At 39.7% G+C, this 62,154-nt stretch overlaps 1 protein-coding gene across 6 annotated transcripts; it reads left to right on the forward strand.

The window, feature by feature from the left end:
- Nucleotides 1–42,586: 42,586 nt before the first annotated feature.
- On the forward strand, nucleotides 42,587–60,661 carry LOC139393110 (transcription factor GATA-3-like). Of its 6 annotated transcripts, none has more exons than XM_071141466.1 (6): nucleotides 42,587–42,649; nucleotides 48,202–48,557; nucleotides 50,002–50,535; nucleotides 54,211–54,356; nucleotides 56,333–56,458; nucleotides 59,118–60,661. In XM_071141466.1, exons 2-6 carry the CDS (start codon nucleotides 48,320–48,322, stop codon nucleotides 59,397–59,399), a joined length of 1,326 nt encoding a protein of 441 aa, XP_070997567.1. In that variant the 5' UTR covers nucleotides 42,587–42,649; nucleotides 48,202–48,319; the 3' UTR covers nucleotides 59,400–60,661. The 6 variants fall into 6 exon arrangements, with proteins under 6 accessions (XP_070997567.1, XP_070997566.1, XP_070997570.1 ...); XM_071141465.1 differs by lacking the exon at nucleotides 42,587–42,649 and adding an exon at nucleotides 47,621–48,047; XM_071141469.1 differs by lacking the exons at nucleotides 42,587–42,649; nucleotides 54,211–54,356 and adding exons at nucleotides 47,621–48,047; nucleotides 54,416–54,456.
- Nucleotides 60,662–62,154: the final 1,493 nt, after the last annotated feature.

Consider the following 62,154-nt stretch of genomic DNA (forward strand, 5'->3'; position numbering starts at 1 on the left):
AGGACAGGGTGAAGAGAGGAGAGGAGGGATGAGACAAGGACAGGGTGAAGAGAGGAGAGGAGGGAAGAGACAAGGACAGGGTGATGGAGAAGAGGAGGGAAGAGACAAGGACAGGGTGATGGTGAAGAGGAGGGAAGAGTCAAGGACAGGGTGAAGAGAGGAGAGGAGGGAAGAGACAAGGACAGGGTGAAGAGAGGCGAGGAAGGAAGAGACAAGGACAGTGTGATGGAGAAGAGGAGGGAAGAGACAAGGACAGGGTGATGGAGAAGAGGAGGGAAGAGACAAGGACAGGGTGAGGAGAGGAGGGAAAAGACAAGGACAGGGTGAAGAGAGGCGAGGAAGGAAGAGACAAGGACAGGGTGATGGAGAGGAGAGGAGGGAAGAGACAAGGACAGGGTGATGGAGAGGAGAGGAGGGAAGAGACAAGGACAGGGTGATGGAGAAGAGGAGGGAAGAGACAAGGACAGGGTGAATGAGATGGATATTTGACTCTCTGGGAGGAAAGGAAGTCTGTGTGTACCCTTAAATACTGCCCCGCTGACCCTCACCCTACCTGATAAATTGTTCCAGGACAAGGACTCAAAGGAAAGTGGAACAAGACAGAGGACTCGTGTCTGCATGATAAAGAAGGAGTAGAAAGTAGAGGATCAGAGAAAAAGAGAGAGAGAATAAGAAAGAGAGAGGAAAGGGGGATAGAGGACACTTTAACTTTTCTCCTTTTTCACTTTGCTTGACTTCACCACTGTCATACCAGCTTACTGTCTACAGCAGATTCCCTCGTGTGGGTTTTTTACTCTGAACATGAACGTTCCTTCTTTTATCTGTCCTGTCGCTCAATCTCCTCGCTCAGTCAGACAACAGAATGCAGTTATAATGTATGTGCGGTGTGGGACTTCCTGTTGGGATTGCTTTACACTCCTAAATTGAGAATTCCCTTCATCCTCCTCTTCCCCCCCCCCCCCCCCTCTCTATTTTTTTCTTATTCCCTCACTCTTTCTCATCTTCTCTTCGAGATGGGATTCGGGAAGTGATTTTCCTCTCTTCCACCTAAATCTCTTGATCACTTGAATTTTTTGCTAGGCTGCTTCACCGATGTCCTGAAGAATAAAAAGAGAGAGAGAGAGAGAGAGAGAGAGAAGAGGGGGGGAAACGAGAGGGAGAGGAGAGAGAAGAGAGGGGGAGAGAGAAAAGAGAAAAGAGGAGGAGAGAAAAAGGGAAGAGAGTGAGAGGAGTGTTAGAGAAGGAAAGGGAACTAAGGCTTTATCAGTGAGTGCCCTGAGGTATGTGGGGACGGAGCTGAAGCCAGAGAGATTAGGGTAGAAATGCAGCACATGGCAGTAAGGGGCTTAAGCCACAGCTTGTATTAGTTCAGGTGAAAAGAGTATTGCTTTTACATAAAACTGGACAAATCCACCCACAATGCATTTCCAGTCGGGCCACAATGGGGGTTACTATCTGAGGACTTCACCTCCGCTCCCCAGGGTTCACCAAAGCCCCCTCCATCTAAATAGGAGAGGAGAGAGGGATGGAGGGAGGAGAGTATGAGAGTCAGTGATGGGTATGAGAGAGGGAGAGATGGTGACCTTATCTGAGGGACCAGGGTCAGTTGTACACAGAGGAGAAAGAGGAGGATGAGGGGACAGAGGGATGAATCTGAGAAACGTGTGAGGAAGAGTGAGAGATAGAAGGAGAGGGGGGGGGGGGGACTGAAAGGGAAGTAAGGGGTGAGAAAGAGGAGTAGGGATAAGGAGGAGCGATCAAAAGGAGGAAGAAGAGGTCAACATTTGGAGAGAAATGCAGAGGAGGAGAGGGAGAGAGAGGATGAGAGGGGGTGAGATACACACTTGAAATATTTCCTGATAGAGTATAACAAGCTACATTTGTCACTTAGCATTCTTTGACTTTTATCTCAATCTCCCTCATCCTCTAGTGCATTTAGAAGTCAAGTCCTGGTAGTTTTCATCTTTAGAATCCAGTCTGGGGAGCTTCTTTATCGTCCACCTGTCGTGTGCAGAAAGCCAAGGTAACAATGGATCCTAACATTCCCATTACAGTTCTTCAGTATTCACGCCAGACATCCAAATCTCCTCTGAAACCCTTCCTATCCTCCCCATTATGACAGAACAATACTGTTAGAAAAAGACAAGTTGGTCAAAAGGAGGCCAGATCTGTGACTTGCGCTTAACATCACTCTGTGACACGATTAATCAATTTGGGGGCCTCTCTTTCTCTATCTCTCTGTGTCTAGTTCCCTCGTTCGCGTCTTCTCTTTTAAATAAAGAGTGGGGCTGTTTGAATGAGTGGGGCTCATCGCGATACAGCCCAGGTTAAGTAGGAGGCGTGTGTTTTAGGATGACGCCCCGTCTGCTTCCCTCGTCCTGAAACACTTAGCAGGGTGATTAGCATAAGCTGATAGCGCTATCGGGGAGTGAATTGAATTGTGGTGACCCCCCCCCCCCCCACCCCTTCTGTGTAGGTCTTATCTGGGGCGTACAGGGCCGCTGTACCCTCCTGGGGAGGTGAGGTGCGGAGGGAGATAGAGGAGGGGTGGGGGTGGGATGGGGGGGCAGAGATGGGGAGGTGAGGTGCGGAGGGAGATAGAGGGGTGGGGGTGGGGTGGGGGGGCAGAGATGGTGAGGTGCGGAGGGAGATTGGGGGTGGGGTGAGGTGCGGAGGGAGATAGAGGAGGGGTGGGGGTGGGGTGAGGTGCGGAGGGAGATAGAGGAGGGGTGGGGGTGGGGTGAGGTGCGGAGGGAGATAGAGGAGGGGTGGGGGTGGGGTGAGGTGCGGAGGGAGATAGAGGAGGGATGGGGGTGGGGTGAGGTGCGGAGGGAGATAGAGGAGGGGTGGGGGTGGGGTGCAGAGGGAGATAGAGGAGGGGTGGGGTGGGGTGAGGTGTGGAGGGAGATAGAGGAGGGGTGGGGTGGGGTGGGGGGGAGGATGAAGCAGTGAAGTGCCCTTTTATTTTGAATCCGAGACCAATCTCAGAGTCCACTCTTCCTTTCTTTCTTTCTTTCTTTCTTTCTTTCTTTCTTTCTTTCTTTCTTTCTTTCTCTCTCTCTCTCTCTCATACTATAAAGACCTACCTCACACACAACTAAAGTATATACCAGGAAATGTCCTCAATTTAACTCAGTTTAGTTCTGCATATAGCTTACTTTTTTGTCAAGTATGATGAAAAAGTAAAAACAATACACCCAAGCCCAAACAAACACATTTTGTGAAGCTGAGCAACTTCCATGGACATTAAAGCCTCTGAAATAGCTTATCAACACGGAACTATTCATACCAGCTTGCTATAGTGATGCACATGATAACATTGATGCCTGGGCTTCCTCTTTTCCTGATCCTATGGTTCACTTGGAACTCTGCAGCTGTAACGGCAGATTTCCTCTTCGTCTGAAGAGGAGTAAAGATCGGACCAAGATGCAGCGTGGTAAGTGCTCATGGCGATTTATTAAAAACGAACTGAACACTGAAATACAAAACAATAAACGATGTGATGAAACCGAAAACCGAAACAGTACCGTGTGGCGACAAACACTCACACGGAAACAAACACCCACAAACCAACAGTGAAACCCAGGCTACCTAAGTATGCTTCTCAATCAGAGACAACTAACGACACCTGCCTCTGATTGAGAACCATACTAGGCCGAAACAGAAACCAAACATAGAAATACAAAACATAGACTGCCCACCCCAACTCACGCCCTGACCATACTAAATAAAGACAAAACAAAGGAAATAAAGGTCAGAACGTAACAGCAGCACACATATTGTTCACACATACACACACATCACTCACACTCATAACACAGACACACGATCAAATTCACACGGCTCCATTGCTCATCCCTTTTGTTTGGATCTGTCGGGATCACATGTTTACCTAGAGCGCCATCTCTTCTAGAAACCTCTGTCACGGGTAGAGGAGAGTAACGTTTACCTCTTTTTTGTGTTTCTCTTTTATTGTGGAGACAAGCACGCATGCTATTCTTTCTGTATACTGTATATGCTAATGCGCTGGCGAACGCGGGTTCACACGGTTTGTTTCTCTAAATGATGCAACTTGCCAGACATCCCTTTTCCTGCTGATGTTCACATTTCCATTTTTTGGGAGAGAGCATTTTGGAGAGGGAAGGAGGGGTTATGAGGAAAAGAAAGAGAGAGAGAGAGCGAGGGAAAGGGGGGTGAAGGAGGAGTGTACAAATCCACAAAGGTTTTGTAATAAATGCATTGGCGACAATAAAAACCAAAACATTCAAGGGAGAAAAGACGTGTTTCTGTGTTAAACAATTAGTGCTGCAGCATTAGAGCCGATCACTGAGAAACAAAGGCTCTGCAGTAGCAGGGGTTTACCTCAGACACAAAGACAGATGCTACAGTACTACAATACTACAGCTGTATACTACAGCCATGACTGGCTCTACTACGGCAAGATACAGTACTACAATACTACAGCTGTATGCTACAGCCCAGCATGTCTCTACTACAGACCAGATACAGTATTACAAAACTACAACCTGGCCCAGCTCTACTACACACCAGATACATGTCTACAGTACTACAGATTTATACTACAGCCCAGCATGTCTCTACTACAGACCAGATACAGTACTATAATACTACAGCTGTATGCTAATGCCCAGCCCATCTCTACTACAGACCAGATACAGTACTACAGTACTACAGCCCTGCCCATCTCTACTACAGACCAGATACAGTACTACAGTACTACAGCCCTGCCCATCTCTACTACAGACCAGATACAGTACTATAATACTACAGCTGTATGCTAATGCCCAGCCCATCTCTACTACAGACCAGATACAGTACTACAAAACTACAACCTGGCCCGGCTCTACTACAGACCAGATACAGGTCTACAGTACTACAGATTTATACTACAGCCCAGCCCATCTCTAATACAGCCCAGTCAAAGTATTGCAGTACTATAGCTGTATACCACAGCCCTGCCTGGCTCTACGACAGACCAGATACAGGACTACAGTACTACAGATTTATGCTAAAGCCCAGCCCATCTCTACTACAGACCAGATACAGTACTACAGTACTACAGCCCTGCCCATCTCTACTACAGACCAGATACAGTAGTACAGTACTACAGCCCTGCCCATCTCTACTACAGACCAGATACAGTACTACAGTACTACAGCCCAGCCCATCTCTACTACAGACCAGATACAGTACTACAGCCCTGCCCACCTCTACTACAGACCAGATACAGTACTACAGTACTACAGCTCTGCCCATCTCTACTACAGCCCAGATACAGTACTACAGTACTACAGCCCTGCCCATCTCTACTACAGCCCAGATACAGTACTATAGTACTACAGCCCTGCCCATCTCTACTACAGACCAGATACAGTACTACAGTACTACAGCCCTGCCCATCTCTACTACAGCCCAGATACAGTACTATAATACTACAGCTGTATACTACAGCCCTGCCCATCTCTACTACAGCCCAGATACAGTACTATAATATTACAGCTGTATACTACAACCTAGCCCGTCTCTACTACAGACCAGATACAGTATTACAATACTACAGCTGTATACTAGAGCCCAGCCCATCTCTACTACATACCAGATACAGTATTACAATACTACAGCTGTATACTACAGCCCTGCCTGTCTACCACAGATACAGTATTACAATACTACAGATACTACAGTAGACACAGTACTATAGTACTACATACTACAGCTGTATACTATAGTACTACAGCTGTATACTACAGCCCATCTCTACCACAGACCAGATATTACAATACTACAGCTGTATTGCCCAATACCACAGACCAGATACAGTATTACAATACTACAGCTGTATACTACAGTCCAGCCCATCTCTACCACAGACCAGATACAGTATTGCAATACTACATCCCTACCCATCTCTACCACAGACCAGATACAGTATTACAATACTACAGCTGTATACTACAGCCCAGCCGTCTCTACTACAGAACAGATACAGTATTACAATACTACAGCTGTATACTACAGCCCAGCCCATCTCTACTACAGACCAGATACAGTATTACAATACTACAGCCCTACCCATCTCTACTACAGACCAGATACAGTATTACGATACTACAGCTGTATACTACAGCCCTGCCCGTCTCTACTACAGAACAGATACAGTATTACATTACTACAGCTGTATACTACAGCCCAGCCCGTCTCTACCACAGACCAGATACAATATTACAATACTACAGCTGTATACTACAGCCCAGCCCATCTCTACTACAGACCAGATACAGTATTACAATACTACAGCTGTATACTACAGCCCTGCCTATCTCTACTACAGACCAGGTACAGTATTACAATACTACAGCTGTATACTACAGCCCAGCCCATCTCTACTACAGACTAGATACATGACTACAATACTACAGCCAGAAATGGAGTAGTGTTGGTGTAAGTGTATGTCTGGATCTCAGTATCGGCATACAAGATTTATGTTTTCCTGTCTCTCACATAGTGAATCCCCTGAGGGCCGAGACAAGCTGAGAGTGACACACACGTACACTCTCTGAGCTACCTGGTGTGTGTATTTCAGGGTGCTATGGTAATCCCACCGCCCTGTGTGGTCAGACTCTGGGGTACCGCGCTCCACTTTGAGCTCCTGTTGACAGTGTGTGTGTGTGTGTGTGTGTGTGTGTGTGTGTGTGTGTGTGTGTGTGTGCGTAATTGAGTGAGCGAGTGAGTGACTGAGCAAATGTGTTCGTGTGTGTGTGCGTGTATGTGTTTCAGGGGACCCGCTTCGGTGGCCCCTTGTCTGTAGACTCCCATCAATGGTTCCAGTGTTTAATGTGTATGCGTTTATGTGTGTTTGTGTGTGTGTGTGTGTGTGCGCGTGTGTGTGACTCCAGCACTTAACCTCCTGACCGGCGGCAGCCTGGGCACCACGGTAGCGCCACTGAGCCTCTCACCCCCCGCCAAACACACGCACACACACACACACAAACTCTCAACCTTGGACTTTCTTTAGCTCCATGTTTAGTCTCCATGGTCTTTTGTTCCTCCCTGATCAGTCCACCTGCATATGAGGGAGGAAGCACCTTGTTTCTTTCTCTTTAATGTCAGGAAGTATTTGATTCTCTCATTGCTATATCTTGCTTAAGAAGGCCCCTCTAAATCACTAATCGACACAACACCGCACCTCTCTCTTCCCCTGTCTTTTCTTCTGTCCATTACTGCCTCCGTTTCTCTCCTCCTCTCTCCTATTCACAGAATCCTATCTTCATTCACCTGGCTCAGACACCTGTTGCATGTGCTCATGTGGAACATAATCACCTGTGCCATAGAGTTACAGTGTGTGTGTGAATTATTAATGTGTGTGTATGTGTGTGTGTGTGTGGAATATGTGTGTGTTTGCTGGTGAAGGGGGTAAAGACTGGGGTTCAGATGAGCACAAAACAAGATATGTAATGCTCAATGATGAATTGATTAGAGAAAGGGGGCGTGTTTAACAGTAGGTGATAGTAGTATATGATAGTAGTAGATGATAGTAGTAGATGATAAAAGTAAGTGATAGTAATAGGTGATAGTAGAAGGTGACAGTAGTAGACGATAGTGGTAGATGATAGTAGTAGGTGATAGTAGTATATGATAGTAGTAGATGATAAAAATAGGTGATAGTAGTAGATGATGAAAGTTTGATAGTTGTAAGTGATAGTAGCAGATGATAGTAGTAGGTGATAGTGGTGAGTGAAAGTAGTAGGTGATAGTGGTAGATTATAGTAGTAGGTGATAGTAGTAGGTAATAGTAGTAGATGTTAGTAGTAGGTGACAGTGGTTGGTGATAAAAGTATGATAGTTGAAAGTGATAGTAGCAGATGATAGTAGTAGATGATAGTAGTAGGTGATAGTGGTTGGTGATAAAAGTACGATAGTTGTAAGTGATAGTAGCAGATGATAGTGGTGAGTGATAGTAGTAGATGATAGTAGTAGGTGATAGTGGTTGGTGATAGAAGTAGATGATAGTAGTAGATGATAAAAGTAGGTAGTAGTAGGTGATAGTAGTAGATGATAAAAGTAGGAGATAGTAGTAGGTGATAGTAGGTGATTGATAGTAGTAGGTGATACTGGAAGGTGATAGTAGTATATGATAAAAGTAGGTGATAGTAGTAGGTGATAGTAGTAGGTAACAGTTGTGAGTGATAGTAGTAGGTGATAGTAGTAGATGATAAAAGTAGGTGATAGTAGAAGGTGACAGTAGTAGACGATAGTGGTAGATGATTGTAGTAGGTGATAGTGGTGAGTGATAGTAGTAGATGATAGTAGTGGGTGATAGTGGTTGGTGATAGCAGTAGATGATAGTAGTAGATGATAAAAGTAGGAGATAGTAGTAGGTGATAGTAGGTGACAGTTGTAGACGATATTGGTAGATGATAGTAGTAGATGATAAAAGTAGGTGATAGTAGTAGGTGATAAAAGTAGGTGATAGTAGTAGGTGATAGTAGTAGAGGATAGTAGTAGATGATAAAAGTAGGTGATAGTGGTGAGTGATAGTAGTAGGTGATAGTGGTTGGTGATAGTGGTTGGTGATAGTAGTAGATGATAGTAGTAGGTGATAGTAGTAGATGATAAAAGTAGGTGATAGTAGTAGGTGATAGTAGTAGGTGACAGTGGTGAGTGATAGTAGTAGATGATAGTAGTAGATGATAGTAGTAGATGATAAAAGTAGGTGATAGTAGAAGGTGACAGTAGTAGACGATAGTGGTAGATGATTGTAGTAGGTGATAGTAGTATATGATAGTAGTAGGTGATAGTAGTTGGTGATAGTAGTAGGTGATAGTGGATTATGATAGTAGTAGGTGATAGTACTATATGATAGTAGTAGATGATAAAATTAGGAGATAGTAGTAGGTGATAGTAGAAGGTGAAAGTAGTAGATGATAGTGGTAGCTGATAGTAGTAGGTGATAGTAGTATATGATAGTAGTAGGTGATAGTAGTAGGTGATAGTGGCATATGATAGTAGTAGGTGATAGTAGTATGTGATAGTAGTAGATGATAAAAGTAGGAGATAGTAGTAGGTGATAGTAGAAGGTGAAAGTAGTAGACGATAGTGGTAGATGATAGTAGTAGGTGATAGTAGTATATGATAGTAGTTGGTGATAGTGGTTGGTGATAGTAGTAGATGATAGTAGTAGGTGATAGTGGTGAGTGATAGTAGTAGATGATAGTAGTCGGTGATAGTGGTTGGTGATAGTAGTAGATGATAGTAGTAGATGATAGTGGTAGATGATAGTAGTAGAGGATAGTAGTAGATTATAGTAGTAGATTATAGTAGTAGATGATAGCAGTAAATTATAGTGCTGAGTGATAGTAGTAGATGATAGTAGTAGGTGATAGTGGTTGGTGATAGTAGTAGGTGATAGTAGTAGATGATAAAAGTAGGTGATAGTAGTAGATGATAGTAGTAGGTGATAGGAGTAGATGATAGTAGAAGGTGAAAGTAGTAGACGATAGTGGTAGCTGATAGTAGTAGGTGATAGTAGTATATGATAGTAGTAGGTGATAGTGGTTGGTGATAGTAGTAGGTGATAGTGGCATATGATAGTAGTAGGTGATAGTAGTATATGATAGTAGTAGATGATAAAAGTAGGAGATAGTAGTAGGTGATAGTAGAAGGTGAAAGTAGTAGACGATAGTGGTAGCTGATAGTAGTAGGTGGTAGTAGTATATGATAGTAGTAGGTGATAGTGGTTGGTGATAGTAGTAGGTGATAGTGGCATATGATAGTAGTAGGTGATAGTAGTATATGATAGTAGTAGATGATAAAAGTAGGAGATAGTAGTAGGTGATAGTAGAAGGTGAAAGTAGTAGACGATAGTGGTAGATGATAGAAGTAGGTGATAGTGGTTGGTGATAGTAGTAGATGATAGTAGTAGGTGATAGTAGTATATGATAGTAGCAAATGATAGTAGTATATGATAGTAGCAAATGATAGTAGTAGATGATAGTAGTAGGTGATAGTGGTGAGTGATAGAAGTAGATGATAGTAGTCGGTGATAGTGGTTGGTGATAGTAGTAGATGATATTAGTAGATGATAGTGGTAGATGATAGTAGTAGAGGATAGTAGTAGATGATAGTAGTAGGTGATAGTAGTAGATGATAAAAGTAGGTGATAGTAGTAGGTGATAGTAGTAGGTGACAGTGGTGAGTGATAGTAGTAGATGATAGTAGTAGATGATAGTAGAAGGTGACAGTAGTAGACGATAGTGGTAGATGATTGTAGTAGGTGATAGTAGTATATGATAGTAGTAGGTGATAGTAGTTGGTGATAGTAGTAGGTGATAGTGGCATATGATAGTAGTAGGTGATAGTGGTTGGTGATAGTAGTAGATGATAGTAGTAGGTGATAGAAGAAGGGGAAAGTAGTAGACGATAGTGGTAGATGATAGTAGTAGGTGATAGTAGTATATGATAGTAGTAGGTGATAGTGGTTGGTGATAGTAGTAGATGATAGTAGTAGGTAATAGTGGTGAGTGATAGTAGTAGATGATAGTAGTAGGTGATAGTGGTTGGTGATAGTAGTAGGTGATAGTAGTAGGTGATAAAAGTTGGTGATAGATGTTGGTGATAGTAGGTGGTGATAGTCGTTGGTGATAGTAGTAGGTGATAGTGGTTGGTGATAGTAGTAGGTGATACTGGTTGGTGATAGTAGTAGATGATAAAAGTAGGTGATAGTAGTAGATGATAGTAGTAGGTGATAGTAGTAGATGATAGTAGAAGGTGAAAGTAGTAGACAATAGTGGTAGCTGATAGTAGTAGGTGATAGTAGTATATGATAGTAGTAGGTGATATTGGTTGGTGATAGTAGTAGGTGATAGTGGCATATGATAGTAGTAGGTGATAGTAGTATATGATAGTAGTAGATGATAAAAGTAGGAGATAGTAGTAGGTGATAGTAGAAGGTGAAAGTAGTAGACGATAGTAGTATATGATAGTAGCAAATGATAGTAGTAGATGATAGTAGTAGGTGATAGTGGTGAGTGATCGTAGTAGATGATAGTAGTCGGTGATAGTGGTTTGTGATAGTAGTAGATGATAGTAGTAGATGATAGTGGTAGATGATAGTAGTAGAGGATAGTAGTAGATGATAGCAGAAATGATAGTGGTGAGTGATAGTAGTAGATGATAGTAGTAGGTGATAGTGGTTGGTGGTAGTAGTAGGTGATAGTGGTTGGTGATAGTAGTAGATGATAAAAGGAGGTGATAGTAGTAGGTGATAAAAGTAGGTGATAGGGGTTGGTGATAGTAGGTGGTGATAGTGGTTGGTGATAGTAGTAGACGATATTGGTAGATGATAGTAGTAGGTGATAGTAGTATATGATAGTAGTAGGTGATAGTAGTAGGTGATAGTGGCACATGATAGTAGTAGATGATAGTAGTATCTGATAGTAGCAAATGATAGTAGCAAATGATAGTAGTAGATGATAGTGGTGAGTGATAGTAGTAGATGATAGTAGTCGGTGATTGTGGTTGGTGATAGTAGTAGATGATAGTAGTAGATGATAGTGGTAGATGATAGTAGTAGAGGATAGTAGTAGATGATAGTAGTAGATTATAGTAGTAGATGATAGCAGTAAATTATAGTGGTGAGTGATAGTAGTAGATGATAGTAGTAGGTGATAGTGTTTGGTGATAGTAGTAGGTGATAAAAGTTGGTGATAGATGTTGGTGATAGTAGGTGGTGATAGTGGTTGGTGATAGTAGTAGGTGATAGTGGTTGGTGATAGTAGTAGGTGATACTGGTTGGTGATAGTAGTAGATGATAAAAGTAGGTGATAGTAGTAGATGAAAGTAGTAGGTGATAGTAGTAGATGATAAAAGTAGGTGATAGTAGTAGATGATAGTAGTAGGTGATAGTGGTAGATGATAGTAGTAGGTGATTGTAGTATATGACAGTAGTAGGTGATAGTGGTTGGTGATAGTAGTGGGTGATAGTAGTAGGTGATAGTAGTAGATGATAAAAGTAAAATCAAGATGATAGTGGTAGATGATAGTAATAGATGATAGCAGTAGATGATAGTAGTAGATGATAGTGGTAGATGATAGTTGTAGGTGATAGTAGTAGATGATAAAAGTAAAATCAAGATGATAGTGGTAGATGATAGTAATAGATGATAGCAGTAGATGATAGTAGTAGATGATAGTGGTAGATGATAGTTGTAGGTGATAGTAGCAGATGATAGTAGTAGATGATAGTAGTAGGTGATAGTAGTAGATGATAGTGGTAGACGATAGTAATAGAGGATAGTAGTAGGTGAGAGTAGTAGGTGATAGTAGTAGGTGATAGTAGTAGATGATAGTAGTAGATGATAGTGGTAGATGATAATAATAGAGGATAGTAGTAGGTGAGAGTAGTAGGTGATAGTAGTAGATGATAGTAGTAGGTGATATTAGAAGGTGACAGTAGTAGACAATAGTGGTAGATGATAGTGGTAGAGGATAGTATCAGATGATAGTAGTAGAAGGTAGTGGTAGATGATAGTAATAGATGATAGCAGTAGATGATAGTAGTAGATGATAGTAGTATGTGATAGTGGTTGGTGATAGTAGTAGATGATATTAGTAGGTGATAGTAGTAGATGATACAAGTAGGTGATAGTAGTAGATCAAAGTAGTAGACGATAGTTGTAGGTGATAGAAGTATATGATAGTAGTAGATGATAGTGGTAGATGATGCTAATAGATGGTAGTAATATATGATAGCAGTAGATGATAGTAGTTATTGATAGTGGTAGATGATAGAAGTAGATGATAGTAGTAGATGATAGTGGTAGATGATAGTAATAGAGGATAGTAGTAGGTGAGAGTAGTAGATGATAGTAGTAGACAATAGTAGTATGTGATAGTAGTAGAAGATAAAAGTAGACAATAGTAGTTGATTATAGTAGTAGACGGTAGTAGTATATGATAGTAGTAGATGATAGTAGTAGACGATAGTAGTATATGATAGTAGTAGACGATAGTTGTAAGTGATAGTAGTAGATGATAGAAGTGGGTGATAGTAGTAGATGATAAAAGTAGGTGATAGTAGTATATAATAGTAGTAGATGATAGTAGTAGGTGATAGTAGTAGATGATAATGGTAGATGATAGTGGTAGAGGATAGTAGCAGATGATAGTAGTAGATGATAGTGGTAGATGATAGTAATAGATGATAGCAGTAGATGATAGTAGTAGACGATAGTTGTAAGTGATAGTAGTAGATGATAGAAGTGCGTGATAGTAGTAGATGATAAAAGTAGGTGATAGTAGTAGGTGATAGTAGTTGATCAAAGTAGTATATCATAGTAGTAGACAATAGTAGTAGATGATAGTAGTAGATGATAGTGGTAGATGATAGTGGTAGAGGATAGTAGCAGATGATAGTAGTAGATGATAGTGGTAGATGATAGTAATAGATGATAGTAGTAGATGATCGTAGTAGGTGATAGTAGTAGGTGATAGTAGTAGGTGATAGTAGTAGAGGATAAAAGTAGGTGATAGTAGTAGGTGATAGTAGTAGATGAAAGTAGTAGATCATAGTAGTAGACGATAGTAGTAGGTGATTATAGTATATGATAGTAATAGAGGATAGTAGTAGGTGAGAGTAGTAGGTGATAGTAGTAGGTTATACTAGTAGATGATAGTAGTAGATGATAGTGGTAGATGATAATAATAGAGGATAGTAGTAGGTGAGAGTAGTAGGTGATAGTAGTAGATGATAGTAGTAGGTGATATTAGAAGGTGACAGTAGTAGACAATAGTGGTAGATGATAGTGGTAGAGGATAGTATCAGATGATAGTAGTAGAAGGTAGTGGTAGATGATAGTAATAGATGATAGCAGTAGATGATAGTAGTAGATGATAGTAGTATGTGATAGTGGTTAGTGATAGTAGTAGATGATAGTAGTAGGTGATAGTAGAAGGTGACAGTAGTACACGATAGTGGTAGATGATAGTGGTAGAGGATAGTATCAGATGATAGTAGTAGAAAGTAGTGGTAGATGATAGTAATAGAGGATAGTAGTAGGTGAGAGTAGTAGATGATAGTAGTAGACAATAGTAGTATGTGATAGTAGTAGAAGATAACAGTAGACAATAGTAGTTGATTATAGTAGTAGACGGTAGTAGTATATGATAGTAGTAGATGATAGTAGTAGATGATAGTAGTATATGATAGTAGTAGACGATAGTTGTAAGTGATAGTAGTAGATGATAGAAGTGGGTGATAGTAGTAGATGATAAAAGTAGGTGATAGTAGTAGGTGATAGTAGTAGATCAAAGTAGTATATCATAGTAGTAGATGATAGTAGTAGGTGATAGTAGTAGATGATAGTAGTAGATGATAGTGGTAGATGATAGTGGTAGAGGATAGTAGCATATGATAGTAGTAGATGATAGTGGTAGATGATAGTAATAGATGATAGTAGTAGATGATCGTAGTAGGTGATAGTAGTAGGTGATAGTAGTAGAGGATAAAAGTAGGTGATAGTAGTAGGTGATAGTAGTAGATCAAAGTAGTAGATCATAGTAGTAGACGATAGTAGTAGGTGATAGTAGTATATGATAGTAGTAGATGATAGTAGTAGATGATAGTGGTAGATGACAGTGGTAGAGGATAGTAGCAGATGATAGCAGTAGATGATAGTGGTAGATGATAGTAATAGATGATAGCAGTAGATGATAGTAGTAGATGATAGTGGTAGATGATAGTTGTAGGTGATAGTAGCAGATGATAGTAGTAGATGATAGTAGTAGGTGATAGTAGTAGATGATAGTAGTAGATGATAGTGGTAGACGATAGTAATAGAGGATAGTAGTAGGTGAGAGTAGTAGGTGATAGTAGTAGGTGATAGTAGTAGATGATAGTAGTAGATGATAGTGGTAGATGATAATAATAGAGGATAGTAGTAGGTGAGAGTAGTAGGTGATAGTAGTAGATGATAGTAGTAGGTGATAGTAGAAGGTGACAGTAGTAGACGATAGTGGTAGATGATAGTGGTAGAGGATAGTATCAGATGATAGTAGTAGAAGGTAGTGGTAGATGATAGTAAGATATGATAGCAGTAGATGATAGTAGTAGATGATAGTAGTATGTGATAGTGGTTAGTGATAGTAGTAGGTGATAGTAGTAGATGATAGTAGTAGGTGATAGTAGTAGATGATACAAGTAGGTGATAGTAGTAGGTGATAGTAGTAGATCAAAGTAGTAGATCATAGTAGTAGACGATAGTTGTAGGTGATAGAAGTATATGATAGTAGTAGATGATAGTGGTAGATGATACTAATAGATGGTAGTAATAGATGATAGCAGTAGATGATAGTAGTAGATGATAGTGGTAGATGATAGAAGTAGATGATAGTAGTAGATGATAGTGGTAGATGATAGTAATAGAGGATAGTAGTAGGTGAGAGTAGTAGATGATAGTAGTGGACAATAGTAGTATGCGATAGTAGTAGAAGATAACAGTAGACAATAGTAGTTGATTATAGTAGTAGACGGTAGTAGTATATGATAGTAGTAGATGATAGTAGTAGACGATAGTAGTATATGAAAGTAGTAGACGATAGTTGTAAGTGATAGTAGTAGATGATAGAAGTGGGTGATAGTAGTAGATGATAAAAGTAGGTGATAGTAGTCGGTGATAGTAGTAGATCAAAGTAGTATATCATAGTAGTAGATGATAGTAGTAGGTGATAGTAGTAGATGATAGTAGTAGATGATAGTGGTAGATGATAGTGGTAGAGGATAGTAGCAGATGATAGTAGTAGATGATAGTGGTAGATGATAGTAATAGATGATAGTAGTAGATGATCGTAGTAGGTGATAGTAGTAGGTGATAGTAGTAGGTGATAGTAGTAGAGGATAAAAGTAGGTGATAGTAGTAGGTGATAGTAGTAGATCAAAGTAGTAGATCATAGTAGTAGACGATAGTAGTAGGTGATAGTAGTATATGATAGTAGTAGATGATAGTAGTAGATGATAGTGGTAGATGATAGTGGTAGAGGATAGTAGCAGATGATAGCAGTAGATAATAGTGGTAGATGATAGTAATAGATGATAGCAGTAGATGATAGTAGTAGATGATAGTGGTAGATGATAGTTGTAGGTGATAGTAGCAGATGATAGTAGTAGATGATAGTAGTAGGTGATAGTAGTAGATGATAAAAGTATGTGATAGTAGTAGATGATAGTAGAAGGTGATAGTAGGATATGATAGTAGTAGGTGATAGTGGTTGGTGATAGTAGTAGGTGATAGTGGCATATGATAGTAGTAGGTGATAGTAGTATATGATAGTAGTAGGTGATAGTGGTTGGTGATAGTAGTAGGTGATAGTGGCATATGATAGTAGTAGGTGATAGTAGTATATGATAGTAGTAGATGATAAAAGTAGGAGATAGTAGTAGGTGATAGTAGAAGGTGAAAGTAGTAGACGATAGTGGTAGATGATAGTAGTAGGTGATAGTAGTATATGATAGTAGTAGGTGATAGTGGTTGGTGATAGTGGTTGGTGATAGTAGTGGGTGATAGTAGGATATGATAGTAGTAGGTGATAGTGGTTGGTGATAGTAGTAGGTGATAGTGGCATATGATAGTAGTAGGTGATAGTAGTATATGATAGTAGTAGATGATAAAAGTAGGAGATAGTAGTAGGTGATAGTAGAAGGTGAAAGTAGTAGACGATAGTGGTAGATGATAGTAGTAGGTGATAGTAGTATATGATAGTAGTAGGTGATAGTGGTTGGTGATAGTGGTTGGTGATAGTAGTAGGTGATAGTAGTATATGATAGTAGCAAATGATAGTAGTAGATGATAGTAGTAGGTGATAGTGGTGAGTGATAGTAGTAGATGATAGTAGTCGGTGATACTGGTTGGTGATAGTAGTAGGTGATAAAAGTTGGTGATAGATGTTGGTGATAGTAGGTGGTGATAGTGGTTGGTGATAGTAGTAGCTGATAGTAGTAGATGATTTTGGTAGATGATAGTAGTAGATGATAGTAGTAGATTATAGTAGTAGATGATAGCAGTAAATTATAGTGGTGAGTGATAGTAGTAGATGATAGTAGTAGGTGATAGTGGTTGGTGATAGTAGTAGGTGATAAAAGTTGGTGATAGATGTTGGTGATAGTAGGTGGTGATAGTGGTTGGTGATAGTAGTAGGTGATAGTGGTTGGTGATAGTAGTAGGTGATAGTGGTTGGTGATAGTAGTAGGTGATAGTGGTTGGTGATAGTAGTAGATGATAAAAGTAGGTGATAGTAGTAGATGATAGTAGTAGGTGATAGTAGTAGATGATAAAAGTAGGTGATAGTAGTAGATGATAGTAGAAGGTGAAAGTAGTAGACAATAGTGGTAGCTGATAGTAGTAGATAATAGTAGTATATGATAGTAGTAGGTGATAGTGGTTGGTGATAGTAGTAGGTGATAGTGGCATATGATAGTAGTAGGTGATAGTATTATATGATAGTAGTAGATGATAAAAGTAGGAGATAGTAATAGGTGATAGTGGTGAGTGATCGTAGTAGATGATAGTAGTAGGTGATAGTAGTATATGATAGTAGCAAATGATAGTAGTAGATGATAGTAGTAGGTGATAGTGGTGAGTGATCGTAGTAGATGATAGTAGTCGGTGATAGTGGTTTGTGATAGTAGTAGATGATAGTAGTAGATGATAGTGGTAGATGATAGTAGTAGAGGATAGTAGTAGATGATAGCAGAAATGATAGTGGTGAGTGATAGTAGTAGATGATAGTAGTAGGTGATAGTGGTTGGTGGTAGTAGTAGGTGATAGTGGTTGGTGATAGTAGTAGGTGATAGTAGTAGATGATAAAAGGAGGTGATAGTAGTAGGTGATAAAAGTAGGTGATAGTGGTTGGTGATAGTAGGTGGTGATAGTGGTTGGTGATAGTAGTAGACGATATTGGTAGATGATAGTAGTAGGTGATAGTAGTATATGATAGTAGTAGGTGATAGTAGTAGGTGATAGTGGCACATGATAGTAGTAGATGATAGTAGTATCTGATAGTAGCAAATGATAGTAGCAAATGATAGTAGTAGATGATAGTGGTGAGTGATAGTAGTAGATGATAGTAGTCGGTGATTGTGGTTGGTGATAGTAGTAGATGATAGTAGTAGATGATAGTGGTAGATGATAGTAGTAGAGGATAGTAGTAGATGATAGTAGTAGATTATAGTAGTAGATGATAGCAGTAAATTATAGTGGTGAGTGATAGTAGTAGATGATAGTAGTAGGTGATAGTGTTTGGTGATAGTAGTAGGTGATAGTAGTAGGTGATAAAAGTTGGTGATAGATGTTGGTGATAGTAGGTGGTGATAGTGGTTGGTGATAGTAGTAGGTGATAGTGGTTGGTGATAGTAGTAGGTGATAGTGGTTGGTGATAGTAGTAGATGATAAAAGTAGGTGATAGTAGTAGATGAAAGTAGTAGGTGATAGTGGTAGATGATAAAAGTAGGTGATAGTGGTAGATGATAGTAGTAGGTGATTGTAGTATATGACAGTAGTAGGTGATAGTGGTTGGTGATAGTAGTGGGTGATAGTAGTAGGTGATAGTAGTAGGTGATAGTAGTAGATGATAAAAGTAAAATCTAGATGATAGTGGTAGATGATAGTAATAGATGATAGCAGTAGATGATAGTAGTAGATGATAGTGGTAGATGATAGTTGTAGGTGATAGTAGCAGATGATAGTAGTAGATGATAGTGGTAGACGATAGTAATAGAGGATAGTAGTAGGTGAGAGTAGTAGGTGATAGTAGTAGGTGATAGTAGTAGATGATAGTAGTAGATGATAGTGGTAGATGATAATAATAGAGGATAGTAGTAGGTGATAGTAGTAGATGATAGTAGTAGGTGATAGTAGAAGGTGACAGTAGTAGACGATAGTGGTAGATGATAGTGGTAGAGGATAGTATCAGATGATAGTAGTAGAAGGTAGTGGTAGATGATAGTAATAGATGATAGCAGTAGATGATAGTAGTAGATGATAGTAGTATGTGATAGTGGTTAGTGATAGTAGTAGGTGATAGTAGTAGATGATAGTAGTAGGTGATAGTAGTAGATGATACAAGTAGGTGATAGTAGTAGGTGATAGTATTAGGTGATAGTGGCATATGATAGTAGTAGGTGATAGTATTATATGATAGTAGTAGATGATAAAAGTAGGAGATAGTAATAGGTGATAGTAGAAGGTGAAAGTAGTAGACAATAGTGGTAGATGATAGTAGTAGGTGATAGTAGTAGGTGATACTAATAGATGGTAGTAATATATGATAGCAGTAGATGATAGTAGTTATTGATAGTGGTAGATGATAGAAGTAGATGATAGTAGTAGATGATAGTGGTAGATGATAGTAATAGAGGATAGTAGTAGGTGAGAGTAGTAGATGATAGTAGTAGACAATAGTAGTATGTGATAGTAGTAGAAGATAAAAGTAGACAATAGTAGTTGATTATAGTAGTAGACGGTAGTAGTATATGATAGTAGTAGATGATAGTAGTAGACGATAGTAGTATAGGATAGTAGTAGACGATAGTTGTAAGTGATAGTAGTAGATGATAGAAGTGGGTGATAGTAGTAGATGATAAAAGTAGGTGATAGTAGTATATAATAGTAGTAGATGATAGTAGTAGGTGATAGTAGTAGATGATAGTAGTAGATGATAGTGGTAGATGATAGTGGTAGAGGATAGTAGCAGATGATAGTAGTAGATGATAGTGGTAGATGATAGTAATAGATGATAGCAGTAGATGATAGTAGTAGACGATAGTTGTAAGTGATAGTAGTAGATGATAGAAGTGGGTGATAGTAGTAGATGATAAAAGTAGGTGATAGTAGTAGGTGATAGTAGTTGATCAAAGTAGTATATCATAGTAGTAGACAATAGTAGTAGATGATAGTAGTAGATGATAGTGGTAGATGATAGTGGTAGAGGATAGTAGCAGATGATAGTAGTAGATGATAGTGGTAGATGATAGTAATAGATGATAGTAGTAGATGATCGTAGTAGGTGATAGTAGTAGGTGATAGTAGTAGGTGATAGTAGTAGAGGATAAAAGTAGGTGATAGTAGTAGGTGATAGTAGTAGATGAAAGTAGTAGATCATAGTAGTAGACGATAGTAGTAGGTGATTATAGTATATGATAGTAGTAGATGATAGTGGTAGATGATAGTGGTAGAGGATAGTAGCAGATGATAGCAGTAGATGATAGTGGTATTTGATAGTAATAGATGATAGCAGTAGATGATAGTAGTAGAGGATAAAAGTAGGTGATAGTAGTAGGTGATAGTAGTAGATGAAAGTAGTAGATCATAGTAGTAGACGATAGTAGTAGGTGATAGTAGTATATGATAGTAGTAGATGATAGTGGTAGATGATAGTGGTAGAGGATAGTAGCAGATGATAGCAGTAGATGATAGTGGTATTTGATAGTAATAGATGATAGCAGTAGATGATAGTAGTAGATGATAGTAGTATGTAATAGTGGTTAGTGATAGTAGTAGATGATAGTAGTAGGTGATAGTAGAAGGTGACAGTAGTACACGATAGTGGTAGATGATAGTGGTAGAGGATAGTATCAGATGATAGTAGTAGAAAGTAGTGGTAGATGATAGTAATAGAGGATAGTAGTAGGTGAGAGTAGTAGATGATAGTAGTAGACAATAGTAGTATGTGATAGTAGTAGAAGATAACAGTAGACAATAGTAGTTGATTATAGTAGTAGACGGTAGTAGTATATGATAGTAGTAGATGATAGTAGTAGATGATAGTAGTAGACGATAGTTGTAAGTGATAGTAGTAGATGATAGAAGTGGGTGATAGTAGTAGATGATAAAAGTAGGTGATAGTAGTAGGTGATAGTAGTAGATCAAAGTAGTATATCATAGTAGTAGATGATAGTAGTAGGTGATAGTAGTAGATGATAGTAGTAGATGATAGTGGTAGATGATAGTGGTAGAGGATAGTAGCATATGATAGTAGTAGATGATAGTGGTAGATGATAGTAATAGATGATAGTAGTAGATGATCGTAGTAGGTGATAGTAGTAGGTGATAGTAGTAGAGGATAAAAGTAGGTGATAGTAGTAGGTGATAGTAGTAGATCAAAGTAGTAGATCATAGTAGTAGACGATAGTAGTAGGTGATAGTAGTATATGATAGTAGTAGATGATAGTAGTAGATGATAGTGGTAGATGACAGTGGTAGAGGATAGTAGCAGATGATAGCAGTAGATGATAGTGGTAGATGATAGTAATAGATGATAGCAGTAGATGATAGCAGTAGATGATAGTGGTAGATGATAGTTGTAGGTGATAGTAGCAGATGATAGTAGTAGATGATAGTAGTAGGTGATAGTAGTAGATGATAGTAGTAGATGATAGTGGTAGACGATAGTAATAGAGGATAGTAGTAGGTGAGAGTAGTAGGTGATAGTAGTAGGTGATAGTAGTAGATGATAGTAGTAGATGATAGTGGTAGATGATAATAATAGAGGATAGTAGTAGGTGAGAGTAGTAGGTGATAGTAGTAGATGATAGTAGTAGGTGATAGTAGAAGGTGACAGTAGTAGACGATAGTGGTAGATGATAGTGGTAGAGGATAGTATCAGATGATAGTAGTAGAAGGTAGTGGTAGATGATAGTAAGAGATGATAGCAGTAGATGATAGTAGTAGATGATAGTAGTATGTGATAGTGGTTAGTGATAGTAGTAGGTGATAGTAGTAGATGATAGTAGTAGGTGATAGTAGTAGATGATACAAGTAGGTGATAGTAGTACGTGATAGTAGTAGATCAAAGTAGTAGATCATAGTAGTAGACGATAGTTGTAGGTGATATAAGTATATGATAGTAGTAGATGATAGTGGTAGATGATACTAATAGATGGTAGTAATAGATGATAGCAGTAGATGATAGTAGTAGATGATAGTGGTAGATGATAGAAGTAGATGATAGCAGTAGATGATAGTGGTAGATGATAGTAATAGAGGATAGTAGTAGGTGAGAGTAGTAGATGATAGTAGTAGACAATAGTAGTATGCGATAGTAGTAGAAGATAACAGTAGACAATAGTAGTTGATTATAGTAGTAGACGGTAGTAGTATATGATAGTAGTAGATGATAGTAGTAGACGATAGTAGTATATGATAGTAGTAGACGATAGTTGTAAGTGATAGTAGTAGATGATAGAAGTGGGTGATAGTAGTAGATGATAAAAGTAGGTGATAGTAGTAGGTGATAGTAGTAGATCAAAGTAGTATATCATAGTAGTAGATGATAGTAGTAGGTGATAGTAGTAGATGATAGTAGTAGATGATAGTGGTAGATGATAGTGGTAGAGGATAGTAGCAGATGATAGTAGTAGATGATAGTGGTAGATGATAGTAATAGATGATAGTAGTAGATGATCGTAGTAGGTGATAGTAGTAGGTGATAGTAGTAGGTGATAGTAGTAGAGGATAAAAGTAGGTGATAGTAGTAGGTGATAGTAGTAGATCAAAGTAGTAGATCATAGTAGTAGACGATAGTAGTAGGTGATAGTAGTATATGATAGTAGTAGATGATAGTAGTAGATGATAGTGGTAGATGATAGTGGTAGAGGATAGTAGCAGATGATAGCAGTAGATAATAGTGGTAGATGATAGTAATAGATGATAGCAGTAGATGATAGTAGTAGATGATAGTGGTAGATGATAGTTGTAGGTGATAGTAGCAGATGATAGTAGTAGATGATAGTAGTAGGTGATAGTAGTAGATGATAAAAGTATGTGATAGTAGTAGATGATAGTAGAAGGTGATAGTAGGATATGATAGTAGTAGGTGATAGTGGTTGGTTATAGTAGTAGGTGATAGTGGCATATGATAGTAGTAGGTGATAGTAGTATATGATAGTAGTAGGTGATAGTGGTTGGTGATAGTAGTAGGTGATAGTGGCATATGATAGTAGTAGGTGATAGTAGTATATGATAGTAGTAGATGATAAAAGTAGGAGATAGTAGTAGGTGATAGTAGAAGGTGAAAGTAGTAGACGATAGTGGTAGATGATAGTAGTAGGTGATAGTAGTATATGATAGTAGTAGGTGATAGTGGTTGGTGATAGTGGTTAGTGATAGTAGTAGGTGATAGTAGTAGGTGATAGTAGGATATGATAGTAGTAGGTGATAGTGGTTGGTGATAGTAGTAGGTGATAGTGGCATATGATAGTAGTAGGTGATAGTAGTATATGATAGTAGTAGATGATAAAAGTAGGAGATAGTAGTAGGTGATAGTAGAAGGTGAAAGTAGTAGACGATAGTGGTAGATGATAGTAGTAGGTGATAGTAGTATATGATAGTAGTAGGTGATAGTGGTTGGTGATAGTGGTTGGTGATAGTAGTAGGTGATAGTAGTATATGATAGTAGCAAATGATAGTAGTAGATGATAGTAGTAGGTGATAGTGGTGAGTGATAGTAGTAGATGATAGTAGTCGGTGATACTGGTTGGTGATAGTAGTAGGTGATAAAAGTTGGTGATAGATGTTGGTGATAGTAGGTGGTGATAGTGGTTGGTGATAGTAGTAGCTGATAGTAGTAGATGATTTTGGTAGATGATAGTAGTAGATGATAGTAGTAGATTATAGTAGTAGATGATAGCAGTAAATTATAGTGGTGAGTGATAGTAGTAGATGATAGTAGTAGGTGATAGTGGTTGGTGATAGTAGTAGGTGATAAAAGTTGGTGATAGATGTTGGTGATAGTAGGTGGTGATAGTGGTTGGTGATAGTAGTAGGTGATAGTGGTTGGTGATAGTAGTAGGTGATAGTGGTTGGTGATAGTAGTAGGTGATAGTGGTTGGTGATAGTAGTAGATGATAAAAGTAGGTGATAGTAGTAGATGATAGTAGTAGGTGATAGTAGTAGATGATAAAAGTAGGTGATAGTAGTAGATGATAGTAGAAGGTGAAAGTAGTAGACAATAGTGGTAGCTGATAGTAGTAGATAATAGTAGTATATGATAGTAGTAGGTGATAGTGGTTGGTGATAGTAGTAGGTGATAGTGGCATATGATAGTAGTAGGTGATAGTATTATATGATAGTAGTAGATGATAAAAGTAGGAGATAGTAATAGGTGATAGTGGTGAGTGATCGTAGTAGATGATAGTAGTAGGTGATAGTAGTATATGATAGTAGCAAATGATAGTAGTAGATGATAGTAGTAGGTGATAGTGGTGAGTGATCGTAGTAGATGATAGTAGTCGGTGATAGTGGTTTGTGATAGTAGTAGATGATAGTAGTAGATGATAGTGGTAGATGATAGTAGTAGAGGATAGTAGTAGATGATAGCAGAAATGATAGTGGTGAGTGATAGTAGTAGATGATAGTAGTAGGTGATAGTGGTTGGTGGTAGTAGTAGGTGATAGTGGTTGGTGATAGTAGTAGGTGATAGTAGTAGATGATAAAAGGAGGTGATAGTAGTAGGTGATAAAAGTAGGTGATAGTGGTTGGTGATAGTAGGTGGTGATAGTGGTTGGTGATAGTAGTAGACGATATTGGTAGATGATAGTAGTAGGTGATAGTAGTATATGATAGTAGTAGGTGATAGTAGTAGGTGATAGTGGCACATGATAGTAGTAGATGATAGTAGTATCTGATAGTAGCAAATGATAGTAGCAAATGATAGTAGTAGATGATAGTGGTGAGTGATAGTAGTAGATGATAGTAGTAGATGATAGTGGTAGATGATAGTAGTAGAGGATAGTAGTAGATGATAGTAGTAGATTATAGTAGTAGATGATAGCAGTAAATTATAGTGGTGAGTGATAGTAGTAGATGATAGTAGTAGGTGATAGTGTTTGGTGATAGTAGTAGGTGATAGTAGTAGGTGATAAAAGTTGGTGATAGATGTTGGTGATAGTAGGTGGTGATAGTGGTTGGTGATAGTAGTAGGTGATAGTGGTTGGTGATAGTAGTAGGTGATAGTGGTTGGTGATAGTAGTAGATGATAAAAGTAGGTGATAGTAGTAGATGAAAGTAGTAGGTGATAGTAGTAGATGATAAAAGTAGGTGATAGTGGTAGATGATAGTAGTAGGTGATTGTAGTATATGACAGTAGTAGGTGATAGTGGTTGGTGATAGTAGTGGGTGATAGTAGTAGGTGATAGTAGTAGGTGATAGTAGTAGATGATAAAAGTAAAATCTAGATGATAGTGGTAGATGATAGTAATAGATGATAGCAGTAGATGATAGTAGTAGATGATAGTGGTAGATGATAGTTGTAGGTGATAGTAGCAGATGATAGTAGTAGATGATAGTGGTAGACGATAGTAATAGAGGATAGTAGTAGGTGAGAGTAGTAGGTGATAGTAGTAGGTGATAGTAGTAGATGATAGTAGTAGATGATAGTGGTAGATGATAATAATAGAGGATAGTAGTAGGTGATAGTAGTAGATGATAGTAGTAGGTGATAGTAGAAGGTGACAGTAGTAGACGATAGTGGTAGATGATAGTGGTAGAGGATAGTATCAGATGATAGTAGTAGAAGGTAGTGGTAGATGATAGTAATAGATGATAGCAGTAGATGATAGTAGTATGTGATAGTGGTTAGTGATAGTAGTAGGTGATAGTAGTAGATGATAGTAGTAGGTGATAGTAGTAGATGATACAAGTAGGTGATAGTAGTAGGTGATAGTAGTAGATCAAAGTATTAGGTGATAGTGGCATATGATAGTAGTAGGTGATAGTATTATATGATAGTAGTAGATGATAAAAGTAGGAGATAGTAATAGGTGATAGTAGAAGGTGAAAGTAGTAGACAATAGTGGTAGATGATAGTAGTAGGTGATAGTAGTAGGTGATAGTGATTGGTGATAGTAGTAGATGATAGTAGTAGGTGATAGTAGTATATGATAGTAGCAAATGATAGTAGTAGATGATAGTAGTAGGTGATAGTTGTGAGTGATCGTAGTAGATGATAGTAGTCGGTGATAGTGGTTGGTGATAGTAGTAGATGATAGTAGTAGATGATAGTGGTAGATGATAGTAGTAGAGGATAGTAGTAGATGATAGCAGAAATTATAGTGGTGAGTGATAGTAGTAGATGATAGTAGTAGGTGATAGTGGTTGGTGGTAGTAGTAGGTGATAGTGGTTGGTGATAGTAGTAGGTGATAGTAGTAGATGATAAAAGTAGGTGATAGTAGTAGGTGATAAAAGTAGGTGATAGTGGTTGGTGATAGTAGGTGGTGATAGTGGTTGGTGATAGTAGTAGACGATATTGGTAGATGATAGTAGTAGGTGATAGTAGTATATGATAGTAGTAGGTGATAGTGGTTGGTGATAGTAGGTGGTGATAGTGGTTGGTGATAGTAGTAGACGATATTGGTAGATGATAGTAGTAGGTGATAGTAGTATATGATAGTAGTAGGTGATAGTAGTAGGTGATAGTGGCACATGATAGTAGTAGATGATAGTAGTATCTGATAGTAGCAAATGATAGTAGCAAATGATAGTAGTAGATGATAGTGGTGAGTGATAGTAGTAGATGATAGTAGTCGGTGATAGTGGTTGGTGATAGTAGTAGATGATAGTAGTAGATGATAGTGGTAGATGATAGTAGTAGAGGATAGTAGTAGATGATAGTAGTAGATTATAGTAGTAGATGATAGCAGTAAATTATAGTGGTGAGTGATAGTAGTAGATGATAGTAGTAGGTGATAGTGTTTGGTGATAGTAGTAGGTGATAGTAGTAGGTGATAAAAGTTGGTGATAGATGTTGGTGATAGTAGGTGGTGATAGTGGTTGGTGATAGTAGTAGGTGATAAAAGTAGGTGATAGTAGTAGATGAAAGTAGTAGGTGATAGTAGTAGATGATAAAAGTAGGTGATAGTAGTAGATGATAGTAGTAGGTGATAGTGGTAGATGATAGTAGTAGGTGATTGTAGTATATGACAGTAGTAGGTGATAGTGGTTGGTGATAGTAGTGGGTGATAGTAGTAGGTGATAGTAGTAGGTGATAGTAGTAGATGATAAAAGTAAAATCTAGATGATAGTGGTAGATGATAGTAATAGATGATAGCAGTAGATGATAGTAGTAGATGATAGTGGTAGATGATAGTTGTAGGTGATAGTAGCAGATGATAGTAGTAGATGATAGGAGTAGGTGATAGTAGTAGATGATAGTAGTAGATGATAGTGGTAGACGATAGTAATAGAGGATAGTAGTAGGTGAGAGTAGTAGGTGATAGTAGTAGGTGATAGTAGTAGATGATAGTAGTAGATGATAGTGGTAGATGATAATAATAGAGGATAGTAGTAGATGATAGTGGTAGATGATAATAATAGAGGATAGTAGTAGGTGAGAGTAGTAGGTGATAGTAGTAGATGATAGTAGTAGGTGATAGTAGAAGGTGACAGTAGTAGACGATAGTGGTAGATGATAGTGGTGAGGATAGTATCAGATGATAGTAGTAGAAGGTAGTGGTAGATGATAGTAATAGATGATAGCAGTAGATGATAGTAGTAGATGATTGTAGTATGTGATAGTGGTTAGTGATAGTAGTAGGTGATAGTAGTAGGTGATAGTAGTAGATGATACAAGTAGGTGATAGTAGTAGGTGATAGTAGTAGATCAAAGTAGTAGATCATAGTAGTAGACGATAGTTGTAGGTGATAGAAGTATATGATAGTAGTAGATGATAGTGGTAGATGATACTAATAGATGGTAGTAATAGATGATAGCAGTAGATGATAGTAGATGATAGTGGTAGATGATAGAAGTAGATGATAACAGTAGACAATAGTAGTTGATTATAGTAGTAGACGGTAGTAGTATATGATAGTAGTAGATGATAGTAGTAGACGATAGTAGTATATGATAGTAGTAGACGATAGTTGTAAGTGATAGTAGTAGATGATAGAAGTGGGTGATAGTAGTAGATGATAAAAGTAGGTGATAGTAGTAGGTGATAGTAGTAGATCAAAGTAGTATATCATAGTAGTAGATGATAGTAGTAGGTGATAGTAGTAGATGATAGTAGTAGATGATAGTGGTAGAGGATAGTAGCAGATGATAGTAGTAGATGATAGTGGTAGATGATAGTAATAGATGATAGTAGTAGATGATCGTAGTAGGTGATAGTAGTAGGTGATAGTAGTAGGTGATAGTAGTAGAGGATAAAAGTAGGTGATAGTAGTAGATCAAAGTAGTAGATCATAGTAGTAGACGATAGTAGTAGGTGATAGTAGTATATGATAGTAGTAGATGATAGTAGTAGATGATAGTGGTAGATGATAGTGGTAGAGGATAGTAGCAGATGATAGCAGTAGATGATAGTGGTAGATGATAGTAGTAGGTGATAGTAGTAGATGATAGTAGTAGATGATAGTGGTAGACGATAGTAATAGAGGATAGTAGTAGGTGAGAGTAGTAGGTGATAGTAGTAGGTGATAGTAGTATGTGATAGTAGTAGACGATAGTAGTAGACGATAGTAGTTGATTATAGTATTAGACAGTATTAGTATATGATAGTTTTAGATGATAGTAGTAGACGATAGTAGTAGACGATAGTAGTATATGATAGTATTACGTGATAGTAGTATGTGATAGTAGTAGGTTATAGTAGTAGACGGTAGAAGTTGGTGATAGTAGTAAATGATAGTATTAGACGACAGTAGTAAGTGAAAGTAGTAGATGACAGCAGTAGATTATAGTAGTAGGTGATAGTAGTAGGTGATAGTAGTAGGTGATAGTAGTAGATGAAAGTAGTAGACGATAGTAGTCGATGATAGTAGTAGGTGATAGTAGTAGGTGATAGTAGTAGATGAAAGTAGTAGACGATAGTAGTAGATGATAGTAGTAGATGATAGTAGTTGGTGATAGTAGTAGGTGATAGTAGTAGACGATAGTAGTAGGTGATAGTAGTAGACGATAGCAGTAGGTGATAGTAGTAGATGATAGTAGTAGATGATAGTGGTAGATGATAGTGGTAGAGGATAGTAGCAGATGATAGTTGTAGATGATCATAGTAGGTGATAGTGGATAGTGATAGTAGTAGGTGATAGTAGTAGGTGATAGTAGTAGATGATAAAAGTAGGTGATAGTAGTAGGTGATAGTAGTAGATCAAAGTAGTAGATCATAGTAGTAGATGATAGTAGTAGGTGATAGTAGTAAATGATAGTAGTAGACGATAGTAATAGAGGATAGTAGTAGGTGATAGTAGTAGGTGAAAGTAGTATATGATAGTAGTAGACGATAGTAGTAGGTCATAGTAGTAGACGATAGTAGTAGACGATAGTAGTAGGTGATAGCAGTAGGTGATAGTAGTAGGTGATAGTAGTATGTGATAGTGATTTGCCAGCAGCATACCACCCTGCATACCACTGCTGGCTTGCTTCTGAAGCTAAGCAGGGTTGGTCCTGGTCAGTTCCTGGATGGGAGACCAGATGCTGCTGGAAGTGGTGTTGGAGGGCGGGTAGGAGGCACTCTTTCCTCCCGTCTAAAAAAATATATCCCAATGCCCCAGGGCAGTGATTGGGGACACTGCCCTGTGTAGGATGTTGTCTTTCGGATGGGACGTTAAATGTTTGTCCTGACTCTCTGAGGTCATTAAATATCCCATGGCACTTATTGTAAGAGTAGGGGTGTTAACCCCGGTGTCCTGGCTATATTCCCAATCTGGCCCTCAAACCATCACGGTCACCTAATAATCTCCAGTTTACAATTGGCTCATTCATCCCCCTCCTCTCCCTTGTAACTATTCCCCAGGTCGTTGCTGCAAATGAGAACGTGTTCTCAGTCAACTTACCTGGTAAAATAACGGATAACAGTAGTAGGTGATAGTAGTAGACGATAGTAGTAAGTGATAGTAGTAGATGATAGGGAGTGAGGAGCTATTATTGAAATAAAGACAGAAGGTTGTAGGAAAAAAGAGAAAGAGAAGAGGTGTATGAGGAGAGGCAGAGTGTGGCCCTGCCATGGTGAGTATGAGTCTACTGACCCCAGTGAGTCTTTCCCTTTTTCACACTTCAGAACAACTCCTCTCTTGATCCCCTCCACCACCTCCACTAGCCCAGACTGCCCTGCCCTGCCACCCAGCCTGACCTCTAACCTCTGGTCCCACAGGGACACTGAACAGCTTCCTGAACAGGCCGACCCCACAGCCCTCCACGCTGGACAGACTCTTATCTGGGAGCACCGGTTGGAATGCTGACAGGACAGGAGGGAGGGAGGGAGGGAGGGAGGGAGGGAGGGAGGGAGTCTGGCAGGACGACGTCGCTTAGATAAGACATACAAAATTTGCCGACCAGTCATCTGAGCCGACCCGTCACTGAGGGGTCACCAGGGTTCAGCACCACGGCTACAGCAGCTATCCGCCACATCTCCGGGACTGTACCTGACCTGTCAATCACCTGTGGTTACTCGGCAACCACACAAGGGATGCTGCACATACAAGAGCAGACGTAAGTTTTGACTGCCACAATCGTATGATATCATGATGCTGTTTGTTACATCCACTGCAATTGTAGAAAAATATATTCCACAAATTGGTAATTATAAAGTGCCAAATGTATTTTAGCCGTTGTCAATTTGATCTCGTATATTTAGGTTTGTAAGGCATTGTGTCATGGTGGTGTCATAACAACTGGGGGCGATGTAGCATTAAATGTGAGGGGTTTATCTTGTAAGTGATCTATAGCTGTATCCAAATCTGGAGCAGACAGTGACCATGGGACCCCTCGCACCACCAGTCCTGCCATCAGACCTCACAGTACACGGTGAGAGGCTATCTAGACGTGTTCTAAAACACACACCTGTCCCCCCCCGCCCCCCCCCCCCCCCACACACACACACACACACTTATACCTGTCATCTCTGTCATCTGTATCACCTGTATCACCTGTACCCACACACGTCACGTCACACACCTGCCTGTACTCTTCTTATATTCCTGTATGTTTGTCATATTATGGGTGTTTGTGTGTTTTCTTTGTGCCTTTGATAGGTTGCTATTTCAGTTCTTTGATAGGTTCCTGTTTTATATCTTTGATAGGTTCCTGTTTTATATCTTTGATAGGTTCCTGTTTTATATCTTTGATAGGTTCCTGTTTTAGTTCTTTGATAGGTTCCTGTTTTAGATCTTTGATAGGTTGTTATTTTAGATCTTTGATAGGTTGTTATTTTAGATCTTTGATAGGTTGTTATTTTAGATATTTGATAGGTTGTTATTTTAGATCTTTGATAGGTTGTTATTTTAGATCTTTGATAGGTTGTTATTTTAGATATTTGATAGGTTCCTGTTTTAGATCTTTGATAGGTTGGTGTTTTAGATCTTTAATAGGTTGGTGTTTTAGATCTTTAATAGGTTGGTGTTTTAGATCTTTGATAGGTTGGTGTTTTAGATCTTTGATAGGTTGTTATTTTAGATATTTGATAGGTTGTTATTTTAGATATTTGATAGGTTCCTGTTTTAGATCTTTGATAGGTTGGTATTTTAGATCTTAGATAGGTTGGTGTTTTAGATCTTTGATAGGTTGGTATTTTAGGTCTTTGATAGGTTGCTATTTTAGTGTGTCTGTGTGTGAAGTTTTTCAGCTGGTAAATATAAAAATGTAGTTTAATATTTTACTATTTGTATTATTTATTGTAATACATAAATAGATAGTAAAAACATAATAGATTGTCAAAACATATTTGAAACATATTTACTAAAATGTACAGTATAACAACCTGACTATTATTTAGATTTAGTGTTGAAACCCAGGACAGACTGACCCTCCTCTCCTCTCACCAAACATGCAAGCACACAGCCCTCCTTCTCAACCCACTCTGCTCTGTAGAAATGACACTGTCATTGCATTGATATTTCTCAACATAATGAAATCTGTTCCGTCTTGCGCCGATTGAACATTGTTAACGTTCATCTCACAATGAAGTCTCCATGAACAGCTAATACAACATAATCGGCTCTATCTCCCAGTCTACCCGAGACACACAGAAAAACCTTTTAGTATATCTTCACTTAGGCTGTACTGAGTGACAACTTGCTGCTTTAGACAGAAACACTTATGTATTTTTTTTTATCCTACCTCTTACTTATAAATTATGCAATAAAGCATTCAGGGGTTAAAATGTAAATGGATCTGCGTCTGGTGAGCAGGTTGAGTGGCATTAAAGTGGTGGATGTCTGTAGGGTTTCTTGTTTTTCCAACTTTGAAAAGAGAAATGTTATCAGTTCTCTGTCTCTATCCCTCTCTTTCTTTTTATCGGGTCCTGTGTGGGGAAGGTGCCTTACCTCTACACCTGAGGAAGGACAGGCAGACTTTCTGTTCTCTTTGTTGCTGTTTTGATGCACAGTATGTGCTTTATATTTGTCTGTTTGTTCAGTCGTTCCCCGTTCAAGATTGTAGCACAGTCTGTTTGCTCAGTCATTCCCCATTCATGATTTTAGCACAGAAACATCACCCCATGGCGTGACATCATGTCCCCATAGTAACCCCTGTCCATACCCCATTCACATGTGGTGCTAATGCCCCTCTGTTCTACTGGTTATTACCGATTCACAAAGAGATCCAGACAAAGCCAGGCCTGAAAGCTGTGAGATTTTTGCAATCTGATAACAGAAATCAAAGGAGAATTGTTGCCTTTTATTTTTCTGATGTTTGTTTGGTTATTTCAAAGGGAACACTTTGACTGGTCCAGACAGAAGGTAGCAGTTTGATCTTCTACGTAAGAGGAGTGATTAGAAATGTTTTCCACATGAGTTGGGTACAGTAGGTGATTAAGGCACAGCACTGGCACTCGGAACCAAGGGCCCTTGCAGGGCTTCTCATCATCAATGATAGTGTTTTAGCAGATTTAAAGAAACACTTTATCAGGCTTTTGTATCACAGTTTGTTCCTGGTATTTTATATGAGTGGAATCTTCACCTTAAAGTTAAAACATAAAATTGACATTTCTGGTTAAGAAAAGGAATAAGGTTTTGGGCGATATATCTACATTGTTCCAGTCTTAATCTGCCCCCCTCCCAACCTCTCTCTCTTTCTCTGGTTCCAGGTCTCCTCTCACTAACATATCACGCTTTCATCCCTCTCATAAAAGTGTTAGTCTCCCTCATTGCAAGGTATGGTGGTGAGTGCTGTGCTGGTGGAAATCATAGAATGAGGTAGTGGGTGAGGTAAACACCAACAGAGAATGTTATCGTGTTAGATGGAGTCTCTCTCGTGTATCAGGTATGCTTTTTTGCAGCCACTTTATCTGTTTCTCCTCTCATCTACGCTCTTACGTTACCCCTGTTATAGTAATGACAGTAGAAGTCGTAGTGATAGAAGAAGTAGCGATTGTGGTTGTGGCGATAGGCCTTCATTTTAAAGAACAGATTAGTATGCCATCCAGATCCTATATCTTGCTACATTGACAGCAGCAGTTTGGGTTAGCAGTCCCACCTAAAGGCAGACTTAATCCCCAACTCTTACTACAGAGCTATATGATGCTGGCTCGGCTTTAAAGTTTCCTTCTCATCCTGTCCCAGCCTCAGACAAAAACAGCTAATATTCTGTTTTATCTAACACCTGTTGTTTTCATTGGAAGAAATACTGTGAGATCAGTGACATCTTACAATAATATTCACAGTTTTAATATGTGGCAATTTTGCTTGAAATTAGAGAAGATAAGATAAGAGCAGAGCAATGTGGTAATGAGTTGACCTCTTGAGTCAATATTCAATAATAGCCTATCTTCTCTTTGAGTTGATACCTCTCTCATTCCTCTGATTTTTTTATTTACTGAAATTTACCCTTGAGTTTTGAAGAATATGACTGAAAGGCTACGACTGTCTTGCCCTATCCCATGAATCACGAAATACTGTTTGTTCAGTGAAAATATCAGAAGGATGTTTTGAATGTATAATGATGCTTAAAATAGCCTTAAATTAAATCTCACAAATATTTTTATTTGTGAAATCGTTTTACTCTACAACTAGCATGGCATTTCTGAAACAGATTGAAATGTCTAATAGGCCTATGTAACATACTTTACATAATTATTATTGTATTTTTATTTCAATTATAGACTTGTATTTAGGCGAGATAGATAAACCGGATATGACTTTGCTTTTTCCATAAATGTCGTTAATTCTCTTACTGCACTCTTGACTTTTTGATTGTTTTACTGTGCCTAAATTCAAATGAGACAGAATTGCCCTTTTATTTGGAGGGACAATGGTCTATTTTTAGTAGCAGTAGCCATCATCCGTTGGTAACCTGTAGTTGTAGCTCAATCTTTCTACGCAAAGCTAATACGCAGACACATTCACAAATATGACTAATTAGTTTACATACCATTTCCATCACATAATATTCTGTAGCATATTTAGACAACAACACGCCCCCTGTAGGAATCCAATATTTGCACACTACCCTATCGTAATAAGAAATAAGTAGTTTGGATCTATTGGATAGCCTAATAAAAAACAGAAACTACATCCGATAGGGGTTAATCTATCTTTAATCTCTCTGATATATGTGAAGATTTGATTGATTGATTTTTATGTCTGAAAATGTCAATGTTGATTAACAACATAGGCCTGCTTTTCACTTATCTAAAGCTTCTATGATTTTTGGAGATTACAAAAATGTGAACAACAAAATGTTTCAACAATAATTTAAAATATTCCGTCAGTTTGTGTTTTATCTGCAGTGTCTAGTGGTACTGTAAACCACACTATTGCGTATCTCTCTGCAACGCGTTTGTGTACTCCTCTTTACCAATTGTTTTAAAGACAGGCTTTCAAAAGCAATTAGAAGTGATGTAAAACCGGCGCAGTTGCATTTGGAATATCTATTTTAAATGCATTTAATTATTTAGCGTTTTTTTATACCCAGCCTAAAGCACCATCTGCAATTACAATATTTGCTAGTTAAGGAATGTTTGCATATGCAATAAAACCTGCCGGATGTGTGTGGTTTAATATAAGCCCCCTCATAGGCGACATGCAAACTTTCTTCAAGAATGTGCAGGAGAGAGATACTTTATTAACCCATTACTATTTAACCAAGGGCATATGAACATGTCCTCGTAGTTTATTCGCTCCAAGCTTAATTGTTATTTGCAATAACGTTTGTTTTCTTCATTTGAACAGATAATAAATACGCTTTTGGGAGTTGATGGTCTTTATGCATGTGAGTTCCTTTAACTTTTTCAGGTTGGCCACTGATTTCTCCAAAGCGTGCACTTGACATAGAATAGTGATGCTATCAAATAAAACGGTTACATTTTCCCTTATAAGACTTTGGAGGAAGGCTACATCAGTGGGTGTCCATTCTGTTAAGAGGAAGGCCAGGTGAACTAGCAGGCAGGTGATATGATGAGTTGATTGGGAAGAGAGAAGATACGAGGGGAACAAGATGAACTGTGGCGCTGCTGTTCAGCCTTTACAGCATTGGAACTTGGCGAGGTTACCATTGGACTTGTGTCTGCTGATTACATCGATAAATAAATACGTCGACTTAATCATCGCCTGTAACATTAGGCTACACGATGCGTAAAACTTCCCTGCGAGAGGGAGAGCGCGCATCGTCATGCTCTCCTGCATGATACCGCAGCGCTCGCTAGAGCCTATAGCTTATTCTATTTCAGCAGTAACCCCAGAATCCTGCAGAGTGCATTATTCCAGAGGGGAAATAGAAAGTCGATTTAAAATGTCAAAATACCGACTGCGGGTGTGTGTGTGCGCGCACACTCTATGCCGTATTTTTTGATTGAAAGTGAAGGCATTTCTCTCTGCAGCGGTATTAAGAGGGCGGAAGGGGAGGTAGGCGCATAAAGGCACCTACCTATGCGGGGCCAGCCTCGAGCATTAGAGGGTGCTTTGATCAGAAAGGCCAGTTCATCTCCACCCTTCTCGGGGACTTCATCAGATGCTGATGTTGGTGCGCGCGTGCACCGGTTTCCCTCTGAAGAGAGAAAGGGAGACGTGGGGGGAAGAAAGTGTCATCATAAATGTGCGTTGGGTTGTGGATGACTTTGTGACGACCTCTGTTGCAAATGGGCTATGCATGCGGAATAGCGGCCTCCCTCACAGACATGGAAATGGCTTAGCCGCTATCGCCGTCGCCCTGGTAACCATCTGAGTCCCCATCTCGCGGAGAGAAATGAGTTATGAAAAGGCTAGAGTGAAGCAGGGATTAAACATGATCCCGGGGACTGTGTCAATCAAAAACCACCTCACAAATCTCACTCTTTTTTTCTATTACAAAATTGTGTTATGAAAAGCAGCATATATTTAGACAGGCAAAGGTGCCACCGACCATTTTCGATTTTTATGGGCTTGATAATAAATTGGCTAAAGAAGAAGAACTTTAGGATTAAAAACGATTCCATTTTCATAGAGCATTTAATGGTGATCGAGTGTATATTTTAATTATGTAAGGCGATGGATGTATTCAATTACCCAGATTAATTGCAATGCATATTTTAGATTAGACAAATTTCTCTCCAGATTAAAGGGGTTGTTCATCATGTTGTATTCCAGTGCTTCTCCAGAAGGCTATTGTGGACTGCGCAATGTAGATCCTCATCACATGTGTACATTTCCAAATTCAATTTGTAGCCTAAGTAGTTAAGATAATGAGAGATATAATGCTCTTATACCGGTTCTCCATTTCGATATATCGAATATCAGATACATCGTGAGTAGTTATATTTACCAATGATGCCACTCACCTTTACCTGAAATGGGGGACATAACAGCTAGTTATTCTTCTGTATGGCTCATATTCACAAATGGAAAGGTTATGAGTGTAGCACATTGAGTGAATGCTGTCCTCCCCAGCCTACTGTTCAACTACCCGCATTCCACCATGCCATGCACACAGTACCCAGCCAGTAAGAATGAGGGCAGAGTGATAAGCAGAGCGAAGGGGCTGAATAAAAAAAACGTTCCCAAATTGGCTTGACCTCATGCTATTTGATATTTGCCTACTTGACAGTCATTTAAAGGCGCGCGGCAGCAAAGCAGAACGCGGACAAGTCCAGCCTGAAACCGAAGCCGTGTGCGCGCGGGGGGATCTGGAGAACCCGATAGCTGGGGACTTACACCCTCCAAAGGCTTTCGGGACACTTTAGCCTGGCTCGCTCGGCCCTGGAGCGCCAGTGAGTCGCCATGCAGGGTGTAAACGTTAAATGTTAGCTATTTGTTCCATGGATTGTGAGGAGGAAAAAGTCAGTCTTTCATTCATTCTTTTTTCTCCCTCTCTCTCCCTCTGCCTTCTCTTTCAGACTCCTCAGAACTACACAAACAGCCATTGACTAAGCGGCTTAGAGAGCCCCGTAATAACGCTTAAACGTATCTCCCACAATTAAGCAAAGGAGAAGTAAAAAAAAATGTCAAAAAGGGGAGAACGGAAGAATTAAATAGAAAAGGGAATGGAAATATGTGTACTTGTTGAGATGGTATAGACAAAGGCTCCGGAGGCGGAGGAATCCCGAGGTTGTCTTGCTATCCTTGCGTTTCCTTATCACCCTGTGGATAAATATTGGTATATCATAGAGGAACTGGGGGCCAGCGAAACCCTTTGTTTTGGTTGTTACAATACACAGGTGATCTACATCGAGATATGTGGCTCTCTGTATTCGAGCAGGAGGATCCGGCGGCGTCAATGTGGGGGTTCGGGAAGGGAAGGATGCTCAGAATGAAAAGCCATTTTGCGTGAGGAGGTTAAGCGACTGGCTTTTAATAAACGAGCCCTTATTAAAGGATGAGTACATTCCCCTGTAGATAAAGGGCCGTTTTGCATTGTGCTCGTTCCCTCGCGGGAATATTCCTCCTAACAGGCTGTTTGTCTCCAACTCCCCTGTCCTCAATCTCATTAACTAATCTACCCATCTATATTATCTACCCACCTCGCTTCCCCCTTTCTCATCTCTGTTCATCTCTTTAATTCACAACACCCTTCTTATTTTTAAACAAACACAACATTTGAAATACAATTTCTCACACAATGCGTCAGGCGATTTCCCATAGCGTTATGTGCAATAATACGCTTAATTTTGGTCGCTTTGTCCCCAATCACCTCACCGTTGCAGCCCTTCGATTTGGCCTGGGTAGATCCATGCAGGATTACTGCCGCGTTATTAGCCAGGGCCCGGGTGCCTGCCTGTCTGCTTGAGTGTCAGGCTGCCCATCCATCCCCTATGGCGGGTGGGTTTGTTTGAGATGGCGGCCTGTCTGAATATAAGACTGATAAACATCTGGGGGGCTTTGCCAGGACATTAGAAAATGAGGGATCAGAGAGACATCCAGAGGCCCGGAAAAATACAAACGCGTAATGAGAATATAAATTAAATGAGAGAGAGAGAGACAGACAGAGAGCGAGAGAGACACACAGAGAGAGAGAGACAGAGAGAGAGAGAGAGAGAGAGAGAGAGAGAGAGAGAGAGAGAGAGAGATGCTAATTACAGCTGCAAATATAATGCAAATGTATCCTGGCAAGGCAGTGAGCGTTCCCGTTTAAACATGCTGCACCATCCAGAAATCCGATTCGGGAAATGTGCCAAATGGCTATAAAACAACACTTTCTTTTACATGATTATTATTTTAATTTAACAAAGATAAACCCAAACCACGGTCAATTTCTAGTCATCATTATTATTGTTAATTATTAGGCTTCCATCATATTCTTATTAGAAAACATAGGCCTAATGTTTGCTTCCTATAGCATGCTACTATAGCTAGTCCTATACACTGTGTACAGCCAACATTGTCCATGCCCACCCCGAACCCCTCCTACCGTCATAATTTCAATAGGGTGGCATACTACCCAAGAACAATGACACCACCGTGCCCAAGATAATCCCCATCCAGCAATTACAGTCCCAACAGATTCAATGTGTACACACTGCTACATGCCCCGTTTTCCAACTTATAATGATTAATGATATGTCGCCTAGGATTAATCATAGAAAATTAAAAATCTTGGAGGTGGTTAGATGGAGAGGTGGGTTGGGAGGGGGGGGGGGTCGTGAGATAGAGGGCGGGGGGCTGTGTGAAAACAAATTAGCTTCATCGAATCTTTGTAGATGCAAATATTTTGTTATCTCCACTTTACTGCACTGTTTTCACTGTTTATGATTAATTATCTCTTCTTGGTGAAAAATAAATCATGCAAAATTAGGATCTCGCTGGCTCCAGTGGCTGGAGCTGCGATGGCAGGTCGATGCTGTTAATTTCAGGTTGAAATTGACACACTAATTATGCTGCAGAGTGGCGCTGGAACACTAGGAGGCAAGATTATACCTCTGCAGTTCTATTTTTTTTTATCAGATCTCCCTTATATTTTACCAATTAAAAATCGTAAAGGCATTTCATTGCCCCGGGATAAAAAAAAGCAGTCCTTCTCCTAACATTGGCCATCACTTTCCCCCATCAGATTCATTGTGATGTATTAGATGCAATAAATTATCCCATGTAACTAAACATGGCGAGCTGAAAGGCTGGTAATCTGCAGAGGAGAGATAAGGATTCATTATTCCAAATCATTATGAATCCGGCGTTGGCTGTGACTTCTTTCTTAATCAGCTTCTGTGATCCTGGATACGTGAAGGGAGCAGATAAGAGAGGAGTCGTTTATAATTCTCCCCACCTCGGCCTAATATTTTAAAATAAAATCGCAGGGAAGAAGCCGCCTTATATATATATATATATATATATATATAAAAAAACACTGGCTTACGTTTGGAAGGCGCACAGGAGGAGAATAATAAAACACATGGAGAAAATAAATAAGGAAATGCATGAAACACCGTGGCCTATGGATTTGGGAGGCGTTTTGTCTCACATTAAGGTCACCCTTGACATCTGCACATAAGCAGCAATTGACTATGGTTGGCTGAAACCTTAAGTTACAAGATGCCTTGAATTGGGTTAGCTTTGAGTAAACTGATCAGGTATGGACATTAGCCCTATCTGGGTTTGGTAGACTATATTAACAGAAATGCTATTTGGTGTAGGTTCAATAACGACAAAAATACAACAATGCGACGAGTAGCCTAATGCAGATAAGACTTATATGTACATATAAAATCACTAGATTTAGTAGTTGATTGCAAAAGCATGATAAATTCCAGTGGCAAGGCGCAAATGAAAATCTAGCTAAAAAGGAATCCAAACAATTAACTTGGACGACATGTAGGCTGCAAGTGTTTAAACAGGCCAGCTTGTTCTATGCTGCCAACATTAATCAGGTTATGAACATGATATCATAATCCCTCATTCTATCTGCTGATAAGATTCATCGTTATAAATACCAAAAAGGGGCATAAATAAATAATGCGTAAAAACACGAATGTGTACCCTACTTGCATTATACCGGAAGGTTTACGCTCAGCTGTTGTCAGCACGCGCTGTCACGCAGGAGCTCAAGTCAAATTCAACATTAATCACCCGATTTCATGCCGTTACTAGAGTGCACGCGGGAGAGAAGAGGAGAGTGACTTTGGACTTGGCCGTGCTTGCGCTCACAGACATCACTGGACCAAAAATGGCCCCAGAATCAAAATGGAGCCTCCTGAATCTGTGTGCCTCAGAAACTCTGTTTCATTTGAGTTTAGGAGAAACAACCCAAAAACATGATCATGGATCCTTTAATATAGAAGGCTTAATTTATTTTGCGTGTCACATATTTCTGTTCTGTTTGCAAATGGTTGATAGGAAAAAGAGGGATTCATTTTTTTTCTGTCACATTTAATTATATCCTTAAAATGAATGAAGCCAATTAATTCTTCAGATATGTTATTTCTTCAGACGTTAATAATATTTGTATTTCACTTACAATAAGTCATAATCATCTGCGGAATATACAGCGATTTCACCTTTGTTTTTACAATATCGAAGGCAGTATGCGCATTTATCATCGAAGCATAATTACCAACACCTTTATATTGAAATTGCGAAGCCATTTATTTTTTAATAAGCACTTTATTTACGTCTAATGCAAGCATATTAAATAATTAACATCTGGATGTGTTCTTTTGTAATTATATTAAAATATTGACGTACTAATTCTATAAATGAAAGCTCTTGTTGCCCTGAAAACATTGAATTATTCAATGGTTTAAAAGACACATTTGGCTGGTTGCTTCCGTAAGTTTATACAGCGACGTTTGTGCCAATTATCTTTAATTTATTACCTTAATTGAATTTCTTCTCCAAAGATAGATTTTGGTGTGATCAGTTTACATTTTCCTTCAGAGTCAAGGCGCAACGTGAGATATCAAGCCTCCAGCATCAGCAGAATCCTCTCGCGCTCTCTCTCTTTCCCTCTCTCTTTCTCTCTCTCTCTCTTTCCCTCTCTCTCGCTCTCTTTCCCTCTCTCTCTCTCTTTCCCTCTCTATTTCTTTCTCCCTCTTTCCTCATTCTCTCTATTTTAGGAGGAGGAAGACGGAAGATGGATCAGTTATATTTGGTGTCTATTTCAAACATGGTATCTGTGTACTGTGTAAGCAGATATATGGGTGTATATTGGTGGAAAGCAACATGCATTTTTTTTGGTTTTCACAAAAAAATATGTAGACCTTTTATTAATAGTTTAAATAATATTATTAAGATACTGTATAGGCCTGAAGGACAACATTGCACGTAAACACCAGTTTCATATCTGAACACAATTTGATACATTGCATGGGGAAATCCAATAGGCTACCAATATTATGGATGTGTACTTCTGCAACCTTATTTTAGAAAATTAGAATGTGTTAAATATCAGTGTTAGTAGATCGAAATGAATATATGAACTAAGGTTTGAAATGAAATAATGTCAATTAGCCTTCATCATGAATACTATAATCCTAATATTCATTGGTGATGATGGCCTATAGTAGTATTGTCCTACGCCATAGTAAAATATAGGCCTACTGAGATAGCCATGTCATCCTAACAAAAGAACGCTCAGGAGTGTGTTTGTGTGTATATGTGTGTGGACGCGCGCACTTGAGTACCTCTTTACCACATGCATTGAAATGGTCGATGACACGAACATATTGATTACTGAGAGTTGCAATCAACTATGATTTTCATTTTTCGAAATTCACACATGCACGTATAGAAATACTGAACAATTTAAAGCATGCTGTGCTACGTGATTTCTAACGCCCAATATACCATCCCATGATTAGTTAGCTACAAGGCTAAGCTATAGGCTACTTTAACAGTATTACCGATGCAATAAATACGAGCCGACCAAATACTACAGCAGCTACATGCGCCATAAACAGCAGTCCACCTCTCTGACCTCATAAAGTGGCAAAATCTCCTAATAGTGGTCTAGGGGCATTCGGTTTGACTAACTATGCTTTTCCTCCTTAGACTCCCCGACCCGGAAGTTCTCTGATCTGAATGTACAGATGCTTTGGTTGGCCTGTAGGAGTGTATGTGCTCGCGCGTGTGTGTTTGTGTGTGTGTGTGAGAGTGACTGGGCTGAGGGCGCGCGTGCCTCGATTTTTTTTCCGTACGCAGCTCGCTCTCTCTAAATGCCATCGGCGCTTCGATCTCCATGTCACTCTTTCCTCACATCTGCAGCCGATCAGAAAAAAAACGACCGCGAACCTCTATTCCACAGGTCAGTAAATATTTAGATTTCTATAAAGCAAGTCTGTCTGTCTGGCTGTCCTTCAGCGAAGAACACAAAGTATAGCTCTTAAAGGTACATACTGGTCCCTTCCAGCCTGCCTCTGTGTGTTCTGTCCAGCCAAGCGTATGTCCAGAAATGAATTGATGAGCAAGTTTGATCCATGGCTTTAAAAACGATTTTCAAATTTAGCGTTTTTGTAGTGCATCTTTAGGAAAAAAAGGCACACATGCTTTTTGCTTAGTGAATTCCAGAGGCCGGTTAAACAGCTCCATTTTCTCAACAGAGCTTTTGTAGAGCTTTTTCTGCATGTTTGTCAAACAGAAATGTGGTTAAAAAGACACACGCGACGCCATTGTTGCCTCTTATGTTTGTACTGTAGCCTATATGTGTTTGGCTGCGTTTTGTGACTGGCATTAGGCTGGGGGATATTAGGTCTAAAAATATATATACTGTAAATATATAAAAAAATATATACTGTAAATAGGCTATAGGTGGTCTTCAATAATCGTTTTAATAAATCGTTCCTTTTTTCGTTTTTCACTGCGTCAACGTTTCCAAATCGCTTTGGAATTTATTGCAGTTAACGCAATAGATTCTGAGAGTATTTTACCTACCTCGCCACTCCCGAAATACAGAAGATGAAGGATTTTAATGATCTATTACCACCTGAGTTGGTGGCAGGCAGAATCCCTTAACCCATGAAATTGATCTGATTACCTCGCCAATGGGTCATAAAAGAAAGGAGTTGGAATTGCTGAGGCTGCATTCCCCCTTTTTCCATCACGTCTGTGGTCGATATGGCTTGATTTGGAGAGGAGCTGTTACATGGAATGAATAGGATACGAAATTACGGGCATCACAGTCGCGCTATCATGGGCAGAGCTGGAGCGGTTATTTACATGCAGAGAACAGAACGAGCTGGGAAATCGCGCGCGGTTCTATTGATTTATGCTGAATGCTTCCCCAACAGCTGTGTTTTGGAGATAGGGAGGCTGGCCACCACTCACATAATCACGAGGTGGGTTACCATTTAAGTAAGGATGCAATCTGCCTCCAATCTCCAAATCAGGCCACGACAGAGATGTGCAGCACATTGAGTGTGGCTTGAAATGTTGATATGTCGAAGTTCTTTGTTTGTGTGTTTATGAAGTTCTCAAATGATAGCTACCTGGCGGACTATCAACGTTGGCGATTTATTTAGACGTGTTTGATCTGTATGTTAATTAGCAATAACACAGTGTTATGCAAAACGGGTAAATAAATGCACCAACTGTCAATGGAATTTTTGGTAAAATACGCCCTAAGAGAACTACATTTTATGGTGTTTTAAAGCAGAGGAACCGACAACAGTAGCATCCAAATTGAGGGCCTGGCGGTTAAGAGAGAGAAGGTGAATAGCGATCACACGGATAAGAATCCCTCTCACTTAATTGACAGAGTACCTTAATCTCTTTTTTCTTGTTATTGAAGCTAAAGCATTACCGAAAACATAATCTGTACTCGAGGTAAACTGTTCCAAAATATTTTCTCATTTGAATCATTCTAAGAAATATACCACATTTTTCAAGTTTCATTCACACCGAGAATAATTTCACGCCCTCGTTTTGGTTCTAAGAATCTGAACTGGTTCACATAGTTAATTGAGTACAACAAGAAGCGTTGTTCTTGAAAAGATCAGAGAATATTGTGCCATTAGTCATTTTATACATGTGGCCTATATTTATAGGCTATATTTCACATGCCTCAACTCGAGGTTTCAAATTAAGGCATGCATGATATCGTTTTGAATTATTTGAATTATTCTCTATTTCAGCGCATATCAAAATCATTGTTATTATTATTATTAAAAATAGTAATACATAGTTGTTCGTTTATTTCATTTAAATGATCCTGTAACACACATGGAAGTCCGAATGTGTTTCTCTCTCCCTCGCTGTTTTTATTTTCCTCCGTCTTCATCAAGATAATAATAATATATCCCAGTGGTGACTGGAGTGAAGTAGCTCCAGCGCGTAGAGAGAGTGCCGCGTGCTGCCCGCTGCCCAAGGCGGTGTCCTCTGGTTCACCCTGGATCCGCGCCTCGCGGCTGTTTGGACAGCTTTACCTGCTACATTAGAATGAAACTGTAAAACCTAAACCCATCAAAAGTCTCCTAAGCCAAATGCCGCCACTTTAATTAAATGGTATTTGTGGGCCTTCCCGGTTTTGCATCTGTCCCAAAACTGGGTTACTACAGCACAAAAGCGTCAGGGAAGCTTGCTTTAGAATGTGCTTATCTCCCTGTTTTAATGATGATGCTTCAATGGTTGGACACACATATGATCAACCCCCCAAAATATTTTACAAAGTAATAGATACAATGTATAGTAATTATTTGAATAGCCTGTATGCTATTATCAATATGCAATGTATTATTATTATTAGTAAATATATTTGTAGTTAGCCTATGGGAGGCAAAATGTGGACACTGTAAACAAAGAGATGCTATCTAAAAAGTTCATCTCACTCTGACAATGAAATGATCTGGTGGTGTCTTAAATTCTCACCCTCGGTGAAATCTTCTGATTTTAATCAGTGTTCCCTGACATAATCACTCAAAAATGATCTCCCCAATCTTCTGCTGTGCCCGCCACCAGGCAACATTTATGAATCAGACGCAGTGTAGTAGACTAGACATCTGCTTTTTATTGAGTTTGTTTTGGTTATTGTATCGCGCGCACGCGCACACACACAGGGCTCCCGTTCTGTTGTGACAGTGGTGGGGATTACAAATGACAATTTTTAAAGGGGACCAGTTTTAATTCCACTCTCCTTCTCTCTTGACACTGAAGCTTGGGGAATCACGTCTTGAGAGACGTTCCATGTCCCACTCTGTAAGCTTCCAGACATCCAGACAAGAAACAAAAAAACATGATCAGGATTTTTACATTTACTGTCATGTGTTGCCTCGGAGCACCTATAACGCATAGCCTACTTGGTGGATAATGGAGCGCGTAACTTTTAAAGAGGATAATTACACGAGTCCGTTGACAGCTCGACAATGGCGGTGAGATTGTTCGATGTGAGGCGGTATAGCAGTTTTCATCCAGGTTCAGTCTCAGGTTCGCTTGAGTGAGACATGCTCTCTGGGCATCATGGAGAGGGATAAAAGCGTGCTTTGTCAAATCAGCAATATTTCTGTTTCTCACACATTAACCCCGTACACCCGACTGAGAACGGCCTTGGTAAAATGCACAACCTACAAAAGACTAAAAGGCCATCTACGAATATCACATATGTAGCTACCCTATTCTGTAAAATAGGCCTACCTCATTGCATAAGATGGATATGGCAGTTATTGTTGTGGCCATGCTCTGAATATCAAGTGCTCCCATGGAGACCCTGACAAAATGCATTTCATATATCCATTTCCTTCGTGTCAGTTTGCATTTGTGATAGTGCACTTTGGAAAATGATATAGTATCGATTTTTATGCGAATGCAAGGCTATTAATAAAATCTGCCTTTTCTCCCCTTGTAATGTTTGCATACAACTCACCATACAATTTCTTAACGATTTTAATGCGTAATGAACGCCCAGCATACCTGGTTATAGAATTGTGTCATTAAATAATTATAATTTTACTCACTGGAAAAGGGCGCGCGCATTTCCTCTCCAGAACAGCCTGCGCGCTCTGCTCTGCTCGCTGAGAGGGTTCATTTCCTGGAGGTGACGTCACGTCCAGTGGCGTCGTAGAGGCTGCCTGTGTCAGTGCTTTGCGCAGCACCAAAAAGAACATCCCCCTATTCTACAACGACATGCTGCCAATCAGAGAGTATTGGGTAGCCAAACTGGGAATTAGATACAAAATACCTCCCCAAGGGGCAGCCCTCCCCCCTCCCACCTATTACTGTGCAATCAAGTGCAACAAGGCGAGAGTACACTGCAGCATTCATACCTGACATTGGCATATGGAATAATTAGATGATCTGGCCTATGGTGTCAGTATGAATATATTTAATTGGTCAATTCAAGATCATACACTATAGAACCAATGACTGCATCAAGTCACATTAAATGCAGTCTTTTTGAATTAATAATGGCATTTTAGGGAATTTGCTGCTTGTCTATCTGTGTGTTGGGGGAGAGGCGAGAGGTCTAATACTCTGGGAGAATACTTTCTCTCTCTCTCTCTCTCTCTCTCTCTCTCTCTCTCTCTCTCTCTCTCTCTCTCTCTCTCTCTCTCTCTCAGTCTGTTAAAGCCAGCTGAGGAGCCAGGCAGTAATGCATTGGAGTGTTTTCAGACTGCAGTTCAGCCACTCTGGCGTCCTCGCCCGCCCCTGCTCTGTGAAGCGAGGAAATCAGTCCAAATTGGGGAGTTAAGTCGTAGCCTGCCATTATAATAACGCGCCTGTCACCGCGAGAGGACGCACTGTCACAATTTTAAGAAAATGGGCGTCCAACAACCTGCCAGGCTGCCACTGGTCCCTCGTTATTGAGCAACAGGCTTCACGACTCTTTCTATTTATATATTTTTTCATGACAAGCCCGGAAATATTATTGTGGCCAGCAGGATTCGTTGATTCAGATACTGCATTAAAAAGCAATCTACTTTAGAATAGAAAATAATAGAATGTAATTAAACTGATGTGTTGTTTTTCATGAAGTCTCCATATTTTGTAATAAAAAATCACTTTATTACGGGTTATAATTGAGTTATAATGAACAATACATTGTGTATAATGGGCATGAAAGCATTTGTGTACCGGTATTTGCTTAAAAAAAAAAAATCTAAACATGAAAATAAATGTATTTACTATTGGTGAGACTCTTGCAGGGTCTGTGAAAGAAAAATCCTTGCAGCAGTTCTTGGTCATCTCTCCTGGCCCACTATATTCAATTAGGGCGAGCAGGGCAGGCCCCGCCCCCACTGATGACACTGACAGACCCTCCTTAAGTTGCGTCGCGCCACAGCTGTCTGCAAGCATTGAGCTGCCTGGCGCCATCCTGAAAGAATGCCTTCACTGTAAAAAAAATAATAAAAAAAAACAGAGAAAGAGCGAGAGAGAGAGACATACACACACTGGGACGGAGAGAGTTCAGAGAGAGCTATAGAGAGTGGGCGAGAGAGCTAGAGAGAGAGCTAGAGAGAGAGAGTGATGGAAGCGAAGTAAGTGGAGAGGGTTGCCGCTGCGCACAAACAGAGATTTGATCTGTGAGTTCGGTGCTAGTCCGCTTGCACTAAGCTACCTACTGCAAACAAGGCTGCGTCTAAACATATACCTCTGCAACTTGTTGAATCGGCTTAATAATTTGTCAGGGAAAAGTTTAGGAACTTTTGAGTGGTACTGGATACGACCTTGGACTTATTTATGACAACATTCAAGTGAAACATTATTTTTTGAATGTATATTTTGAACAATTTTGTTTTATTTATTATACGGGCATATTCACGTTAATGTGAATCCCTGCCAAATAATCTCATTTGAATAGACTGAAAATAACATCTACATAGGGGGAACAACATATTTTTTAAATAAATTTTTATTTTTTATTTCCAGGTGAACGAAGGTAACGAAGAAAACTGTGGATTAAACAAAGGAGGAATTCGGACAGATTTTTTTCTTACTTGACTTGAATCGGTTCACTCCGGTGTATATGAACGTTTGCTAAAAAGCTATGGAAGTATCCGCGGACCAACCCCGATGGATGAGCCATCACCACCCATCGGTGCTAAACGAACAGCATCCAGGCTCGCACCACCCGGGCCTCGGCCACTCGTACATGGACCCCTCGCAGTATCCCCTTGCCGACGATGTGGATGTACTGTTTAATATCGACTCACAGGGCAACCACGTATCCCCATACTATGGGAACTCAGTCAGAGCCGTCCAGAGGTATCCACCTCCTCCACATAGTAAGTACTGCTTCATTACGCGTCGTTTTAGGCTACTATTGAATTGTTTATATTTGGCATGGTCATATTTAACTCAGATAGAGCTAACATAAGAACAATTCATCTTCAGATGGTTGTCCATTTTAAAATGTCTGAACCGAAGTATTTGTCTAATGGGTTTTAGCCTCAGCGGATCCGGATAATTAAAAAATGCGAGGGCCATATGAAACCATGCAGTCCTCTGTTATGTGTGGCTTACCTCTCTGGTGGTGTACCTATGGTTTCATATGTATCCCGTTGTGAGTATAGGTATTTGTTTTAACAGAGACCACTCTGTTTCATTGTTCTAATTCCATGTTCAGTGCGATTTTGGCACAGTCAAATCAGATGTAAGAAGGGAAGGTTGTCCCTATCAGTCGAGCAATTTGAAATCAATGACATGTTTAAATCAAATAAATTAACGCGAGTTACAAATTAACAGCATGTTACTATTGTCAAATATGACATGTATGTTTGTATCATGGTTAAATTCAAATATGTTACCAAACGAATGAATGTGTAGACCTTCGGACAGAGAGAAGTTGGAAGGCCCCATGAGATATATTTTGTCATTTCAGACTATCATACTTCACCACACAACCGTGTCCATTTTATGGCAGGTAAACTATGAGTTATCATTTAATTATAGATATTCCTGGAGAGAAAATAACTGCGGAAGAGCAAATGGTTTAATTTATTGGCATGACTTCCTGAACGGAATAGTGAATCATGACCCGTTTTCTGTAGCGATGCTAAAACACCACTGTTCAAACCCTCTGCACTGACAATGGCGTGCTACTCAAACTGCTGCTCTGACACAGTCATTCAGGCCCTGGGTTTCGGCTAAACCAAAAAAATGAGGTAGACTGGAGTCAAGAGGGACAATTTGGGTCAGAGCATGTGTTGTCAGTTGTGTAGGCCTGGTGTGCAGTTTTATCTTGTGTCCCCGAAGAGAAATCGTGGGTGATGTTTTAATAAAATGGGGTATGTTTTAAAAACATGTTTTCCATAATCGATTTATAGGCTTTCTTAATTAAAATAATCAAAAGTCTAAGTCATTGTAGTTGCAGTTTCTCCACTGGTAAAGCACATCTGAATTCACTCATATAAATATCAAACGAACAAGACCGTTTTGTTTCAATAGAAAGTGTGGCCAAACTTTTTTAATTGACAGTGACTGGGGTACACCTTTAATTTGTAACGAAGTGATATTATTTGTGTAATTTAAATAGCAGGCCTAGACCTACATGGCGATGTCAAACTGAAACCAGCATAAATGTGAGATATTGTTGTTTAATGTCAACAAAATGATCATAAGGGAAAGTGATCAAATCGTGAGAGTAGGCTAATTGAATGTAGGCTTATTGTAATTTTCTTCACCGAGAAAAATACTGACAGGGGTGTATTATCCTATTTTCTATTACAGGTAGTCAGGTGTGTCGCCCCTCTCTACTGCACGGCTCTCTGCCGTGGCTGGACGGAAGCAAAGCGATGCAGCACCACAGCACTTCCCCGTGGAACCTGAGTCCTTTCCAGAAGAGCTCACTGCACCACGGTTCCCCGGCAGGTCTCTCTGTCTACCCTTCGGCGTCCTCCTCCTCCCTGTCCGGGGGCCACTCCAGCCCGCACCTCTTCACCTTTCCCCCCACTCCTCCGAAAGACGTGTCCCCGGACCCAGGCATCTCCACTCCGGGCTCAAGCAGCAACAGTCGCCAACAGGAGGAGAAAGAGTGCATAAAGTACCAGGTGTCCCTGGCCGAGAGCATGAAACTGGAGTCTCACAGCCGGAGCATGGCATCAATCGGAGCGCAATCCTCCGCCCACCATCATCACCCCATCGCCACATACCCATCCTATGTCCCCGAATACGGCCCAGGCCTCTTCCCACCAAGTAGCCTGATAGGTGGGTCATCTTCTAGTTATGGTTCCAAAACAAGACCAAAAACAAGGTCATGTTCAGGTAGGCGTGCATTTTATTATATTACCATTTGATTTCACCTTAGAATTTATGACATTGATGATATCCAGGTGTAATCCCAATGTGCCCGTTTCAGAATCAGGACCTTTTTTCGTTCTCCACACAAAAAAAACTGTAACTATGAGTGACAGCCAAGGCCTTTCTCCAGCCCTTGCAGGCCCATAGAAAGTCAAATGTGTCTCAAATGAACTCATGCACAAGATTCGTTTGAGGGGAAATACAATAGCAGTGGCAAGGAAAGCACGTGGCGGTAATAATAATACAATTAATAATAATAGCAATAATAATAATAATAATAACAATAATAATACATTCAAAATAATAATAAAAAAGTATTGCATGGATAATCCGGGTTTCTATCTCTACATCAATTTTACTGAGTAACAATTTTAATTGGGGACGTTATAACGTTTCTATGTGTTATTAGGCTACACAAACATGTTTAATCGCATTCAATCAGCACCACGATTTGTTAAAACATTGCTTGGACTAGAAAGCGAATTAAATAAATCAACGTGCATTTGCCCACATAAGATTGAACGATTTTCCACTTTCCAAAGCAAATGAATTTAGTCCAGTGAATGATTAAACAGCTTTAGTGCCCTTAAATCAGATGAGTTCAGAATAGTTTTAAGCTGTGTATAGACCTAAACCATATCCGTTTTCAGTTGTTCTATGTTTCACAGAGGGAACGAGAGAGAGGCTAAATCTGTGACCGCGGGTCTCCGTGCCGGCATGGCTGTCTCGCGCCCGTTTAGATAATCCCATTACTGTCAGACTGGTGCACGCGACAGTTGCATTGTTTACGCAGAGCCAGTAATAACTTTGATAGAGCCCGGATGCGGGGCTGCATTGAGAGGGGGTAATCACGAATGAGCACTCTCCGTGGCAGAGGGGCACGACTGGCGAAGCGGAATGTTATCCAAGCAAGTGGGGGTAATTAAAATAAAAGGTTATTCAGACACCGCTCGAAACCAGTTAACTGTAATGAGATTAATATCAGTGCCACAGAGTATTAGGAGACATATAGAAAACAGTGGATTAGTCGATGCATATCATCAGGCATATTCAATGCTGAATAATATTCGCTTATTACAAACAAAAAAATAAATCATTTGAATTTGAGGATAAAGTATGTGTGTGCTGTAATGTGCGTAAAGATACATCCTCTAAAATGAATCTTAAATAGGTTATCTATTAATGAGGTCATATAATGGAATGTGTCAACATTGCAAACCTGCAGATGAAAAGAAGTCATTGAGAAAGGTCGACTCTGTGGTCTTCTAAACATAAACCCCGGAACACGCCTTGCACAATACGAAATCCTGTAGTAGCCTATTTCTCAGAGCCCTATTGTGGAGTGGATGCATTTGTTTAGCTGTGTTACCCAGTCTCCTCTCTCTAAAACCACTATTGATTTACAACGTCCTCCGTGTCTGCTGAGGTCTCTGGAATGTCTATCACATCTAACAAGGCAGAACCAGAAGTGACGCGTATCAGTCTCTGAAGAAATGGAGCGGTTTTTGCAGTCATAAGGGGAAGTGCGGGTGAGTAGAGGCAGTAAAGGCACCTCACGGCGCAAGGCCTCCTCTCTATACGCGTCTATGCTTTCAAATAATCCTGCCGCGATGCTTGGTTGTTTCAGTTTCAGTGGTGACGCCACATAGGCCTGGGGATCAGGAGACCACCTTAATGAAACTGTTAACGCGCCTCTCACCTGTCAGTGTCACTAGAGAAGTGCCATTCAAACCCAAATGCTGGTTTGGAAAGACAGTGGTCATTCCAATCAAATAAACATACCTAAATATGAATGAATTCGCCTAGTTTACAATGACATATTATTGTTTTTATTATTACTTTACACCACTGGGAAATGAGAGGTTGTGTGTGTGGGAGAAAGAAGAGGGTACATTTTAATCACAAAAACATGATTGAACCCATAGATTATGCACGCCCTTTTCTAAAGATAGGCTATCAGTTTGATTTAATATTTTATGCATTTGATGAAATGATGTGTGACCTCATTGTGGCAGTAATCGACCATAACAGACCTGCTTTATTCAATGATAGTCAAATGTTTGTATGATGTCAGACATATTGTATGAGGTAACTTTGGAAACACTATGAATTGGGAAAGGCCTACTAACTCCAGGGTCAAATGTTGATATCAGTTGTAGCCTAACAGAGGCTGGGCTTTTTCCCACTTTGAATATTCAAATCATTGTTATAGGCCCACTGTATTATTATTATTATTATTATCATCAATAATGGTAGTAGTAGCAGTTGTATTATTATTATTATTATTATTATTAGTAGTAGTAGTAGTAGTAGTAGTAGTAGCAGTTATTATTATTATTATTATTATTATTATTAGAAGTAGTAGTAGTAGCAGTTATTATTATTATTAGTAGTGGTAGTAGTAGTGGTAGCAGTTGTATTAGTATTGTTGTTATTATTATTATTATTATTATTAGTAGAAGTAGTAGTAGTAGTAGTAGTAGTAGTAGTAGTAGTAGTAGTAGTAGTAGTAGTAGTGTTATTATTATTATCATTAGTAGAAGTAGTTGTAGTAGTAGTAGTAGTAGTAGTACTAAATCAAATCTAATTTTATTTGTCACATACACATGGTTAGCAGATGTTAATGCGAGTGTAGCGAAATGCTTGTAGTAGTAGTAGTAGTAGTAGTGTTATTATTATTATTATTATTAGTAGTAGTAGTAGAAGTGTTGTTATTATTAGTATTATTAGTATTATTAGTAGTAGTGTTATTATTAGTAGTAGTAGTATTAGTAGTAGTGTTATTATTATTATTATTATTAGTAGTAGTGTTATTATTATTATTATTAGTAGTAGTAGTGTTATTATTATTAGTAGTAGTATTAGTAGTAGTAGTGTTATTATTATTAGTAGTAGTATTAGTAGTGTTATTATTATTAGTAGTAGTATTAGTAGTAGTAGTGTTATTATTATTATTAGTAGTAGTAGTAGCATTAGTAGTAGTAGTAGTGTTATTATTATTATTAGTAGTAGTAGCATTAGTAGTAGTAGTAGTAATGTTGTTATTATTATTAGTATTAGTAGTAGCATTAGTAGTAGTAGTAGTGTTATTATTATTATTATTAGTAGTAGTAGCATTAGTAGTAGTAGTAGTAGTAGTGGTAGTAGTAGTAGTAGTGTTATTATTATTATTATTAGTAGTACTAGTAGTAGTGTTATTATTATTATTATTATTAGTAGTAGTAGTAGCAGTATTAGTAGTAGTAGTAGTAGTAGTAGTAGCAGTATTAGTAGTAGTAGTAGTAGTAGTAGCAGTATTAGTAGTAGTAGCAGCTGTGTTATTATTATTATTATTAGTAGTAGTAGCATTAGTAGTAGTAGTAATGGTAGTAGTAGTAGCTGTAGTAGTAGTATTAGTAGTAGTATGCCTAGTAGTACAATTTTTATTATTTGTATTATTATTAATATGTAATATGAATGTTATGCTACTATTAGAAATAATTATTTTGTGTGATGACATATTCTACGATGTTTATAACAACCTTTCTCCCTCTTGACCTGAGGGATCAAGTGTTCCAGATGTGAGATGCTATGTTTAGTTTATAAGGGGCGAACTGATCTCGGCGCTCTCTCCATGTTGTGTATCGTTTCTGCTTTCAGAAGGTAGAGAGTGCGTTAACTGTGGAGCTACGTCGACCCCGCTCTGGAGGCGGGATGGCACTGGTCACTATTTGTGTAACGCCTGCGGACTCTATCACAAGATGAACGGGCAGAATCGGCCCCTCATCAAACCCAAGCGACGACTGGTATGTCCCTGCCACTTTGTATTGATGACACTTCCGTCTTTCTCTCTTTCTCTACCCAGGAAGAAGTGTTAGCTGCAGGAAATTGACTCGCCAAGTGCAGGTCTCGAATTCTTTTAGATATACAGTAATAGCAAACTGCAGAGTTATTATTACTATTGTTATGCATTTTTTAAATGATTTGCTTCATCAATTATTATTTTTCCGCTTCAATTGCCCTACTGTTTGATATTTCTTAGAGGAAAAAAAATAGGAGAAAATATATTCCTCTTATTATGCATTGAGGCAAATCGAAAAATATTCCATCCAAATCCTCACTGCCCGCATAGAAATAATATCTGCAGTTGACATACTGTAAATGGCATACTTAGAATTGGACGTTTATGTGGTTTAGATGAGAGATGTAGGCTACCATGCACCTTGCAGTATTTGGAGAGGAACACCCTAAACTTTTTAACACCAGAAAGCTGAGTACTATAGAGCAGTTCCCCTACCTCCCTGCATGGTTAGATAAAGGGGAAAACTTTCTTGGCAGGGGACGTCTCGCGTGGACTGCTCTTTTAGCAGCCAGCCAGCTTCTGCTCTAGCCTATATCACCCCGTCTCTCTCTAATGTGAAAACCCGACTTCCCAGGAAAAAGCTGCCGGATATCTGAGCAGCGCAGATAAGTAGCTTTTAACAACATAGCCCGCTTCCCCAGTCTAAACATGAAGGGGACCGGGGACCGAATCAGCGCAAGGAGCGGCCCAGGGCACGCAGGAGTCACGACTCTAGATTGTTCTTCTCAGAACTCAGGGAATCTCTGCAGAATGCTCAAATACTGAGGGAAAATAGTAAGAAAAGGAAAATAGAAAAGAGAGAGGGAAGTCTGAAGAAGAAGTCTGGCAGGAGATGGATACAGTGAGCTCCATTTTCCAGTACACAATAACTTTATTTTCGCGTTAATGGAACTCAAGATTGGTGTGCAAAGCAATTACATTATTTAAGTCACGGATGAACATGGGTTATTAGGCCACCAGATGTAGATAATTGGAAACCCCCGAAAGATAGTGTAGTGCCTTTTGTTTAGCCCATTCGGTGTTAACGGGTACTGTGTCCTATTCGGTCATCTCGTCTATCGATTGGTTTTATAGATTATAACATCAATGTCAGGCCGGTCAGCTAACTGGCGTCTGAGGCAGGCATTTCAATCCATGGGAATGTAGAGTCCTCTCCCCATGCAAGTCGAAACGTATCTCTAATGTAAATCAGCGCATTAGCTCTTCACAGTTTAAAAAAACAATTTTCTGTAATTGGCTAATATGCCTATATGGTATGTCAATGTGGACGGTGTGGTGATATTCAAGCTTATATGGCGATATTCAAGCTTATATGGCGATATTCAAGTTTACCATCTTCATCCACAAGCATATACTTTTGTCCATTTAATTCATTAGCCATGTTATATTGTAAAAACATCAGAATAATTATTGTTTGAGCTTGCTATGCACATATTGATGATTTAACATATAATTTCCCACCCATGGGAGGCTAGAGATTTGTTTAAAAAAAGACATCATTCTGTCCGCCATCATGCTCTCACCGTAAAACTAATTGTAGTTTATTTGTATAACCTGTTGAGTTCCATATTTAAACATAAGGAGCAGACACTATCTTACTGTTACTTAAGCACTTAGTCGCTTTAACGGGAAAATGTCATCAGATTTAATAGGTCCCATTTCATGCCACTGCTTTTATGTCGTCTGTAAATATTTACTCTTGAGAGGGCATGTGCGCATGATGCTATTTTTAGCCTCGAGTCAAAGCAGCGCTGTTTGGGGATTTTGTCCTTCTTTTTAAACTATTTGAAAGTTGGATAGACAGAGCTTTGCAGAAAGCTATATGTTAGTAATGTATTATAAATGCTACATTTGGTTTGATAGCCTAGGAAAAGGCCTTATGACTGATATGCATGTTTTTTTGTATCTCCTTTTCGCCAGTCTGCAGCAAGACGCGCAGGAACATCATGTGCAAACTGTCAAACGAGCACGACAACACTGTGGCGAAGAAACGCCAACGGGGACCCCGTGTGTAACGCTTGCGGTCTATACTACAAACTGCACAATGTAAGCAAAACAACAGCCTTTACATTATAGTAAGATATCTACTAATTTATCTAAGCATGTGTCGTCTTTCATATCCTTTCTTTTCTTCCTCACTTTTGTTTATTTCGTTTCATTTATTCTCTCCTCCCTTCTTTTTTCCCTGTACATTCAAAGCTTATTTGCGAATTCTTGAAATATTTATCGCAGTCGTCCCTATTGAGAATTGTGGGGGCACAAGCGATAATAAATATAATTCATGTGATTTATTCGCAGCAAGTCACATGTACGAATCAAAATATATGAGAGAGCCGAATTAAGCCCCGTGCGTACAGCTTGGTTTTTGAATATTAAATAAGAGCTTAATTAAAAATCGATTAATTTTCAGACCTATCTTATTTCAGGCCTTTTGGTTACATCCACGCCAGGGACTTGAAGTCCCCCTCTGACCACCAATCCGCCTGATTCGTTTTGTGGCGTGCTGGTTACTGTCTCACCACATAATTTCACTTCCTCAATCTGAGGACCCCCAGGACCAGTTTTTTCTCTCTCTCCTTTGCTCTCACTCTCTCTCTCTCTCGCATACACACTGTACCAAGAACGAGAGCTGCTGCGTAATTTAACTAGCGAAACATATTATTATTCTGATTATATTTTACTTACAGCCTATTCAACCTTCATCTGAGAGAGCTCCCCCCAGAGTTGGTCTGATAAGGTATCCCCTATCCTCGCGCAAAGGGGGACGTCTATAGCCTATCTCACTACACTTCCTCCCTTGTCACGCAAGTGCCCTCTGCTCCCTGTTAAATATTTTCCCTATGTTGGTTTTGGCAGATTCTTTAAAACGGAAGAAAATCTGAGAAAAAATAGTTATCAGGGAGAATAATAATATTTCCCAGTTACATATTATATATTTTGAACTGACCCGACCTCAGCTTAATTGCAAAATTAGTTTGTTTTTGGTAAATTCAGAATTCTGTTGGGGCCTGCTCAATTTAAAACAAATTCCACATTTTACATGGAACATTATATGAAGCCTCTCTCCCCTCGTGCACAATGACTCCTAACCTGCACAGTGGCCACAGTGGCTGCAGGTGACAGCAACCTAACGCTAACCTCAGAGACCTTGATAGCCTTTCCAGTTTGATAAGGCTGTAGGCTACAGTAAACGTGTATGGACATATTTATTGGATGCTTGTGAAAAAACAAGTTGCCACAAAGATGTGACAGACAGTGTTGACACCCAAATCAGTTTTTCCCCTCCTTGACAATGTGAAACAATGTTCCTCAACATTCACTGATGTGTGAGTCAGGGTGTTTGCAGTGCGGTCAACCCAAGACCATTGCATAAGGTTTGTGGTTGTTTTCAGATTACTATAGGTGTGGGGAGAGGATATGATGTACTGAATGCTCTGTGGTGGTCACTGAGTAAAGCTCTGTTGTGTTTTATTTGATGCAATGGGGCGGAGGCCCATGGCCCAGGCTTCCTATGTGAGATGCATGATATACATATACATAGGAGTATCAAAGAGCACAGCCTGCCTGGTCAGCTTTAGTTGGGCAAACTGCATTTCAACGTCTAGATAGCAGCCAGAAACACAGAGAAGCCCTTTGCTTTTACCCGACATCGTGCAGAGACAGTGAAACCACATCACTCAGGGGCCGTAGCTCTTTGCACGTTGCTAATCAGCTGGGCCACTCTGTGCTAAAATAGAGTCAGTGAAAAATGGCAGTAACATCTCAGAGAAAGTGGCAGAAGTGAGGCGGTGAAATCCCTGTTCCCATTTCTCAGGGAAGCGGTCCTACCGATCAGGGAGGCAGCCGGCCTCATCCACCTCTCCTTCATAATCCTGCCCTGAGCTGGAATTCCATCATCCGGCTCTCATTCCCAGCTAAAACCTGTGCAGGAATATGGCAGCTCGGGCCATTTTGGCCAGCAGATGCCCATGCAGATGGAGGGTTGAGGGTAGAGAGACGGACTTGGCCGGCGCTGGTAGTCGTCATGGCCATGTCGGCTGGTTAGGACGGTGGTTGCCAGGCTCTCTTTCTCGCTCTGTCTCACTTTCCCACTCTCTCTCATTCCATCTTTCCAACTCTCTCTCTGTCTTTGCCTCTGTCTCCCTCTCCCTGGCATGGCAGTAGTCTAAGATCCAGCCCAGCTTAAGGGAATCAGCGTTTAAATCCAGCCAAACGTGGACTCACCCTGACACACACAAACACACACACACCCTACTCCCCCCCACCCCCTACCGCTAACAATGGGACAGACAGATTTATTCTATAATGGGACTCCATTACATATCTCAGTGTCCCCCAAACCCTGAGCTCGAAACCTATTTGTGTCGCCCCTCTCCAATTTTCTATGTTTTGCTTAGTTTTTTTGTTTGTTGGTCCAAATGCATTGACACAATTCGAATGCGCTTTACAGGATGCGACTGATAAACAGAGCTCAAGGCTTGGATTTTATTTACTTTCTTTGTTTGTCAGCGTTTTTTCGCTTCATCAAAGTCCATCAGAAAGCATGAACACTGCTCTTTAAATTTCGGCTCAGTTCTACTCTGACTCATATTGCTATTTCTGCTCCTTCAACTTAAGTAACTCCTTGAAGTCACTTACCTATGAAATGTGAATATTGAATAACTTGCTTGTTTTAACCCTGGTGCATTAACCCCATGTCCCCCAGATCAACCGACCTCTCACCATGAAGAAGGAGGGCATTCAGACCAGGAACAGGAAGATGTCCAGCAAGTCGAAGAAGAGCAAAAAGTCCCACGACAGCATGGACGACTTCTCCAAGAGCCTGATGGAGAAGAGCAGCTCGTTCAGCCCCGCCGCTCTGTCCCGCCACATGTCCTCCTTCCCCCCCTTCTCACACTCCGGACACATGCTGTCCACCCCCACGCCCATGCACCCCTCCTCCTTCGCCCCTCACCCCCACTCCAGTATGGTCTCTGCCATGGGCTAGAAGACCCCAACGGTACCACCCACCTCCCAGAACCCCTCAACCAACCCCACCCATCCTCTTACTCCCAGTTCTTTTTCGCTTACCTGAATCCCAAGCTGAAAGACAACCAAACTGCTCTCTGCTGCCCATAACCAACCGCTCTGCTCCATCACCAAGCCGCCTATGATCTGACCTCATTGTGAGGGAGACAGGCTTTATGGGTCCTTGCTTTTGTTCAGTTGTCTCTTTTTTAATCTTTATCAAGTGTATCTACTGCGATCCTCAAAGCCTGGCAGACTGACTCACTGACTGTGGTTTTCCGACTCCTCGGAAGACCACATAGTTGTTCTCCGACCCAACCTGGGAGAAAAGATCCTGAAGCTTCACCCACTCCCTGACTGTCCTCCCAGCTGATAACCCCCAACCTGGAAACCCATTTGTGTTCAAACATTTTTCATGGGAAAAGCAAAGATTATTAACAATCATTACAAAAGCTACACCTTTTATGATGCCCCCCTCCCCTTCCCACCCTACTTCACACACCTGTATGACAGGACCCCCCCCCCCCCCCCCCACCCCTGAGCCGTGAGAAGAAGAGAGGAGATTAACTTTGAATATATTTGTACAAATTGTATGAAATACAGTACATTTAACGAATACTTTTTAATTAAGTAAAATGCCCCTGGGCAGCTAACGACAGAAGGGTACGAGTCAAGGCAAGAAGAGACACTGCCGCTGAAGAGTAGAGGAAGAGAGGACGCCTCTGCTTCCTGGAGAGAGGGATGAGAGGGATGAGAGGAAAGGACAGAGAAAAGGACAGGCCTTCACTTTCGCCTGCTGGAGAACATGTTTGATGCATTAAGCTTCTAGAGAGTCTATTGTTCTGACTGCAGGCGTCTCTTTTTTGGATGTGCTATAGGTCTCGGGCTGTTGGTTTGTGTTCACATGCTAGCACATACACACACATATTCACACGTCATACTTTCACATACACACACAAACACACACTGCCACATTGGATCACCTGAAAGACTTTCTTCCGGCCCACAGATTATATGCATTGTGAAAAAAGTTCCTGTATTTGTTATTTGTATGTATAATTCAGAGTACCAAAAATACGAAAGAAACAAAGATGTAGAATTATTTCTTTATGTTATGCAGACTGAATGGTTGTAAAAATTTAATAATAATCACTAGTGTAAAAAATGACTGCTTTTTTGTTTCGTAATTATTATTATTTTCTTTGAAAAGAATAAACTAGTTTAATCTCTGTTGACATGTTAGCCTGTGGTTGCGATACTTATTTTCTTGACACATCGTCACCCCACCCAGACCTGTCTGGCCATTTTTACCCAGCATTCACAGCAGAAACTGACAACTCTCGTGGTGAAGGACAAACAGGAAGTGCAGAAATAAACAGTGGCACTGTGGCTGTAGGAGGGCTCACATGCCGTTTTATGGCTAGACAGGCAGGCTAACTCTCACAATCACTCTCACCATCACAACTGACCTGCACTTTAAATCTGGTCATAATGGAACTGAAAGCTTGGCAGAAATTCTCCTGTAGGTATCCGCTCGTTATCAAGAATTAGTAATGTTTCTGGAGAGAGCATGTGAAGTTAGAATGTGCCTTCAGAATTCCATAGTTCTACAGTATGGAGGTGATTAGTGAGGGTGATTAGCTGTCTCAGACAATTTAGGGAATTCATTCAAATCAATTTGAGGAATTCAGACCCTCATGTAAAATAATAATTCTCAAAGTTTTACATGACACATTTTGTCGCTTCTTAGCGTCCATGTGCTTTTATGGAAGTCTACCACATCGTGTCAATATTGTACCAATCTTAAAAAGCTGGCGAATACCAGACACAGCCATGATACAGCAATAGAAAACACATCAATCACACAGAGTAAAACAATATATTTGGTTGGAACAACTATTTCAGTACATTTTATCACCAACACACCAAACCCATGTGTAGCCTACACAGCAACAGCAGAAAGATTTGATCTTGTCACAAGTAATTCCGCTAGTCCACCGCATACCTGTAGGTGCTGAAGAGCAATAAATAATTTCCTCCCTTTCTTTTGAAAAACAATGACTGTTTTGAGTTTTGAATTGGAATATTGAAGAGGAACTCAGTGTCGGTTTCGAACGCAGAATCGACCACATTGTGGCTGAAGTTCCTCAACATCCCTCTCCTTCCGCATCAAGTGTAAAGTATATTCATGTGCGCATATTGATATACATAGAGCTATACATACAGTGCCTTGAGAAACAAGGAATTGAGAGTGCAGGAGCCATGGTATGAAGTAGCCATCATCTCAACAGTGTTATTAGTGGATGCTAATGTTACTGTATCGACTTCAGTCACACTGTACTCTGCCAGAGGGAGCGAGAGCTATGTGATTGAGAAAAACGGATGTCAAAGTCCTGGCTTAGGTACATGAAATAACCAGAGCAAAAACGTTATTCTTAAATAGGGTCAATGGCCTACAAAAACGTTATTTTCTTTATTTAAAAAAAGTATGAAAATCATATGATTTTTATCAAAGAATGCCTTGGGTTCGATTTGAAATTCAATGTGATTCAAGCAGCACACCATCTGTTCTGTGTTTGGGCTCCTAAGACAGGCTTGAGCATCTTTCCAGCCAAGCTTGCTAGCATAATACTCACTCAACTGGATTCCACTTCCCGCTATCTACCACTGAGTACACTAGTCCTCAGTCACTGTCAAAATGTTCAGATAGCTTTGACAGCATAGTATTAGTATAC

This window comes from Oncorhynchus clarkii, chromosome 33, assembly GCF_045791955.1.
Source record: "Oncorhynchus clarkii lewisi isolate Uvic-CL-2024 chromosome 33, UVic_Ocla_1.0, whole genome shotgun sequence".
Lineage (NCBI taxonomy): Eukaryota > Metazoa > Chordata > Actinopteri > Salmoniformes > Salmonidae > Oncorhynchus > Oncorhynchus clarkii.

Excerpts from the sequence above, each read along its gene's own strand:
- LOC139393110 (XM_071141466.1), top strand. The coding sequence starts at position 48,320 with ATGGAAGTATCCGCGGACCAACCCCGATGGATGAGCCATCACCACCCA. Across the intron at positions 48,558-50,001 it reads GTATCCACCTCCTCCACATA|GTAGTCAGGTGTGTCGCCCC; the intron begins GTAAGTACTGCT and ends TTTCTATTACAG. Across the intron at positions 56,459-59,117 it reads TATACTACAAACTGCACAAT|ATCAACCGACCTCTCACCAT; the intron begins GTAAGCAAAACA and ends CATGTCCCCCAG.